Raw genomic sequence first — 72089 nt, 5'->3', positions numbered from 1 at the left:
CCAGTTCATCCGGTAGTTGTCGAGATCCAGCATTGGCTGTTTCTCGTTCACAGTAAATTTAAGTCGGTTGAGTTTTGTTGGGTTCCCAGCCATATTGGCGTGTCTTTAAATGAGCGTGCGGATGCTGCCGCTAAGGAAGCTGTCCGCTCTTGTCCCATCTCTCGTAAAGGCATTCCGTATTCCGACTTTTACCCGGTTATCCATTCCTCAGTCCTTACCCGTTGGCAGGCTTCTTGGTTGTCTGTTACTGGTAACAAGCTACGTACTCTTAAATGTTGTGTTTCCTCGTGGCCGTCCTCCTTCCACCGTAACCGGCGGTGGGAAACAGCTCTAGCGAGGTTGCGTATTGGCCATACTCGCTTAACCCATGGTCACTTGATGGAGCGCCGCCCTGCTCCTTATTGTCCTAGTTGCATTGTCCCTCTTACGGTCGTGCATGTCCTTCTTGATTGTCCTGACTTCCAGGACGAGCGTGTGTCTTGCTTTCCGACCGCCCCTCGCGGTCACCTGTCCCTCGATAGAATTCTTGGTGACTCGGATACTTTTGATATCGTTCGCCTTATGCGTTTTTGTTCTCGTATTGGCATCCTTGGTGATATTTAGCGCCCTCTGATTATTTTGCGTATTTGATGGTGCTACATAGCCTTCCCGGTTTGGTGCCTTCTTTTGATAATTACTTACTTACTTACTTCTTGTTGGGTGTCCTGCCTCTAATTGTGGCTCCATGGTGGGTGTGGGGGCACATTCGTGAATAAATTTTCCTTTTCGTCATAACCCCTGTTTTGACTTTCTGCTTTACCTTCTCGGGTTCGTGGGGGTGGGCGACCAAGCCCCCCCCGGGTCGGTCCGTGTTGGAAGACCGGGCTCTGTAGCCTCCGCTGCATTGGGCCCCGACCTTGCTCCTCCTTTGGCCTCTGACTCCTTTCCCTGGCTCCCCTCCCTCCCTCTGTGGTTGGGTCGAGACCCAAGCCCCCAGTGGTGACTACCTCGTCCCCCTGGCGCGGCTCCATCTCTAGTTGTAACTACTGCGCCTTTTAACCCCCCTCTGGGGGTTCTCACCGCCGTCCTCGTCACGGCCGCCCTCGCTCGATTCCTTCCAGTTCTGCTACTTATCAGGCCTTGTTTGGTCCCGCTTCGTGGGCCAAATATTTTGATCTCCCTCTTGATTCTGCGCCTCCTGACGATTTCTCCCTCCATCGACATCTCGTTGATTCCGTGGATGCCTCGATTACTTTCAACCTCAGAAGTCTCGGTACACGTGTCGTTGCTGCTCCTTCTCAGGATGCTGCTTCCCGCTAGGCTGCCTTATCCTGCCTTGGCGAGACCCCTGTTCGGGTCTCGAAGAACGCTCGGTTGAATGCCAGTGTTGGCATTCTGCTCCTGCCCCATGTTGCGACCGGTGTTCGGGACCTGCGCGACTGACACGACGATATTTGACATATTCTTGCTGCACAGGGCCATTCTATTCTCCAGGTAGACACGTTTACTAGTCCCCCTCGTGGTAGTCGCCGTCAACCCCTCCGGGTTGTGAAGATTACCTTTGATAGTAGGACCCTTCCACCCTCTGTCATTCCTGCTGGTGCCAGGTGCTCTGTCCAGGAGTACATTCCTTCTCCTCGGCTCTGTAACAAGTGCTGGAGGTTTGGGCATGGTGCCCTCCGCTGCTCCGGGACTGTCTGTGTCCTTTGTGTGGTGGCGAAGGTCACTCTAAGTCGGAGTGCACTTCTCCCCAGGCTCGTTGCCTCAACTGCGGTGAGGCCCATCCTACCTTCTCCCGTGCGTGTGTCCATTACAAGCTTGAGGCAACCATCCTCAGCTTGAAGCACTGGGAGCGTTTATCTTTTCCTGAGGCGAGACGCCAGGTTCGCCGGCTCCCGCCTTATGCTAATATCTCTTATGCTCGCGTGTTGCGCTCTTCCTCTCCTCGTCCTTCCCGCCTTCCTCAGACTCACAACCGTTTCCGGGCCTTGGACCCTGATATGCCCACTGCCCACTCCTCTGTTCCTTTGCGTTCTGTCCTGAGGGGTCCCCCTCCTGGTCCTCTGTCTGGGGTTCCCCTTCTTTCTACCCGGTCTGTCATGTTTCCTGTGTCTTCTTCCTAGTCTCCCTCCGATCCTCCTTCCCATCCACTTCCTCCATCTATCGGCTCTCCCCGCCGCCTGTCGGTGCAGGCGGATGTCCATCGCTCTCCTAACGGCCGTCGTGTGTGCTCTCGTTCAGCTTCTCCTTTTGAGACACTGGAATCCGTTGCCCAGTACGTAGTTGCTGGGACACCAGTCTCTTTAAGTCAGAAGCGTAAGTAAGTAAGTAATTATCAAAAGAAGGCACCAAACCGGGAATGCTATGTAGCACCAAGTACGCAAAATAATCAGAGGGCGCTAAATATCACCAAGGATGCCAATACGAGAACAAAAACGCATAAGGCGAACGATATCAAAAGTATCCGAGTCACCAAGAATTCTATCGAGGAACAGGCGACCGCGAGGGGCGGTCGGAAAGCAAGACACACGCTCGTCCTGGAAGTCAGGACATTCAAGAAGGACATGCACGACCATAAGAGGGACAATGCAACTAGGACAATAAGGAGCAGGGCGGCGCTCCATCAAGTGACCATGGGTTAAGCGAGTATGGCCAATACGCAACCTCGCCAGAGCTGTTTCCCACCGCCGGTTACGGTGGAAGGAGGACGGCCACGAGGAAACACAACATTTAAGAGTATGTAGCTTTACCAGTAACAGACAACCAAGAAGCCTGCCAACGGGTAAGGACTGAGGAATGGATAACCGGGTAAAAGTCGGAATAAGGAATAGCTTTACGAGAGATGGGACAAGAGTGGACAGATTTCCTGGCAGCAGCATCCGCACGCTCATTTAAAGAGACACCAATATGGCTGGGAAACCAACAAAACACAACCGACTTAAATTTACTGTGAACAAGAAACAGCCAATGCTGGATCTCGACAACCAATGGAAAAACCAGATTAAAGGACCCGAGAGCCATGAGGGCACTACGAGAGTCAACAACAACTACAAAGGAAAATTGACAACAAGAGAGCAGGGGGAAGAAGAGCATAGAGAATACCATAAAGCTCCGCTGAGAGGATGCTAGTCTCCGGAGGTAAGCTACACATATAAGTGTGAGCAGGAAACACGACAGAGTAGCCAACACCGTCCACAGACTTAGACCCATTGGTAAAAACGGAAACGGGGTGGGAGAAAGAAGAAAAGTGCTCAAGGAAAAGGCGTTTTAGAACCGTAGGAGGGGTAAAAGTTTTAGTGATGCAGGTCAAGGATGTACAAAACTGCGGAGGGGGGACTCTCAACGGGGGCAAAGAAGGAACAACACGAGGAGAAATATTAGAAATACGAACGGAAATAGAATCCTGTAAGCAAGATAACCGGACAGAAAGAGGGAGGTGGTGAAGAGGAACAGGAACCGCAGGAGGGGTAAAAGTTAAAGCACGACAGAGGCGAGAGGAAGGATGTTGCAAGGACCGCGCAAGATAGCGAAGACAGTAGCGATCACGGCGGTCCTGCAGAGATAGGAAGCCAGTGTCAACATACAAGCTGAGGACGGGAACCGAACGAAGGGCACCAGAACTGAGGCGCAACCCAGTATGGTGCAAAGCATCAAGACAGCGAAGAGTAGAAGGAGAAGCAGACGAGTAAGCAGGGCAACCATAATCGAGCTTAGACAGGACGAGAGAGGAATGTAAAGCAAGGAGAGTGCGCCTATCTGCCCCCCAAGAAGTATGGGACAAGACCCTTAGGAGGGTAAGGGTCTTAGAGCACTCAACACGAAGGTAAGAGATATGGGGAGACCAAGACAAACGAGTGTCAAGGAATAACCCCAAAAGCTTCGCGGAATCTTTGTATTCAAGGGGATGACCATAAAGTGACAAAGAGGGACGAAGAACAACCCGTTTCCGCGTAAAAGTCATGGCACAAGTCTTAGAAGTAGAGAACTTGAAGCCATTACCTGTGGCCCAAGACGACACGGCATCAATGGCAAGTTGAAGCCGGCGTTGAAGGAGAGGCGAATCATCACCCTGACAACAAAGGGTAAGATCATCGACATAGAGGGCGGAGAAGACACCAGAAGGAAGAGAGGAAAGAAGACCATTGAGGGCAACCAGAAAAAGAGTAGTTCTCAGAACACTACCCTGGGGCACACCTTCGTATTGCTGAAAAGAGGCAGAGAGAGCAGTACCAAGGCGCACCCGAAAGGAACGACGAGAGAGGAAGCTGCGGAGAAAGAGAGGGAGATGACTACGAAGGCCAAAAGAATGAAGTTGAGATAGGATATGATAACGCCAAGTGGTGTCGTAAGCCTTTTCTAGGTCAAAAAGGACGGCAACAACGGAGGTCTTCGCAGCAAAAGCAGTACGAATATAGACCTCCAAGTTCACCAGGACATCTGTCGTGCTGCGGCACTTGCGGAAACCAAATTGAGAAGGGGAGAGGTGGTGATGGTGTTCCAGGAACCACATCAGACGAACGTTAACCATACGTTCAAAGAGTTTGCAGACACAACTTGTGAGAGCAATAGGGCGAAAGTCCTTAGGGGAAGTACCCAGAGACCCCGGTTTGCGAACAGGGAGGACAACGGCATCGAGCCAGTCCTCAGGGACTGACGACGACTCCCAGATCCGATTATACAGACTCAGTAAATACTGAGACGTGCTCGGAGGGAGATGGCGAAGCATCTCATAATGAATACCATCGGAGCCCGCCGCCGTAGAACCGCAGAGGGCCAGGGCAGAACGAAGTTCAGAGAGAGAGAAGGGATCATTATAGGGAAGCTGAAGATGAGTGCAGAAATCTAAAGGACGAGACTCAAGGACAGGTTTACGAAGAAGGAAAGATTGGGGAAGATGAAGACCAGAGCTAACAGAAGAAAAGTGGGAACCCAGTTCGGAAGCGACCTGCAACGGGTCCGCCACAAGAGTATCATGGAGGTGAAGGACCGGTGAAACATCGGGAACGAACTTACCCGCTATCTTGCGGATACGCTTCCAGATCTGGGCCAGAGGGGTTTCGGACGAAATTGTTGAGACATAAGATGCCCAACATTCACGTTTAGCCGTACGGATGGCCCTACGGGCCACCGCACTCGCTTTCCGAAAGAAAAGAAAAGAATCGGTCGTCTGCCTACGGCGGTGCCTCTTCCAGGCTGCACGCTTACAGCGGACAGCCCGAGCACAGTCCGCATTCCACCAGGGAACGCACTTCCGTGGACCCCGAGTGGAAGAGCGAGGAATAGAGCGGAGGGCAGCGTTGAAGACAGTGTCATGAAAAAGGAGGAAGCGCGAGAGAGGGGCAGAAGGGAGAGGTCAGAGAGAGTAGTACTGAGGGAAAATAGGGTCCAGTCCGCCTTAGCAAACTGCCACCTAGGGAAAGAGAGGGAAGGGCGAAAAGAGAAAAAGGAAACAAGGATGGGGAAATGATCACTTCCATGGAGGTCATCAAGAACCTGCCACGTGAAATCTAAGTAAAGAGAAGAAGAGCAGAGAGAAAGATCAAGACAAGAAAGGGTGCGAGTCCGAGAGTCCAAATGAGTGGGCTCACCAGAATTCAGAAGAGACAGGGAAGAAGAGAGGAGAAACGGCTCAAGGAGGCGACCCCGGGTATTCGTCAGAACAACACCCCAAAGAGAATGACGACAATTGAAGTCACCCAGCAGGAGCACAGGCTCCGGCAAGGAGTCTAGGAGGTGTTTCAAATCAGGAAGAGAGACCGGGACACTCGGGGGGAGATAAATGGAACAAACTGTGTACCATTTCCCCACAAAGATACGAGCAGCAGAACAATGGAGAGGCGAAGGAAAAAGTAAAGGAACAAAGGGAACATCAGCCCGAATTAAGAGAGCAGAAGAATTAGAAGCCCCAGCAATGGCTGGGGGGGGGGAGAGAAAGGAATAGCCACGAAAACGACCAGGACGAGCACCAAGCATCGGCTCCTGGAGACAGACACAAAGGGGCGAAAACCGCGAAACCAGAAGTTGGAGTTCGAGGAAATTGGCGTAATAACCTCGAACGTTCCATTGAAGAATGGACAACGACGAGAAGAGAAAGGACAAAAACAGAGAACAAGGAAGAAACAAAGGCGAAAGACCAACAGAGCACGTTAAAGAATATCAGGGTCGGGATCAGGGTCAGCAAAGTCAGGGTTAGGGGGCATGGGTAAACTGAGCAAAGACGGAGGGAAGGAAACGGGAGAACAGATCAGAGGTGGGCGGGCAGGGTCCGGAGGAGGAGGAGGAGGAGGAGGAGGAGACAACGGAGAGGAGCAGTCAAGGACAGCAGCAGGAAGAGGGGGAGTAGAAAGAGAGGAGCGCACCCCAGCAAGAGCAGCAACCGAAAGGGAAGCAGGGGCCAAAGAAACCTCCATAGCAGGAACAGGGGGCGCAAGCACTGAAACGGGAGGGGAAGGAGCAACAGAGCCAGAAGGAGGAGCTGAGGAAGAAAGCGAAGCCTTCTTACCCGCCGGGGAAGAGGAAGGAGTGGAGCCAGGCTTACGCTTCTGACTTAAAGAGACCGGTGTCCCAGCAACTACGTACCGGGCAACGGATTCCAGTGTCTCAACAGGAGAAGCCGAACGAGAGCACACACGACGGCCGTTAGGAAAGCGATGGACATCCGCAAGCACCGACAGGCGGCGGGGAGAGCCGACAGATGGAGGAAGAGGATGGGAAGGAGGATCGGAGGGGGACGAGGAAGGAGACACAGAAGACACGACAGACCGGGTAGAAGGAAGGGGAACCCCAGACAGAGGACCAGGAGGAGGATCCTTCGGGAGAGAACCCAAAGGGACAGAGGAGGGGGCAGTGGGCGCATCAGGGTCCAAGGCCTGGAAACGGTTGTGAGTCTGAGGAAGGCGGGAAGGACGAGGAGAGGAAGAGCGCAACACGCGAGCATAAGAGATATTAGCATAAGGCGGGAGCCTGCGAACCTGGCGCCTCGCCTCAGGAAAAGATAAACGCTCCCGGTGCTTCAAGTTGAGGACGGCTGCCTCAAGCTTGTAATGGACACACGCACGGGAGAAGGTAGGATGGGCCTCACCGCAGTTGAGGCAACGAGCCTGGGGAGAAGCGCACTCCGACTTAGAGTGACCTTCGCCACCACACAAAGGACAGAGAGAGACAGTCCCGGAGCAGCGGAGGGCACCATGCCCAAACCTCCAGCACTTGTTGCAGAGCCGAGGAGAAGGAATGTACTCCTGGACAGAGCACCTGGCACCAGCAAGAATGACAGAGGGTGGAAGGGTCCTACCATCAAAGGTAATCTTCACAACCCGGAGGGGTTGACGGCGACTACCACGAGGGGGACGAGTAAACGTGTCCACCTGGAGAATAGAATGGCCCTGGGCAGCGAGGATATGTCGAATATCGTCGTGGCAGTCGCGTAGGTCCCGAACACCGGTCGCAACATGGGGCGGGAGCAAAATAGTGCCAACACTGGCATTCAACTGAACGTTCTTCGAGACCCGAACGGGGGTCTCGCCAAGGCAGGATAAGGCAGCCAAGCGGGAAGCAGCATCCTGAGAAGGAGCAGCAACGACACGTGTACCGAGACGAGTGGGGTTGAAAGTAATGGAGGCATCCACGGAATCAATGAGATGTCGATGGAGGGAGAAATCGTCAGGAGGCGCAGAATCAAGAGGGAGGAGATCAAAATATTTGGCCCACGAAGCGGGACCAAACAAGGCTTGATAGGTAGCAGAACTGGAAGGAATCGAGCGAGGGCGGCCGTGACGAAGACGGCGGTGAGAACCCCCAGAGAGAGAGGGGTTAAAAGGCGCAGTAGTTACAACTAGAGAAGGAGCCACGCCAGCCCACCAAACACACACCGAAACTACGACGTTCGTACAACGTTCGAGCAAGTTTTAACACCACCTAACCAGTTATAACAACCAATATAGCAAGTTGTAACAGCGTTCTAATACGTCATAAATACGTTAAGCCAAGATGTAACAACTTTATTTCAAGTTGTAACAAGCGGAAAATAGAGACAGTTTCGGTTTGTGTTTCCAGGGAGGGGACGAGGTAGTCACCACTGGGGGCTTGGGGCTCGACCCAACCACAGAGGAGGGAGGGGAGCCAGAGGAAGGAGTCAGAGAGGCCAAAGGAGGAGCAAGGTCGGGGCCCAATGCAGCGGAGGCTACAGAGCCCGGTCTTCCAATACGGACCGACTCGGGGGCTTGGTCGCCCACCCCACGAGCCTGAGAAGGTAAACCAGAAGAAGCCGAAGCAGGGGTAATCATCTTGACGAAAGAAAGAATTCACTCACGAATGTGCCCCCACACCCACCATGGAGCCACAATTAGAGGCAGGACACCCAACAAGAAGCTATCGCCGATCTTGTCGGGGCCTCCTAGGGGTGCGTTGCGAGTATACGCCCCACAAACGCCACCTTAAGAAACCGACAGTCCGTCGAGATCGGGTTCAGTGACGAAGTGGGGATTGACAATAAAAGGTTCCCCTCGCTCTCGACGTCGGGTACTGCAGTTCTACGGGTGCATGAGTATGCCTCCTCAAGCACCCGGGCGTCAAAATAGAAGAAGTCCAAGGGAAGAACCAGAACGAGCAAAAGGTCGGTAGGAAACGGCAAGCAGATAGGAGAAGAGGGGGGAGAAAAACGAAACAGAAGGAAAAGGAAAAGATGCCCAGCAGAATTGGAGAGGACGGCAGCAGGAGCACAAGGCTAGAAAAGGACAGAGGACCGCCCCAAGGAGCATCACACTCCGGCAGCCGCCCACTAAGCCCCCACACGGCGACAACGAGCTGAGCGGGGAGGGGGTTTTACTGGTGTAAAGTGTTTCGAGGCTTCATGTACTAGCCGGACGAATCTGAATACAATTTTTATCAGGTCATCGTCGCTTCTTATGCGATTAATTTTTTTGTTCGCCTCTTTCCTCTTGGGTCCAGTGATGCAGCTCCCTCTATTTAAAACTTGTATCAACTACTGGACTAACTGCAACAGGTTTTGCAGGCTCAGGATTGCCAACTATCTTTTAGTACTTTTAATCGATATTACAATAGGTAAATATGCAATCAGTTAGGTATTGTAAGAAATGAGAGAGAGAGATTTCTATTATTCGAACAGGTGCAGGTGAAGCTCTCCCCCAACCAGTTGTCAACTCTCGAGTTAATCTCTACCACTGTATGGGGGGGTTGTCTACCCAGGTTGAAGAGCACTATTCTATATCATTGTGTTCTAGGAGTACTTAACATAGTACGTCCTGATAATTGTACAGATGAGACCAGAATTTCGTAGTTTCCAAATGCACCGATATGGTGTTTGGTCATTACATCTTCAGCCACGAGAAAGCATCTTTTGAAGTAGTCACAGCCCTTATAACATTATGTATAAAATATATAATATATACTATATACCTATATAACTAAAATGTACGTTTGTCCACCGTTTAAAGTGATCCCACAAGTAGACCAAATAACCCTAAGTGTTCTGTAGTAACTTTAATTCCTCAGTATAACTAATGTAACTTAAGTTTAAGTTGGTTTTGGTGCATAACTTTTTAAAGTAAAAAAAATCGTGATGGTTTATAACATACTTTTATTTCAGCATATACAATAAATTAAGCATAGTATCTGGCGGTGGTGGAAGTAACCGTAGTAGTTACAATTTGGGTGATTGTAGTTATTATATCCTGCACTAGTTCTTGGGTAGATATCACAGGGACCGTCTGGATCTGCAAATGCATATATTATTGACGTTTGTGTAATAAATGTATCTCACACTTTCACAAGTTAAAGACTACATAGTTACCTCGTGAGTGACAGCCACGTGGGTGATGGTCTGCCAGTATTTAACAGTATCTGTTGTGGTGAAGAACTGACTGTAGACCGAGACCATTGTGCTCACTGGGTAGACCCCCACCGTAGCCGTCACCAACACTACCGGTGTGGAGGTGACCCTTATCACAGAAGTCACCGTCTGTGGCTGCTGGGGAACAAACTCCCATTGGGTGGTTGTCTGGGTGACTGTCAGGGTGATCGCTGTCTGCTCAGTAACCCAGACGTCAGAGGTTGTAGTCTCCCGCAGAGTGTGGGTCAGGGTAGTCTGGAACATTATACACCATTAACAAGTGTTAAAGTATTAATAACATGTTGGTTAAGAAAGATAATGGCAGTGTTACCAACCTAAGTGGTGACGGTGGAGGTTGTGGGGGTGACGACTGGCAGGGGCGCATGGGTGCCGTAAGGTTGGTACGCCTGACCCTGGATCTATTGGGAAGCAATATTTTAGTCCCTTGTGAAATATTTTGCTTATTATGTCCAAGAGTACAGAGCAAAATGTTAATTACCTGGGCGATATAACCAAGGAAGAGTAGAGCAAGTGCCATCATCTGTACCGAAGAAGAGAGTTTGTAATTAGATGCCAGACGCAATATTAGCCACTATGATCAAAGCTATCAGATTTTCTCAAAACTGAGCACACTAGAAGCAAGTCATGTTTAGACAACGAATGCAAGAAAAAGCTTTGAAACCATTAGTATGAAATTTTATGTAAATTAGGATTTTTGAAAACAGTCGATATATTAAAGGTTGTTGGGAAGGTCGTCAGGAGTTTGAAGGGGATGGGGGGGGGGGGGGTATAAGCTTATGTAGAGGAGTGTTAAAGGGAAGGATTTGCATGTGCCTAGAAATCAGATCATGTTCAGTTCAAAAGGTACAACATCGGGGCTTTAGTGTTAACCAAACCACTAGAAATTGAGGAGACTACGTCGTTTGTCAGTCCTGGACCATTATCAGGTCTTGACGAGACGAAGGTGGGCAAGAGAAAGTGCCAAGATGAGGCATCCCAGTTACAGCTAACCAGGAGGCCAGAGGATAACCGACGCCCCCCCCCCCCCCCCCCCCACCCTTTTAAAAATGAATGATAGGATAAAGGAGCACGAGGTTTATGAGGCTTAGGTAGACCATAGAAATAAGAAGGTCAGATGAAACTTTTTACAAGATCGAAGCGAGGTGGACGAAGACTAGAGAGCTATCTCAGTTAGCGGTTGATGAAAGTTTAAAGGCGATCCAAAGGGGTATAAGTGCGAGTCAGCACGACATTTGCTTTTCACGAGGTAATCCACACGGTCAAGGACATACCGAATCGCCTTTGTTGGAAAGATAAGATGCGTTATATTTCAGGGAGGCAAGGGCCAACTAGAAGCTACGACGAAGGTGGTGATTTAAAGAAAAGCAATAGTCAAGATTGGAGATTAGGGTCTCCTAAAAACAGTTAAAGATTATTCGTTAGAATTTACAATGCCATCAAAGGAACCGAGGTCTATGTCACAATGTGGGCCAGGGGAAGTAGAGAAAAAAAGTACGAAAAGTTCTTGCCGAGGGAGTAGAGAAGGGAAGAAAGGCTGGCAAAAATATTTATCTGAAGGACTGAAATCGAACGTTGAAGTTATTTTAATCCACTTTATACTGGTTCAGGATGAACCAACCGTCTCCAAATTCTAGTGTGGTTTGGTTAACAGATCATGTTCGTTATAAACACTAGCGTTTAGAATATTCCATTAAATAGGCTTAGCCTTTTCATCAGAAATTTATGTTATCTAGTAAATATTTGATATTTAAACGCAAAAGCCGTGTTAAATGTTTAAGCATTTCATTAAGTAATTGTTTGAAAAATATTGAGGAGCAAAAAATCAGCTCTAGTACAGTTTAGTCACTGAAATTAACTTTACAAAATATTCTAGGCCAATATCATATACTCTGGGCTTAAACCAATTAGGTTCAATGACCGATCGATATTATTCAGGCGAAGAACGCAACTTTTAGTTAATAGAAGCTGCCAATTAAAAGCTGTAAAAACCATTTTAAAGCTACTTGCTAGGTTCTCATCGGAGGTTACATTAAGCCACCTTAAATCTAGTAAATATTTCGAAACATTTAATTAGTACGACAATGCAAATTTAAGTATAGGCAGAAAATGCAAAAAGAATAGATTAACTTTTACATTATGAATGCTAACATTACCCGGCCAAACGTTGCCGTGGCTCAGCAATGCATCTGCTTTGCAGAGCCACAGCAACCTTCTGTCCCACAGTCCTACCCACCATTCGCCCCGTCACCGGTCTCCACGGCCTCCCCACTCTACCGTCCCCTTGACCACCCCATAGTCCCAAACTCTTCATCGTTCCCCACCATTACCCCCCTCCCTTGTCCCCTCATCCTCCCCACTACCACTTCTGTTCCCTCGTCATCGCCATTCCCCACTCCCTCGTCCGATGCCTTGCTAAATGGTCTGATGTTCCCATCAGAAAATTTGGAATAAAGTGATCACTGAAATAAGAAACGGTTAAAAAATTTATGTATTTAAACAATTTAAGAATAAACTATGCTCACAAAATGAACAGTATTGTTAACAGGTTAATTCTAACTCAATTCACACAAGTCAAAATAAAAATATATCAAAATCCGAGATTTCAATTTATGATCAAACAAATAGAATTGCAACATTTACAATAGCAAGCGTGTTGCTCTTTCATGCAACAGATGGTACTGTTAAGAGCAGCATTTTTCCCGTCACAGGCGTGACATCTATACATACGTATGGTAATCACATCAGTTCCAACACCGTCACAAAATAATTGAATAAAATAAAATTTAATCTAAATTAATGAAAATATTTTTATCAATGACATGGGAAACATTGAAGTTGAATACTCGACATTTAGTATAGCGTGAATGTTATGTGCAACAGACAACGCAGTTTTTCTAAAACGCATTTTTTTACCAGTCACTGGGGTGCCATTTTTATAGTAGGTATATAAAAAGACCTACGTACTCAAATGCACCGTTGTGTTAAAGTTTCAAAGCAATTGGTAAAGAGGTTTCTAGGATTTCCTTCGAATGAAAAACCATGAGACAGTTTCAGAAAAAGCATTTTTTTTTTATCCTAACAGAGGTGACATCTATATAATATGTATATAAAACCTGGCTTTATGCGAATGCAACTCGAAATTTCAAAGTAATCTTTGAAACTTTTGGAGACTAGCGATTTGGAACAAAATTAACATTTTCATTTATATAGATTTAGTCTGCAATCTAGTAGGGCTTTATCATCATTTAAGTTTTATTATACTTTGGAAGTAAACTACGCTACATCCATTTTAAATCTATTTTACTATATTTTGGGGAGAATTCACGTAGTGATGACCGTTTCAGGATTTTGAAGAAAATCCACGATACTAATGGTTAAATTATCTTGCTAGGATTACACCCGACCACTAGTGGTCAAACTCATTGTTCAAGACAATTTAATTTTAAAAATTCATTATTTTAATCATGGTGAATTTGTACTACAAAAACTGTAGATCCAATTAAATACTATTAACTATAAATTATTCATGGCAACTAAATCATTAAAATATTACTAATAAAGAATAGAATCAATGCATGTTAAACTATCAATTCCCCGATTTTTTTTTTTACAGTAAACACACAACGATATCCTTAAATAAGTTAAAATTTACAATAAACTCAAGGATAACCTTTTACAACACTTAAAGCAGGACAGAAGGTACCACACAGACAACAGTGGACTGACTGAAGGTTGAAGGCGGGCTGGCCACCTCGTTGACTCAATACCAAACACTTTAGAGGAAAGGTAGAAAGTTCCCCACAAAAGCTGCTACGACCACCATAACAGCGCCATCTATTGACTGAACCGTCAGCTACGCTCCCAGTGGAACAATATGGTGTGAAGACTCACGGAGCTTCAATATTGATTTATTGTGATCATTTCCAATAAATCTTTGCGTTTCTATTTTATAATTATGTTAAAATATTAATTTTATTTGCAGCCTTTCTATCGCGTTACTGATTATAAGCAAAAATATTAGTTTTGCTTCAAATATATTCTTTAGTCTTAGAATATTTGATTATGAGTAATTGAAACACCGTAGCCCAAAATGTATATAGATGCTACTCATGGCCTACACTCACATATTGAGAAATAACACCGTGGCCTTAAATTCATATACTCAACACACTAGGTCTACACTCACATATTGAGAAAGCGCATTGTAGGCCTCAAAGCCTATATTTACAACCGTATGCCTACTTGTCTCCAATATTATTGCAGACAGAGAGTGCAGCTGAGCTGAAGCGAGAGGAACGTGCAGCTGAGCTGCAGCGAGAGGAGCGTGAGCGAGAAGCTCGGCTGCAGCGAGAAGAAGGAGAGAGACAACTGCGACTGGAGGAGATAAAGGCAAAGAAAGAAGTCGAATTGCGTCGCATTGAGCGTGGGCTGCCCCCACTACCTGCACGGCGGGATGACCTCAAGGTAAGGGAACGTGACTTTCCTACGTTCAAACCACAAGAAGCTGAGGCGTTCTTCGAACACTTTGAACGGATAGCAACTCTGAAGGAGTGGCCGGAAGATGATTGGGCTGCTCTAGTCCAGGGCAGGTTGACTGGTGAGGCCCCGGGAAGCATACAACATGCTGGACCTAGAGGAGTGTACTAGTTACGACGTGATTAAGAATGCGGTGCTCCACTTATTCCGGCTGACTCCGGAGATGTACCGGAAGCGGTTCAGAGAGTGTACAAGAGCGTCGGGGAAGTCTTACGCCGAGACCGCCAGGGATATGGAACGGAAATTCCTACGATGGTTGAAGGCGGAGGAAGCGGAGTCGCAGCCGTTCTGGCAGACCGGCGGATGATATCAAACGACTGATAGTGATGGAGAGGTTTATGTCAGTGCTCCATCCTGAGTTGCGAGTAAGGGTGAGAGAAGCGGGTATTAAGGACCTGAAGGCTGCAGTGGACCGAGCCGACATGCAGGAGGAGGCACTACATCTCAGGAGGGAGGGGCCACCCAGACACTCGCCTTACCCCAGGTCGGGAGGGAACCTTAGGAGTTCAGGAGGAGTGAGGACGGGTGGGGACTCTCCCAAGAGTAGTGTGCCCGATGACGTAACCCGGTTCAAGAGCTCAAGGGACGCGGGAAGGAAGCCCCAAGCTGTGAGCAGTGGACCTAGCTCGGGAGCAAGTGCTGCAGTCCCGGACAACACGACAGGGAGTCCAAGGAGGACCCAGGGAACGTCTGCAAGTGGTACCGCCAGGGGGACTGGCGAGTGGCCGCCCAGGGGAGGCAGCCGATGCTTCAACTGTGGTGTGAGAGGACATTATGCCCGCGAGTGTGAGGAGCACCAAAGGAATATAGGACTAATGTTGGAAGAGGAGAGAGTGTTTGTTCACACCCCATATTATAGTGGACCCAACGTGAATGGTTGGGAAATGAAGTTGGGTGAACATCCCTTCGTTTTCGGGGCCAACGTGAAGTTTGGAAAGTCAGACTCAGTGGAGGTTGCCGTTCTTCGAGATACGGGTGCTGACATAAGTATGGTAACCAGGAGTATTCTCCCCAAGGAATTTAATGATTCACCTGTGGGAGTGGTGAGGATACGCAGTGTGGGGGAGGAATACAGGTTGCCACTTCACGAAGTACAGCTGATTGCCGACTGTGGAGTCGAGAAAGCTATAGAAGCTGTAGCCCCTAAATTACCCCTAGAGCATGTACGAATGGTGCTGGGTAATGACCTCGGAGGAGGCAGGATACAACCCGATTGGGCCAGGAGTGCCTATGTTGCAAGCAGCGGTACAACCCTGCCAGGTGAGGTATCGGTCGTTCCAGATGGTAGTGAGGAAGCCGACTTCGCCAGGGGAAACGTCGCCAGAGACGACGACAACGAGGGCGAGAGTGCAGAGAGGTCGTCGGAGGTCGTGGAAAACCCCAACGAGGACCTCCGACTAAGCCTGATGATGCGTGTGGAGGAGTGGCGAGGAGCAGCTGTACAAACGCCTGGGGCGGTGAAGAGACTGCAAACCGCACTCCCTCCACACAGGAACGCGAATAAAGTAAGCTCGGTGGATGAGCGAACGGCAGTGAGGGGCAGAGTGGAGGAGCCACGACGCAGTGCACCCTATGCCAGCCAGATGAATAGTGGTAGGTGCAAGATGAACCACCATGGTGAGGTGAGCCACAGGGAGGTAGATGAGCCCAACCACGAACCGAAGAAGACGTCTGCAGGGAAGAGAATCTCATGGAGGGGTGAAAATGTTCGCCGGGAACGAAGGAGCGAATGGTATAGGAAAGGCAATACGAAGAAAGCAGGGAATAGGTACACCCAGGGTAGGCGCCAGCCTAACCAGAGGGGCATTGGGCCATCGCAAAAGCCTAGTGTGGAAGAGGGGAAGCTGCTGAATGGAGTACAGGTGACCAGTGCCACTGTGAGGAGACAACACACCTATGGGAGAAGAGGAACCGAGAAGAGAGAAGATTGGCGAAGAGGAGCTCATGAGAGGTGTGACGATAATCTCTTTCAAGAGAGATTGAGCCTGCTCTTCCCTACATAATTACGTCAAAATACAAGATACGTTCACCAAGTATCGCCAAACGTTTTGCCCAGAGAGCAAATCGTACCCAGCACACCTGGCCACCGCCGTAACCAGCTAACTGCTCATCCTCTGCCTGCCTGTTGCTGATTGGCTGGTGTCTCGTCGCCCCAACCCTCCGCCACCACCACAAGTCGACGTCTGGGCTGCAGTGCGCCAGTCTCGTCAGAATATCTCAGTGCTCCATGCAGTTGACATCTCTCGCTGGTAGACTAAGCCTTGGCTTTCGTGTACTAAGGGAGGTGGCAGCTCGAAGCCAGTATTCCAGCACTCATATTTTATTTTGCTATCACTGTAACTTACTTGTCTTAGCGTAACTTTTCATTTGCCTGTGATTATTCATGTTATTTTGTTTGTTGACTTATCCTGCATATTTATATGAGATTGCCTTTATTCATGTCTTGTTTTCTAGAGTAATTAAAATTTCATTGTTTATATACTTGTGTTTTGTGTGTCTTCCCATTACCTTACCACAGACGAAAGGACCAACTTTTCTCTTTTTTTTGTCATGTGACGAGGCCCTGCCCCTAGCTTTTGAAACAGCCGAACACCAACGCTTTACCGTCACAGAGGAAACATGGATTACCTGTAGGATGCAGTGGAAGTGCAAGACTATCTCGGAGTGCATGACACAGTGGAAGCGCTGCATGCACTGAATCTTACAGTGGTAACGAGCCATTGGAGTACACTAGTAGCCACGGAGAGAGGATTTCTTGTAGGTGTTCAGGGAACACCCATCACACCCGGTCCTATGCGAGGTGGAGATATAATGAGGCAAGTAATTGGCAAGGTGGTACGAGCCACGTCACTAACTGGAGGAGTGACACTTCAGGAACGGAGGGAGCAAGAGTATAGGTTGCCCTCTTGAGTGCTGCTCTTCCGATATGACTCTTATTTTAAGGGGAGGGGTATGTTACGGTGCCCTCTCCTATTTCCTTCGTTTGCCTGCTTTAAGAGTCATATCAGCTCTCCCTACTGATTCTCTGAGGTTCAGGGAGTCTATTGATATATGTGGCGACCAGACCGGCTGCCAGTTAAGGGAGAAAGTTACATTATAAGTTGTAAGTAAGGGGAAATTGGCGCCCTGATATAAAATGAAAGAGTATCCCCTACTGCTGATATGACGTTTTGGAAGGGACACTAGCCGATCGCGGATTGGCCGACTTAGGTCGCATGCGACCAACCAGGGCCCGCCATGACGTCACCGAGTGCCCCGAGCGGCGCCAACGTCAGAGTTTACCTGACTGTGAAGGCGAGAGGACGTACCTCGGTCAGCTCTCAAGGATTTGAGACTCTACAAGCCTTTCTTAATGGATTAGAGCTGGCTATTGCAGCCCATCTTATGTATTGTAGACCCCGCGCTTCTGGGAAGCAAAAAGGAACCAAGTTTATTGAGCAAAAGAGTGCCAAACTTGGAAAATATTCGGCGACGACGCTGGGCGGCGACGACGCTGGGCGGCGACTCTAGACAATGAGGGCCTGGAAAGATGTGGCGGGCAGGCCTAGCTGTGACCGGATCACATCCACTGAGGGTTTTGGTTGACGACCGTTCCTAGGACAAGGAGCAACGCCTTGTGGAAGGGGCAAGTGTGGGAAAATAGTGATTAGCTCAGTGCCCATCGATGTACCAGGATTGGGGTAGCTGAATCTCAGGGATTGGAACGGCGACGACGCGAAGGCTCCACGACACCTGAGGACCTGTGGAATGTTCCTGGATCGTCAAGGATCGACTCAGGAAGCGTGGGTACCTCACACCATCGAGGGACAGGCGTCCTGAGCCAGGAATGTAAGGTAGATCATTTTCCCTCCCATTACCCCTTGTGTGAGTAGGCTAGTATTGAGTAGGTGAGTAGGCTAGTAGGCCACAATATTTACTTATGTATGTGGCAATAGGAGATTAATACTTTAGTAGCAGAATAGGCTGCAAGGCAGCTTGTGTCCAGGACTGTCAGAGGGGACAGTGTGTATGGATGGCAGGACAGTGAAGAAGAGGCGCCGACGTGGTGAAGAGGCCCTCCTGTGAGAGAGTGTGGGACTCCTGTCTTTCTGCCCAGTTGAAGGAGCGTTGGAGGTCGTGGAAGAAGAGGCTGACGATCTCCAGATTTATTATCCTTATTTTCATATTCATGTATTACTTGTGATTGTATGTGTGATCATGTAATTTGCATCAGTAAATTCACACTTTTATCATTGTGTTTAAGTGTGCCTCCATTAGAATATTTCTCTATGAGCATACACGAAGGTTATTATAGTACCACCTAGGGAACACTACGTTCTCTATAGAGGTTCTTATTGCCTGGAGAGTGGTAAAAAAAACAGCACAGACTTATATAAAAGTGTACCCTTAGCCATCCGATCAGTATCAGTGCCTGATGGTGGCAACTAGTAACGTAGTGGCTAGAGAGAGGTAAAGCCACACAGACCTTCCTGGGAGAGTACCCTGGGCCGACAGTCTAAAAGCAGATCTATGAGAGTAGCAATCTTCTGGCTACAAACAATATATAATACACCCACTGAACTGCATTGCTGGGGTGCAGATATAATAACCCAGCTGGCGACCTTGTTAAGAAGAAGATAGAGAAGACAGGCAGGAAAGGAGTTCCTGCAACCTTTTTGTCTGGCAGGCAAAACTCGGGGAGATTATGGTTATAAGGTAAGCCTGAGTCTTCCTTCACTCCTCCACGGGTCTAGGCCGGAACTGTTAACAGTAGTTTCCCCGTGTTTGACTGAAGGTCTTCCAGGGTGAATCAGTGGCACCCCCTTTTGTGGTGGAAGCAAAGACCTGCGGAGGTGGGCATTGTTGGTCCTCTCCTGTGTGACCAAGGAGACTCCGGTGAATGCCGGGAGTCGGAGGGGCTGAGTATTCACCCTTTTGAGCCCCTAGCAGCCGAGTGCTAGCAGAGCCCCGGCCCACCCCCCGTGACAACACACACACACAAAAACACACACACACACACACACACACACACACACACACACACACACACACACACACACACACACACACACACACACACACACACACACACACACATACACACACATACACACATACACACACACACACACACACACACACACACACACACACACACACACACACACACACACACACACACACACACACACACACACACACACACGATTGTGCTAGTACATAGATGGGATCACAAGCAGGGCAAGTGAACTTAGGGAAAGAGCACAAGAAATGAACCCAGATGAAATCGGACTCACTGAAATAAAACTTTCTGGAATCATAACGAATGCCATGTTTCCCCAGGAGTACACGGTAATAAGGAAAGAGAGGGAAGGTAGGGGAGGAGGTGGAGTGGTCCTACTCATGAGAAAGGAATGGAGTTTCAAGGAGATGGCTATCCTGGGCTGTGAGGGTTTCAGAGACTACATAGCAGGCACCATGACAATGGGAGGACCATGAATAGTTGTAGCAGTAATATATAACCCTCCACCAAATGACAGAAGACCCAGTCAAGAGTACGAAAACAACAACATGGCAGTTAACACTATAAATGAGAGGGAAGCCTCTGCTACCTGTAGAAACAGATCTCACCTGCTCATGATGGAGGACTTCAATTACAGAAGGGTTGACTGGGAGAACAAGGAACCGCATGGAGGCGAGGATACGTGGAGAGTCAAACTACTGGAGGTGGTGACTAGAAACTTTTTAACCCAGCATGTCAGAGAACCCACAAGGATGAGAGGAAATGACGAACCAGTGAGACTCGACCTGGTCTTCACCCTGAACGACTCTGACATAAGGGAAATCGGTTTTGAGGCCCCAGTAGGAATGAGCGAAAACAGTGTATTGGTGTTTGAGTACCTGATTGAAGAAGGGTTATTGAACTCGAGGAGAGATACCGAAACCAAAAGGTTAGCATACATAAAGGGAAACTATGAGGAGATAAGAAAATTCCTAACAGATATAGCATGGGAAACAGAGCTCAGGGAAAAGACGGCCCAAGATATGATGGACTACTTCACGCAAAAGTGCAAGGACGCAGCAAACAAGTTTGTCCCAGCCCAAAAGGAAAACAGTGAAATGAAGATGAGAAACCCATGGTTTAATCACAGATGTAGGCTAGCTAAGTAGCAAAGTAAAAGGGCATAGAGAAACTATAGGAATAACAGGACACTGGAGAGCAGAGAAAGATACCAGAATGCCAGTAATGAATATGTCAGGATGAGAAGAGAGGCAGAAAGACAATACGAAAATGACATCGCAAGCAAGGCAAAGACTCGGCCTAAATTGCTGCAAAGCCACATCAGGAGAAAAACAACAGTAAAGGAACAGGCTATGAAATTAAAGATATGGGCAGAAGGATTCACTACAAACGACAAGGAAGTGCGTGAGGAACTGAATAAGAAATTCCAGGAGGTCGTCACCTTAGAGCAAGGAGAAATCCCAGAGATAAGAGAGGGAATGGCTAACCAGGAACCACTGGAAGAGTTTTAGATTACCAGCGGGGAAGTAAGAAAGTGTTTACTAGAGCTGGATGTGACAAAGGCTATAGGCCCAGATGGAATCTTCCCTTGGATACTAAGGGAAGGAGCAGAAGCACTGTGCCTGCCACTCTCCATAGTGTATAACAAATCACTGGCAACAGGGGAACTGCCAGAAATTTGGAAAGCAGCTAATGTAGTCCCAATATACAAGAAAGGGTATAGATAGGAGGTACTGATTTTACAGGCCAGTGTCCCTAACCTGCATACCATGCAAGCTGATGGAGAAGATTGTGCGAAGAAAGCTAGTGGAGCACCTGGAGTGAAAGAATTTTGTAACACAGCATCAACATGGGTTCAGGGATGGCAGGTTCTGCCTCACAGGGTTACTTGAATTCTACGACCAGGCAACAAAAATAAGGCAAGAAAGAGAAGGGTGGGCAGACTGCATATTTTTGGATTGTCAGAAAGCCTTTGATACAGTGCCACACAAGAGGCTAGTGAAAAAGCTGGAGATGCAGGCTGGAGTGAAAGGGAAGGTACTCCATTGGATAAAGGAGTACCTAAGCAACAGGAGACAACGAGTCAGTGTGAGGGGTGAGGGCTCAGATTGGCGAGACGTTACGAGTGGAGTCCCGCAGGGGTCAGTCCTTGGACCTATACTGTTTCTGATATATGTAAATGATCTCCCAGAGGGTATAGAATCGTTTCTCTCAATGTTTGCCGATGATGCAAAAATTATGAAGAGGATTGAAACTGAGGGCGATAGTAGGAGGCTACAAGATGACCTAGACTGACTGAGTGAATGGTCCAACAAATGGCTGTTGAAGTTCAGCCCAAGTAAATGCAAAGTAATGAAACTAGGCAGTGGAAACAGGAGGCCAGACACAAGGATACAGAATAGGAGGTGAAGTACTTAATGAAACGGACAGAGAGAAAGATCTAGGAGTTGATATCATACCAAACCTGTCTCCTGAAGCCCACATAAAAAGAATAACGTCTGCGGCATATGCGAGACTGTCTAACATCAGAACAGCCTTCAGGAACCTGTGTAAGGAATCATTCAGAATCTTGTACACCACATATGTAAGACCAATCCTGGAGTATGCGGCCCCAGCATGGAGCCCGTACCTTGTTAAGCACAAGACGAAGCTGGAAAAAGTCCAAAGGTATGCCACTAGACTAGTCCCAGAACTAAGAGGCAAGAGTTACGAGGAAAGGCTGTGGGAAATGCACCTTACGACACTGGAAGACAGAAGAGTAAGGGGAGACATGATCACAACCTACAAAATCCTCAGAAGAATCGACCGGGTAAACAAGGATAAACTATTCAACACATTTGGGACGCGAACAAGGGGACACAGGTGGAAACTGAGTACCCACATGAGCCACAGAGACGTTAGAAGGAACTTTTTCAGTGTCAGAGTAGTTAACGGATGGAATGCATTAGGCAGTGATGTGGTAGAGGCTGACTCCATACACTGTTTAAAATGTAGATATGATAGAGCCCAGTAGGCTCAGGAATCTGTACACCAGTTGATTGACAGTTGAGAGGCGGGACCAAAGAGCCAAAGCTCAACCCCCGCAAGGACAAACAGGTGAGTACAAATAGGTGAGTACACACATTTACACAGAGACCTGGGAGTGGATGTAACACCTAATCTAGCTCCTGAGGAACATATAAATAGGATAGTGACAGCAGCGTACTCTACACTGGCGAAAGTTTGAACATAATTCAGAAACCTTAGTGAGAAAGCCTTTAGGGTGCTTTTCACTGCTTACATGAGACCAGTTCTAGAGTATGCCGCGCCATCATGGAGTCCCCACCTGAAGAAACACATAAGGAAACTGGAAAAAGTTCAGAAGTTTGTGACGAGGCTTGTCCCAGAGTTACGAGGCTTGTCCCAGAGTTGGGATATGAAGAAAAACTGAATCTTGCGACACAAGAAAAAGAAGGGAGAGGGGGGATGTGATAGGAAAGTTTAAAATACTCAGGGGAATTGACAAAGTGGAAATAGATGAAATGTTCACACGTAATGGTAACAGAACGAGGGGACATGGGTGGTAGCTGGAAACTCAGATGAGTCACAGAGATGTTAAAAAGTATTTTTTTAGCTAGAGGGTAGTGGAAAAATGGAATGCACTTAAGGAACAGGTTGTGAAAGCAAACTCTATTCAAAATATTAAAACTGGTATGATATGGAAATGGGACAGGAGTCATTGCTGGAAATAACTGATAGCTAGAAAAGCGGGATCCAAGTGTCAATGAGTACACACACACACACACACACACACACACACACAAAAGAAACTAACACACACACAAACTCTCACACACACAGTTGTGTTGTGTCTGCTCGTTGGATGGACGTGGGGTTGGGAGCTCCAGGGTCACTAGTGAAGTGGGAGGGATAATCAGGCTACTTCGAAGTGAAAAAGTGTATACGAGTGAATGAAAAACTTGGAATTTGACTAAAACCATAAGGTAGTGAAGAAAAATAGTAGAAATAGAGTAATTGAAAATAATTGTTGAACGCATTGTGGCAGTGTGAGGAGTGGAACAGACCTCACACTGAATGTGAGACCTCACAGCCTCAAATTGGGACCAACGTGACCTCACCCAAGCAGCAACCTTACTACACCACGTGGGGAGACGCTTCGAGACTCACTCGCTTACTTTGTGTTAGCAGGTCGGTGAGGTACTTTGAACCCCTGTGGGTAAGGTTGGTTATAGCAATGACTAGGTCAGGAAGGGCGTCTAGGTCCAGAAGTATAATGATTGAGGAAGAGGATAGGTTTGTGGACAAGATGATTGGGAAGTTTGTAGAGAAGAGGGATGTTTGGTTAGTGGATCTAATCAATGGGATTAAAAGTAAAATCTTTAATAAGATACAGGACTAGGTTCAGAGACAAAAACAAGAGTTTATGGACTATACTCAAGAAAAAAAAAATCAGAAAGAGCAGGGTAGCATGGGAAAGTGAAATAACTTGGCTTGCAACTGAATTTGGCAGGAATAAGAGAAGCATGGCATGGAAAGGGGGAATAGTGAGGGATGGAGGAGCGAGTTTGAGAGGAGATGGGGAGTGTCCAGGGAAAGGGCGACAGCATGACTGTGCTTCACTGAGGAGGAGGTCAATCATACGTCATGGGTTACTCGAAGCCAAGGCAGCATCGAGGCAGGAAAGGATGGAGATTGAAGATTTTGAGTTACAGCAGGATCTTGAGAGATATAAGAGCTGAGATGGCATGGAATGAGGTGGAAATCCACCGCCACATTGGTGCTTACAACTGTAACAAGAACATACCTGTCCAGGTACAGTTCACTAATGGAGAGCCAGTGGATTACATTCTGCAACACAAGCATTTACTTAGAGGCAGGGAAAACTATTACAACATTTATAATAACAGATACATGATAAAAAATAAACAGCCCACAGGGCGAGCCGACCTCCACGACACAACTCTTCCTATTTGGGCGTAGTTACCCACCGCAGTGCTAACTCACCCCATGCCCCACCCCGTGCTAACCAACCCACACTTGCTTCCCAGGTCATATCCTCCCGAAATCAGCCCTCTCATCCCCTGCCCCTGCTTATCTCCCAACACCTCCTCTGACCCCATTGCATTCAAATCCGTCTGCTGTATCCCACATTCCAAGGACTCCTTGATCCCCACAATCCCCAAAACCCGCCCAGCCCTCATCCCCTCAACCCCCAAAACCCGCCCAGCCCTTACCTCTCCTTTCACGTGACCCCCTCCTCTTGCGAGGGGGTCACATGGACCCCCGGGGGGGGGACAGGGGTACCCCTCACCTCCTCCTCCATTTCCCTCTTCCCCCCCTTCTGCCCCAATGCCCACACCTACTCCTGAGTTTCCCTGACTTTTACAACCTCTCTCCCACTCTCACTATCCATGCTCCATCTACCCCCTCCCTCCATCTACCCCCTCTACCCCTCAACCACCTCTATTCTTCTCACCCCCCCCAACCTCTCACCCTCTATCTGACTCTCAACCTCATACTACCTCTCAACCCCCCTATACCTCTCAGACCCCTCCCTAATTTTCAGACCCAATATGCCCTTCCTACTCCAGACCTACCTACCCAGTATGCCCTTCCTACTCCAGACCTACCTACACAGTATGCCCTTCCTACCCAGGCCCTACCACAGATCTTCCTACATACCTTCCTAGATGCCCAGCCCCCATTTGCCCCCCCCCCCATGTACCCCTCCAGACCCCATTCGCCCCCCAGACACCCCCTGGATCCCCCCAGCCCCCATTCACAAAATGGATGGTCAATGCCGACTGGTTCAGTTGGCTCTACCAGATGTATGGGCCTCCGGAACTGGACCTCTTCTAGTTCAAGTACATATACTGTGACAAAAACTACATCTCAAGAGGATAGAGTAGGTTACGCTATTTCTACCCCCTCGTTGGACCTCTTCGCGTTGGCGTGGTCGAGGTGTCTCCCGTTGTATGTTGCGTCCTTTCCCGACTGTGAGGCTTTTGTAGACAGTGCCTTTAAGCAGGACTGGTCGAGGTGGGGTTACCTATACCTCTGTCGCCTGGTTCTGCTGTTCCTCCTGGTTCTAGCTTGCTTAGAGACTTATCAAGCGAGAGTTGTCCTTCTGGCCCTTGGTGGCCGGCCAAGCCTTGGTTTCAAGCGCTGGTTGTTCAGTGTCCGAATCCAAGAGTCTTCCAACGGCTCCACTTCTTTCAGCAAATCAGTACGGTCCGTTACGTGGCTGGTTCGATCTTCTCCCCGAGTCTTCGCGTCTGGTCTTTCTGACTTGAGTCTATCACCCCCCAAGTAGGGTTAGAGTGCGGCTTTGTAGAATGTGTCCCACCTGTATGCTTCGTCTCGGCGGCAGTATGAAGTTTCCTGGTGGTCCTTCTGGCAGCATGAAGTTTCCTGGTAGACCTTCCGTTATTTCTTATCCTTTGTTGGTTTACTGCGGTCTCTAATAGGATTGTCTTGTCCTTCCTTTCGTGGCTGTTCCAGGACCGTCAACTTATGCTGAATACTGTCGCCTCGTATTGTGCGGCACTGGCGGAGCGGCTGCAGCTTGCGTTCGGCGTTGATGCTTCTTCTACACCATTACACAAGATGTCTCATGTGTTGTTCCACCTCAGGCCTGCTTATGCGCCGCCTGAGCCGTCCTGGTCGTTGGACAGGGTGCTCTCCTTTTTCCCTTCATGGTTTGGGGTAGCCCCGTTGGTTCAGGATAGTTTTTCCAAGGTTCTTTTCCTGTTGGCATTGGCGTCTGAGGGTCGGGGCGAGGGAGTTTCATCCTCGTTTCTGTTTCTGCTTTTTTGGTCCTGGTGGTAGGTTTGTTCGTTTGCAGCCGTCTCCTTCTTTTCTGACGAAAAATGAGACTGCCGCTTTCTGGATTTCTGGAGGGGTCCTTGATTGTAGATGCTTGGTTGTTTAGGCCAGGGGTACATCATGTGTTGTGTCCGGTTGTGACTCTCCACTGTTACCTGTGCACGACGGCCTTGACAGCCGGAGACGCGCTTTGGGATGATCCAAGTTTCCCTTCTTCCCTGTTGCAGGGTTCTGGTCTACCAGGTCGTCTTCAGAGTTATTCGATCCAGCCAGCCTGCGGTGAATCCTCGGGCCTACGACGTTCGTAAGTTTGTTGCACTGGGTGCCTTCTTCGGTAACATGACTCTGGCTGATATTCGGGCTAGGTTTTTTTGGAGGACAATGCGACGTTACCAGAGGACAATGACGATAGTGTTCCCCTCACACATTAAGTGTTCGTGGTAGACCTACGATACGATACGCAGAACAGCCTCATCTTCTGCCATACCTATACGCGAGTCTAGCACAAGACGACGGGGCCGTGTTTTTGGTGCTCGTGGTGGTGTTGGCCGTGGTTTTGGCGCCAAAACCAAACCCTCGGGTGTACTTGTGTGGGAGGATTGTGAGAGATTTGATCCACTAATTCCAACTTTTGATGGTACCACTGTTGGTGTGACACCATTATTCCCCTATACAGGTGATGATATGGCTGAAATCGACTATTTTTTGCCTTATTTGAATAACGAATTCAAGAACCATCTCGTGACTGAGACGAACAGATACGCTTATAGACACTGGCATTTTACTTGCCTTTCACATGACACGATGGAAGGACACCGAAAATTACAAAATTTGCGTGTTTCTTGCATTGAGCATGATAATGAAACACTCTGAGAAGCACGTCATCCAGGAATATTGTAACAAAGACAGCCTTGTTCCATCCCCCGTGTTCAACAGGTACATGTCACGTGATAGGTTCCTGCTGCTTCTCAGGTTTCTGCACTTTGAAAACAATGAAAATGAGAACAGACACGACAGACTTTGGAAGGTGCGGAAGGTTTTTAGTGATATGAAAGGCAAGTTCTGTGACTATTTTGTACTTGGACAGAATGTGGTGATTGATGAATCGTTAGTCCTCTTCAAGGGACGACTTACATTCAAGCATTACATCCCATCAGAGCGGCACCGGTTTGGACTAAAGATTTTCGTGCTCAGCGTCTGCGAAACTGGTATCGTCATGGACATGAAGCTGTATTCAGGTACAGACGTAAACATACAAGCACAAGAGCCACACGGGTTCTCCGGCAGTGTTGTCAAAACCCTCATGGAACGGTTGCTGAACAAGGGGCATATACTGTTCACTGACAACTACTATACCAGCCCCTTGTTGACTGAATTCCTCCTTGACAACAACACCGGCTTATATGGCACTGTGAAAGTCTACAGGAGGGAAATGTTAGTGTTTGGTATAGGTATTGCAGTGGGTGATTGCCAGCAGCGAAAGTGTGACAAGATGTTATCAGTGCGGTGGAGGGACAAACGAGAGGTGAATATGTTGGCAACAATTGACACAGGTGCTATGTTGGACAGTGGCACAGTGCACTTTCAAACACACTTCCCAATATATAAACCCGACTGTGTCATAGACTAAACGTGAACATGTGCCTCGTAGATAAATGTGACTTGATGCTCAGTGCCGTCGAGTGCGTGTGGAACTCTGTGAAGTGGAGGAAAAAATTCTTTTTCCCCCTAATTGCTGTTGCAGTGCTCAACTGTGTCAACATGTATCTAGTGAAATCAAGAAGAGACTCCCAATATGGACATTCAGTGTTTCTTTAGTTTCACAACTGCTTCGTGAAGAATGGGAAGGAGGGCTCTGTTCCAACGTGTGGGGTGCCAACAACAATGCCACACGCAGTTCCAGACAGAATGAGGGGTAACGAGATGTTCGGTGTACACAAACTCCAATATATGCCAGGCACAGCATCACGGGACAAGGGTAAACGTGCCTGTGTTGTATGCAAGAACACTCAACATAAAGAACGCAAGCGATGATGAATCTCCACCTGGTGCGTTGATCGCAAAGTTCTACAATGCCCTGTCGACTATTTCGCTGCATATTACACACTCGCAGAGTTCTGAGTGTGTTGATGGTGAATGTATATAGTGTGTGATAGTATATAGTGTGTAAATATGTTGTAAATATACATGAATGAACATGAAACATTGGAAATATGAGCAATATAAGTTGAGACATTTGTGATGCATATAACACAGTGTCTTGGGACAGTACGGATGTTCTACTGCCATAATATTGTGTACGTGGTCACTATACATAGGATTTGCAAGAAAAACAAAACAAATGCATTTGGAAATGTATGCAAAAAATGAATATAAAATTATCTGTGGCAACTCCAGCAAGTTGAAGCTGGCGCATGACTGGCTCCGAGAGTCTACGCCTCGGGTGACCACCAAATAATGACGTTACACGCCATTTTTCCGGACCCCATTGCGGCCAAAGTAAGTACAATTTCGATTTGTTTATTACACATATGTGATCAGGGGAGCGTATTAATATTAAAAACAAAAAAAATGACAAGAATTTATTTCCGGCTCACAGAGGGGGGGCCGCCTTATTTTTAGCCCGAGCAGCACAGTGGTTAAACCCATATTTTACTACAATGTACATAGAAATAATCCTAAAATTATGATACAATGTACCTGCTGATAATCCTCAAATTTTACCCTAATGTACCTACTAATTTTTTTAATTTTTTTTTTCAATGTACCTGTTAACATTTTTAAATTTTCTTACATCAAATCAATCAAATTAAATCAAATCAAATCAAATGTTTATTTAGGTAAGGTACATACATACAAGAGATTTTACAAAGAGTGATGGATTAATAGATAGGGCTAGTACATATAATGCCTAAAGCCACTAATATGCAAAGCGTTTCGGGCATGAAAAACTTAATTAAATGACTAAAGCTTAATACTAATTGAGCATAAAGAATAAAATGAGTTGAGAAGAAATAAAAAAAAGAGATAAAAAGGAAGGGGAACATGGCTGAAAAAGCAGCACAAATACAATTCTGTCGACATACAGCGTCATTAAAAAAAAAACAGACATTGGTTGACAATAGAGGGGTAAGGTAGGTTACAGGGAATTTATTAGGTATAGCTTCGTTTTTATCTTAAACTGGTTGAGAGAGGTACAGTCTTTAACATGGTTGGGAAGGTCATTCCACATTCTGGGTCCCTTGATTTGTAGAGCATTTCTAGTTTGATTAAGTCGTACTCTAGGAATATCAAAACTGTATTTATTTCTGGTCTGGTGCTCATGGGTTCTGTTACAACCTTCTATGAAGCTTTTGAGGTCAGGATTGGCATTACAGTTCAGCGTTTTATATATGTATAATACACATGAGAGAATGTGCAGTGACTTAATATCTAACATATTCAGAGATTTGAGTAGGGGTACCAAGTGATGTCTGGGGCCAGAGTTGGATATTGTCCTAATAGCAGCTTTGTGTTGAGTAATTAGAGGACGTAAATGATTTTGGGTAGTAGAACCCCAAGCACAAATACCATAGTTGAGATATGAATAGATGAGGGAGTAATAGAGAGTCACTAGGGCAGGGCGGGGTACATAATATCTGATCTTAGCAAGAATGCAAACAGTTTTTGAAACTTTTTTTGATATATTTAGAATGTCCCTGGAAATTCAGCTTGTGGTCAATGAGAATGCAAAGGAATTTGCGATCTAATTTGTTACAAATTTGGGTATTGTTTATTTTGAGATATATTTGATTAGAGGATTTATTGCCAAACAGAATATAGAAAGTTTTGTCAATGTTAAGGGTGAGTTTGTTGGCAGTTAGCCAAAGATGGACTTTATTTAGCTCAGTATTTACTGTGGCATTAAGAGCAAGGGGGTCAGGACTGGAGTAAATGAAGGTTGTGTCGTCAGCAAATAGAATTGGTTTGAGGTGTTGGGAGGCATTTGGAAGGTCATTAATGTAGATGAGAAAGAGGAGAGGGCCAAGTATGCTGCCCTGAGGAACACCAATGTTGATGGGTAGGGTGGGAGAAATTGAATTATTCACAGAAACATACTGGAGCCTGTCAGTAAGGTTGGATTTGAGGTAATGATACATATTACCTACTTAAAATTATCTGTTAGATTAAGGACCTGCCCGAAACACTACGTGTGTTAGTGGTTTTACAAGAATGTAAAAACATCAATACTGTTTTACTGTCATAAACCCAATGTACCTTCATGTATAAAAGTAAATAAATATAGGTAGTGGGAAATGGTGAGGAAGGGAGAAAGAGGACTATGGGTGAGGAGGGACCAAGGAGATGAGGATTAAGGGGAAGAAGTAAGTAATTATAAAAAGAAAGCACCATGTTGGGGTGACTATGTAAGGCCATCAAAGTTGCAGGATATTCTAAAAGTGCTAAATACCACTAAGGATGCTAATACTAGAATAGCAAATAATTTTTTTTGGGGGGAGGGATATTCTTGCACAGGCTGAGGGGCTTCTGGCTGGCCCACTAAATGTTGCCTGTTTCTGTTTTACTTAGGAAGAGTATGAGTATTTATGACTCCTATGGTCGCTTCAGTTAGATTTTGTCCCATGTGTTTAACAACTTCTAATGCTCTGTTGAATCGAAGTTGAAATCTTAATGTGTTTGAAACTCTGCACTGTGTTTGTTACGAACCCGGATCCAGCGTCCGAGCACGGAGCAGTAACGACCGCGCCATCTGTGGGTCAGCTCCCGAAACCCCCGCCAAACAGACGACGACACCTGGTGAGGACGGCGAATACCGGCCACAAGGGCCAGTTTCCAGTCCTGTTCAGCACTCAACACAGCCGCTGCTGACCTCTGGTGAGGTGGTGCTCAGACACCAGCGCCATCTATGGAGTGGATAGGTGGGCGTTTGTGTCTGAACCTGTAAGTGAGGTGCCTTACTGTGTCCCAGTTATTGATGACGTGTCTGCTTACAGAGCCGACCTGGGACTGCTGTGATGGAAGTGGAGTCAGTCTACCCGAGGCAGCCGTCTCCATACCTTGTACTTTGCTGCAGCAGTTGTGAAGTCGTCCCCCCCGGAAGAACACTGTGGTGTGTTACCCTGCCAGTGGAGTGGCAGTAAAAGGATTACCCGGGACCGACTGTTGGAGACGATCATCCACTGGGGTATTGAGGACAGGAGAGTGATTTGTGGTGTCACACGAGGCTCCTGTCTAGGGCGTTCCCCTTATATCGTTCGTGGAGTGGCCTGACCAGCCTTGCTGATCCGGAACCTGCCAGCAGACCAGCTGGACGTGTGGTTGACGGCCTCCACGGCGGTGCCCCCAGTGGACCTGTGTTTTGGCTGACCTGTGGCCAGGGTAGGCTCAGCTTCCTAGAGGATTCGTTGTGAGGCCACGAAGAAGCACCGAGGATTTAGCACCGAGAGCGAGGATCCATAGTCTTCAGCAGAAGACTCCAGTGTATTTCCCCTGTAAAATAAGTGTTTATACCCCTCCCCCTGTGCACTCTTTTATATCTTATTTATTTATATGGTGATGGTAAATTATAATCTTAAGTTCTTAACTTTCTTTCCCTACTCCCTTTAAGTTACTTGCGTCACGGATCACATCCCTTGAAAGCCACTACTGGCTTGGGGTCGGATATAACTTCCTCTAACAACATCAGAGTAAGAACCCCGTTGCGTCCCGAGAGGGCCGTAACAGTGTTAGATAATGTTCCAGTGGACTATCGGGTATTCTTCCACATTGCTAACATTTCCTCTCATCTTCTTGAACCAGTAAACTTATTTCACATTCACATTGGTATCCAAGCCTGATGCGATGTAAGTGTACTTCAGTTGTTCAACTGCTCTCTTTCATCAAAATACGTGTCTGTAGTTGGTTGAATTCTTGTACTAACCCACAGATCCTGATGTTGCAACTGCAATGTTGTGGTCACTGTACATCTTTTGCATTGTTCTGTTTCTAATTAGTCTTAATCTGTGATAGACTCTGTGGTATGTAAATGTCTAAATTTCTTCTCTTAGTTGCAAGTTTTACAGCTTTGTCTGCAATGTCATTTCCTATTTTTCCCACATGACTTGGCACCCAGTTGATAAGTACCCGACGGTCTTGATGTATGAGTGTTTGCGTTAATGATATGACATTTGTGATCAGATAGCTGTTGTTACGTATGTATTGTTGTTGCAAAGTTTCAATAGCAGTTCTCGAATCTGTATGTATGATATCATGTTGTTGGTCTTCAGCAAGAGCTTGTTCCAAAGCCTTTTAAATGACTAGCATCTCTGTTTGTAAAGTTGAACACTCGTTTGAGAGTGTTCAACTATTTACAGAGATTCCTGCCTTAACTGAGCTCCGGTTTCTTGTCCCTACTGGTTTACTGATCCACCTGTGAAGTATGTGAAGATGTCAGATGCCAAGTTAACATCTATATGCATCTGTGCAATATTATATAGCAGATGAGGATTAGTTTTTTTCTTTTTTCCTCCAAGAACCATATTCTTAAAGTCTGCTGGCAGAGATTCTCAAGGAGCTTGCATAACAAAGTCTGCATGTATTTTATCGACAACCCACTCAGTGATTGTATTTGTTATATGGAATGTATTGATGGTGTTTGTCGCACAATGGGTCCACCTGTTGCTATTGGAGGCTCTTCTGTCCCGAGTTAGTGCTCAAGTGATTATATATTTAAGTGAACTGATTCTAGGTCTAGTCAATATCTTGGTCAGCATGCATGCAGCAATCCCTTTTACCCTTATTTCAAACGACGTTAGCTTGATTTCTGGTTTTAGGTTCAGTATTTTAGTCCATCTGGGAGCCCCTGTTATGACTCTCATTGCATCATTTGAATAACCTCAACGTTTGCTCGCTGACCAGAAGAAAGAGTGAGTAAAGCAGGCGCTGTATAATCAACTAGGGAATGAACGGCGTGTCTGTAAAACATTCTTAACACTGTGTCCTGCTCCTAGACGGGCCCTTTTACTCTAGCATACCTGTGACTTATGTAATCTTGAATCCATCTCAGCATATTTCTCTTTACATCTTTTTTTAACTATGGTGTGGAAAATTGCTTGCATGCTTGCAAGTTCAAATGATTTTTCTAGATCAAGAAAGATCATATAGCTGGGCCTGAGTTAACTGTTCCTAGTAATGTTGCTATGCAGTGGGCAGAATCTACTTCTCAAGTAAAGTCATACATGTGTTTTATGCGAGTCTCCAGTCTTCCACAGTAGCCTATTTAAGACCATCCGATCTGCAGATTTACTAATGCATGATGCATGATTGCCAGATTCTGTAATTGTCAGTTCCTTGACAAAACGGTGGTCGTCTGGTCCGGGAAGGCTCTGCATTAGTGTAATAAGATGAGAGATAATGCCTGCACGTGATGATGGGGGCTTCGAAGGAGCCTGTGGGACCCTGGGTTCCGTTGTGAAGGTTGGGTGGCCTGGTGGGAGGAGCCACTATTTGGTAAGACTGGAAAGTCTTCTGGTCTGTTGGTTGGAGCTGAGTTGGTGTGTTGAGCACCTGTGGGCTCTGGTTGCGGAGATAGAAGGGTTGTTTCTCTTGGTTTCAACTGGGCCTTGATGTTTTCCTGTCTGGAGGGGCAGAGATAGGAAATTGCTGGGTGAATGCTATCGCAGAGAAAGCAGCGATGGGTTGTTGCCTTGCATATGGAGTAGTGACGGTCCAGTGCACAGTCTGTACGCACGCAGGCTGGATGGGTGCTGATACTTGTTGGTGGGGTGGGAGAGCTCGTAGCACTGGAAGCACTGCTGGAGCTCATGGTATCGTTCCTTTTTTACTTGTTGGGGTGATATTTGTTAGCTGAACCAGAAGAAACGTTGAGTGGTAGCCTGGGTGGCCGCAGCTATGGTGGTGAAAGTAATCTTTAATAATGATTTGTCGGTGCTGCAGAACTCTAGGTTGAGAACATCCACGTTCGGATTTTCGTCCTTGATATAGTCCATGATCTTTTGTTGCGGTCGGTCAGCGATCCACTGGCTGGTCTTTCTGGTAAAAACAGTTCTTCCGGCCAGGAACAGACGTGGGAAGTTAGGATAAAGGTGGTGCTCCTTACGAAATATGGCATCGTTGGTCAAGAGTTTTTCTAGTTCTTCCTCACATGAAAAGATGAGCACGATATCATCACCTTTCTAACCAATGTTAGTGGGTGTGATGCTGGCCACGTCCTTCAAGATCTTCAGAATATCGCTTTTCACGAAAGCATGACCGTCAAAGGGGGTAGCTCCGACGTTTAGACTTTTGGGTCGATTGTGACCACATCCTCAACGTGTCGCATTGGGTCACGAGCACAATTGGCGCCTAAAGCGAGCGATATCAAAGATATCTGCTTCTCCACGGATTGTATCAAGGGGCAGGAGACCGCGAGGGATAGTTGGGAAGCAAGATACACGCACATCCTGAAAGTAAAGACATTCAACAAGGATATGCACGATCATAAGAGAGACAATGCAGTTTGGACAAAAAAGAACAGCGAGTTAAACATGTATGGAAAATACATAACCTAGCCAGAGCCGTATCACACCGCCTGTTACGGTGGTAGGAGGAAGGCCATGGAGACACGCTACCCTTAGGAGCACGCACCTCCTTATCAGCAACAGAAGACCAACGACCCAGCCAACGGGGACTGACTGAGAAATAAATGACTGGGTTGAACCCGGAATAAGGAACGCCTTTGCAGAAAATAGGACAAGTGTGGGTAGCCTCCTTAGCGGCTGCATCGATACGCTAAATTATGGAAACACCAATATGGCTGGGAACCCTGCAAAACAAGACTGTCTTATCTTCTGGAGATGAGAAACAACCACTGTTGAATTTCGACAACGTTCAGGATCAATAGGATTAAACTACTCCAGAACCATGTTGGAATTGCGATAGTCATCTACGACAACCACGATCATACAAAATTGCATAAAGTTCTGGTGTGAAGATGCTAGGCTCCGGGAGTCTCATAAAGGTTTGGTCAGTATATACAATAGAGTAGCCTACACCGTCGGTAAACTTAGTGGGAGTGTGAAGAAAAATGTTCAAGGAATAGGTGTTTCAGAACTGTTGGAAGGGTAGAATCCTTTGCTATATGGGTCAAGGTTTTGCAAAACTTTAAAAGTGGGACCTGCCATGGGGGGCAAGGATGGAACGACATGAGGAAAAATGTTGGCAACAGGAACAGAGAAAGAATCTTGCAAGTGAAACGTAAAATTCTACGTTTTCAAGTGGTAAAGGAAAAAGAAACAAGAACAAAATAACGCTCTAAATAAGTAATGTGTGACAAAAAATGAGCTAATTATCCCTATGCTGGGCATGATCTCCGGACTCAGAGGCCACAGAGAACGCTCCCACAGCTGAGCTTCTACGTCTCTGGTTATATTTTCCTACACATTGATCATATCTTGTATACATACTCCCCCTCCCTGTCCAGCCCGTTGCTGCCATGAGGGGGCTTGGTGAGCGGCTGCCGGAGTGTGTTGCTCCATGGGACAGTCATCTGTCCCTTTGTGGCCTTATGCTCCTGCTGCTGTCCTCACGAATTCTACTGGATGACTTTTCCTTTTCCTTGTTTCGTTTTTCTTCCCCCCTCTCTTTTCCTTTGTAACTGTCATTTAACGCCGACCTTTTGCCTGTTTTGATTATTCTTTTGGCCTTCTTTTGTTTTGACGCCCGGGTGTTTGAGGAGCCATACTCCAGCACCTGTAGAACTGTAGTGCCCAACGTCTAGAACAAGGGGACCCTTTTATTGTCAATCCTCCTTTCGTCACTGAACCCGATCTTGACGGACTGACGGTTCTTAAGGTGGCGTTTGTGGGGCATATATTCAGGTCGCACCCCTAGAGGGCCCCCGGCAAGATTGATCCTGCTTCTAATTGTGGCGCTGTTGGTGGGTATAGGGGCACATTCGTGAATTAAAATATTAAATCTCGTTTCATGTCTCATTCTGTTCCTCTTATACCTTCTCGGGCTCATTGGGTGGGGGATCAAGCCCCCAAGTCGGACCATGTTCTGTAACCTGTGGAAGACCGGGCTCTGTAGCCCCCGCTGCATTGGGCCCCGACCTTCCTCCTCCTTTGACCCTGCTGAGTACTCCCCTCGGCTCCCCTCCCTCCACTGTGGTTGGGTCGATTAACAAGCCCCCAGTGGTGACCACCTCGTCCCCTGGCATGGCTCAGTCTCTCATTGTGACTACTGCACCTTTTAACCCCCCCCCCCCTCTCTCTGGGGGTTCTCTACGCCGTCCACGCCACTGCGCACTCGCTCGATCCCTTCCAATACTGATTCATACCAGGCCTTGTTTGGTCCTTCCATGAGGGCCAAATACTTTTATTTCCTCCCTCTGGATGATTTCTCCCTAGATAGGCACCTTGTTGATTCAGTAGATACCTCTGTTACTTTCAACCCCTCCCGTCTCAGTACACGTGTCGTTGCTGCTCCTTCTCAAGATGCAGCCACCCACTTGGCTGCCTTATCCTGCCATGGCAAGACCCCTGTTCAGGGTTCCATGAACGCTCGGTTGAAAGCCAATGCTGGCACTATTCTCCTCCCACCCCCATGTTGCAACCGCTGTTAGGAATTTACAGGACTGCCACGAAGATATGTGGCATATCCTCGAAGCCCAGAACCATTACTGTCCTCCAGGTAGATACGTTTACTCGTCCCCCTCGTGGTCGTCGCCGTCAGCCCCTTCGGGTTGTGAAGATTACCTTTGATCATAGGACCCTTCAACCTTCAGTCATTCTTGCTGGTCCCAGGTGCTCCGTCCAGGAGTACATTCCACCTCCTCGGCTATGTAATAATTGCTGGAGGTTTGGGCATGGTGCCCTCCGGTGCTCCAGTACTGTCACTCTCTGTCCCTTGTGTGGGGACCAAGTTCTCTCTAAAGTCGGAGGGCTCACTGCTTCAATTGTGGTGAGGCCCACACTACCTTCTCCCGCGCATGTATACATTACAAGCTTGAGGCAGCCGGGAACGTTTCTCCTTTTCTGAGGCAAGGCGCCAAGTTTGCCATCTCCCCCCTTTTGCTGGTGTCTCTTATGCTCCCGTGTTGCGCTCTTCTTCTCGTCGTTCCCACCTTCCTCAGTCTTACAACCGTTTCTGGGCCTTAGACTCAGACACGCCCACTGCCTCCTCTGTTCCTTAAAGGTCTGTTCTGAAGGGTCCTCCTCATGGTTCTCTGTCTCGGATTCCCCTTCTTTCTACCCAGTCTGTCTTGTCTTCTGTGTCTGCATCCAAGTCTCCCTCAGATCCTCCTTCCCATCCTTCTCTCCCGTCTCTTGGCTCTCCACGCATCCTGTCAGTGTGGGATGATGTCCATCACTCTCCCAGCGGCCATCGTGTTGTTTGCAATCGTTATGCTTCTCCTGTTGAGATGCTTGAATCTGTTGCCCAGTACATTGTTGCTGGGACGCCTGTATCTTTGAGTCAGAAGCAAAGACTGGCTCCTCTCATTCCTCCTCCCCGGCCGGTGAGAAGGCTTCACTTTCTTCCTCTCCCCCTACCACCGACACTCGCGCTCCGTCCCCTCCCGTTTTGGTGGTTGCGCCCCCTGTTGCTGTTATGGAGGTTTCTTTGGCCCCTGCTTCCCTCTCGGTTGCTGCTCTTGATGAGGTGCACTCCCAGATTTCTGCCCTTCCTGCTGCTGTCCTTGACCCTCGGTTCCCCCCCTCCTCCTCCTCCTCCCCCTTCTCCTCCGGACCCCACTCGTCGTCCTCTGGTGTGTCCTCCCGCTCCCTTCCCTCCATCCTTACTCAGTTTACCCATGCCCCCTAACCCTGACTTCGCTGATCCTGATCCTGCGCTTCTTTAATGTGCTGTGTTCCTTTTTCCCCTTTATTTCTTCATTGTCCTCTGTTGCTGTCTTTTCTCTTCTCGTCTCTTCTTTTCTTCAATGGAATATTCGCGGATATTACGCCAATTTCCATGAACTCCAACTTCTGATTTCGCAGTTTTCGGCCCTTTGTGTGTCTCCAGGAACCGATGCTTGGTGCTCCTCCTGGTCTCTTCCATGGCTATTCCTTTCTCTCCTCCTCCCCGGCTTTTGCTGGTGCCCGATCCTCTTCTGCTCATTTGATTCGTTCTGATGTTCCCTTCGTTCCCCTACTTTTCCGTCACCTTTCAAATGTTCTGCTGCACGTGTCTTTGTGCGTAAATGGTTTGTTCCATTTACCTCCCCCCAAATGTCCCGCTTTCTCTTTCCGATATTAAACACCTACAGAACTCCTTGCCGGAGCCTTTGCTCCTGCTGGGTGTTTCTAATTGTTGACGTAGACTCTGTGGTGATGTGCTGACAAACACCTGGGGTCGCCTTCTCGAATCGTTCTATCTCTTTTTCCTTGTCTCTTCTGAATTCTGGTCAGCCCACTCATTTGGACTCTCGGACTCGCATCCTTTCCTGTCTTGATCTTTCTCTCTGCTCGTCGTCTCTTTCCTTGGATTTCACGTGGCGAGTTCTTGATGATCTCCATGGCAATGACCATTTCCCCATCCTTGTTATCTTTTTCTCTTTTCACCCTCCACTCTCCTTCCCAAGGTGGCAGTTTGCTAAAGCAGACTGGAACCTACTTACCCTCCGTGTTGCTCTCTCTGACCTCTCCCTTCAGCCTATTGGGCTGAAGGGAGCTGTCCAATGTAAGTGTGCAGTCTGGAAGAGACACCGAAACAGGCAGACGTCTGATTCTTTTCCTTTGTTTTGGAAGGTGAGTGCAGTGGCCCTTAGGGCCATACATACAGCAAAGCGTGAGTGTTGGAAGTCTTATGTTTCTACCAATACGTCCGAAACTCCTCTGCCGCAGAGAAAGAGTGTTCGCAAGATAGCGGGTAAGTTCGTTCCCGATGTCTCGCCTGTCCCTCACTTCCATGGTACTCTTGTGGCGGACCCGTTGCAGGTCACAACCGAACTTGGTTCCCATTTTACTTCTGTTAGCTCTGGTTCTCATCTTCCTCAATCTTTCTTTGTTCGAAATCCTGTCTTTGAATCTCGTCCTTTCGATTTCTGCACTCATCTTCGACTTCACTATAACGATCCCTTCTCTCTCTCTCTGAACTTCAGTTTGCCCCTGGCCCTCTGCGGTTCTACGGCGGCGGGCTCCGATGGCATTCATTTTGAGATGCTTCGCCATCTCCCTCCGTACACGTCTCAGTATTAACTGAGTCTGTTTAATCGGGTCTATGAGTCGTCGTCAGTCCCTGAGGACTGGCTCGAGGCCGTTGTCCTTGCTGTTCGGAAACCAAGGTCTCTGGGGACAACCTCTAAGGACTTTCGCCCTATTGCCCCTCACGAGTTGTGTCTGCAAACTCTTTGAACGTATGGTTAACGTTTGTCTGATGTGGTTCTTAGAACACTATCGCCACCTCTCCCCTTCTTAATTTGTGTTTTACAAGTGCTGCAGCACAACAGATGTCCTGGTGAACTTGGAGGTCTATATTCGTACTGCTTTTGCGGCGAAGACCTCCATTGTTGCCGTTTTTTTTTTATCTGGAAAAGGCTTACGACACCACTTGGCGATATCATATTCTGTCCGAACTTCATTCATTTGTCCTTTGTCATAATCTCCCTCTCTTTCTCCAAAGCTTGCTCTCTCTCATCGTTCCTTTCGAGTGAGGCTTTGTACCACTCTCTCTACCACTTTTCAGCAATACGAGGGTGTACCCCAAGGTAGTGTTCTGAGCACTACCCTTTTCCTGGTTTCCCTCTGTGGTCTTCTTTCCTCATTTCCTTCTGGCGTCTTCTCCGCTCCCTACAACCCGTTCTCGCACTTTCTTACAGTCAATGTTGACTTATTAAATACGTGCATATGTGACATACTAAACATACAAGTTTACCTTGAAAAGCTTCATAGAAAACACCGACCTTACCTAACCTTCTTAGTATGTTAAGATAAGCATCTTATTGCTTTGTAATTACAATTATTACTTAACCTATACCTATGATAGGTTAAGTAATAATTGTAATTACTAACCTAACCTTCTTAGTATGTTAAGATAAGCATCTTATTGCTTCGTAATTACAATTATTACTTAACCTATACCTATAATAGGTTAAGTAATAATTGTAATTACGAAGCAATAAGATGCTTATCTTAACATACTAAGAAGGTTAGGCAAGGTCGGTGTTTTCTATGAAGCTTTTCAAGGTAAACTAGTATGTTTAGTATGTCACATATGCACGTATTTAATAAGTCAATATTGACTATACGAAAGTGCGAGAACGGGTTACTCTCTATGTCGACGTTCTTACCCTTTGCTGTCAGGGTGATAATTCGCCTCTCCTTCAACGGCGGCTTTAACTTGCGATTGATGCCGTGTCGTCTTGGGCCACCAATAATGGGTTCAGTTTCTTTGCGTCTAAGAACTGTGCTATGCATTTTACTCGGAAGCGTGTAAACGTGTGGACGTTTCTCTTTGTCCTTCTTTGTCACTTTATGGTCACCCCCTTGTGTACAAGGATTCCATTAAGCTTTTGGAGTTAATCTTTGACACTCGTTTGTTTTGGTCGCTCCATATCTCTTACCTTCGAGTTGAATGCTCCAAGGCCCTTACCCTCCTTTAGGTATTTCAAATACTTCATGGTAAGCGGATAGGCGCACTCTCCTTGCTTTACATTCCTCTTTCGTCCTGCCAAAACTCGATTATGGTTGCCCTGCTTACTCATCTGCTACTCCTTCTAATCTTCACCGTCATGATGCATTGCACCATACTGGGTTGCACCTCAGCTCTGGTGCCTTTCGTTTGACTCCCGCCCTCAGCTTGAAGTTGACACTGGCTTCCTATCTCTCCAGGACCGCCGTGATCGCTACTTTCTTCGCTATCTTGCGCCGGCCTTACAACATCCTTCTCGCCTCTGTCATACTTTAACTTTTACCCCTCCCGTGGTTCCTGTTCCTCTTCACCACCTCTCTCTTTCTGTTCGGGTTATCTCGCTTACAGGATTCTCTTTCAGTTCATATTTCTAATATTTCTCCTCGTGTTGTTCCTTTCTTACCCCTGTGGAGAGTCCATCTTCCGAAGTTTTGTACATCCTTAACCCGCATCACTAAAGCTTTTACTCCTCCTACGGTTCTGAAACGCCTTTTCCTTGAGCAGTTTTCTCCGCACTTTCCCTCCATTCCCATCTTCACCAATTGGTTTAAGTCTGTGGACGGTATAGACTGTTGTTTTTCCTGACGGCACTTAAATGTGATGCCTACCTCCGGAGACTCGCATCTTCACAGCGGAACTTTATGTTATTCTCTATGCTCTTCGTCTCCTGCTTTCTCGTTTTCAATCTTCCTTTATAGTTGTCGCTGACTCTCGAAATGCCTTCATGGCTCTCAGGTCCTTTAATCTGTTCCATCTAGTAGTTGTCGAGATTCCCAGCCATATTGGCGTCTCTTTAAATAAGTGTGCGGATGCTGCCGCTAGGGTAGCTGTCTGCTCTTGTCCCATCTCCCATAAAGTTATTCCTTATTCCGACTTTTATCCAACTATTCATTCCTCCATCCTTACCCGTTGGCAGGATTGTTGGTCTTTTGTTACTGGTAACAAACCGCGTACTCTTAAGAGTAGTGTGTCCTCATGCCCGTCCTCCTACCACCGTAACCGGCGATGGAAACGGCTTTGGCGAGGTTGCGTATTGGCCATACACGCTAAACTAACGGTCACTTAATGGAGTGCCGCACAACTCCTTATTGTCCTAATTGCATTGTCCCTCTTACGGTCGTGCATATCCTTGTTGAATGTAATGACTTTCGGGACGAGCGTGTGTCTCGTTTTCCGACCATCCCTCGCGGTTGCTTGTCCATCGATAGCATTCTTGGGGAATCGGATACTTTTGATATCGTTCGCCTTATGCGTTTCAGTTCTCATATTTGCATCCTTGGTGATATTTAGAGCCCTCTGATTATTCCGCACATTTGATCGTGATACATAGCCTACCCGGTTTGGTGCCTTCTTTTGATAATTACTTACTTACTTTTATAGGAAGAGTGGAAAATTACCACTAAGGCCAGAAGGATGGAGTTTGGACACCATATGGTATCTCCAAGTGGTGTCATTCGCCTTTTCCAGGTCAAAAATGAAAGCAACAAAGGACGTATTCGCAGCAAAGGCAGCAGAAATATTGACCTCGAAGTACACCAAGACATCAGTCGTGCTGCGACACTTGTGAAAGCTAAATTAAGAATGCAAGAGTATTTGATAGCATTCTAAGAACCACATCAGACGGTCATGGACTACACGTTTAAAACGTTTGCAGATGCAACGCATTGGAGCAATAGGGCTGAAGTCCTAATGGAATGTTCCAAGAGAACCTGGTTTCCGAATAGGAAGAACAACCTCAAGCAAGTCCTCAGGGACTGACGACGACTTCCAGATATATCTATAAATATTCAGTATTGATGAAATGTGCATAGAGGAAGATAGAGAAGCATCTCAAAAGTAATGTCATCTGAGTCCGCTGCCGTAGAACTGCAGAGGGCCAGGGCAGACAGGAGTTTCGGAAGAGAAAAAAGGCCATTATAGGGGGAGCTGCAGATATGTGTGAAAATTGAAGGGACAAGATTCAAGAAGGGGCTTAAGAGTAAGATAAGAGGGAGGAAGATGAAAACCAGAGGTAATAGTCGAAATGTGTGAACCCAGTTCGCATATAATAATATTGGAGACAAGTAGGCATACGGTTGTAAATATAGGCTTTGAGGCCTACAATGCGCTTTCTCAATATGTGAGTGTAGACCTAGTGTGTTGAGTATTTGAATTTAAGGCCACGGTGTTATTTCTCAATATGTGAGTGTAGGCCATGAGTAGCATCTATATACATTTTGGGCTACGGTGTTTCAATTACTCATAATAAAATATTCTAAGACTAAAGAATATATTTGAAGCAAAACTAATATTTTTGCTTATAATCAGTAACACGATAGAAAGGCTGCAGATAAAATTAATATTTTAACATAATTAATACAAATAAAATAAAATGTTTATTTAGGTAAGGTACATACATACAAGAATTTTTTACAAAGATTGGTTGACTTATAGGTAGAGCTAGTATATACAATGCCTAAAGCCACTATTACGCAAAGCGTTTCGGGCATAACATTATTGCCAACAGCATTTGGTGTTCCCAGGCGGTCACCCATCCAAATACTAACCAAACCCAACGTTGCTAACGAATTATAAAATAGAAACGCAAAGATTTATTGGAAATGATCACAATAAATCAATATTGAAGCTCCGCGAGTCTTCACATCATACTGTTCCACTGGGAGCGTAGCTGACGGTTCAGTGAATAGATGGCGCTGTTATGGTGGTCGTAGCAGCTTTTGTGGGGAACTTTCTACCTTTCCTCTAAAGTGTTTGATGTTGAGTCAACGAGGTGCCCAGCCCGCCTTCAACCTTTAGTCAGTCCACTGTTGTCTGTGTCGTACCTTCTGTCCTGCTTTAAGTGTTGTAAAAGGTTAGTCTCGTGTTTGTTGTAAATTTTAACTTATTTAAGGATATCGTTGTGTGTTTACTGTAAACAAACTCGGGGAATTGATAGTTTAACATGCATTGATTCTATTCTTTATTAGTAATATTTTAATGATTTAGTTTCCATGAATAATTTATAGTTAATAGTATTTAATTGGATCTACAGTTTTTGTAGTACAAATTCACCATGATTAAAATGAATTTTTCAAATAAAATTGTCTTGAACAATGAGTCTGACCTCTAGTGGTCAGGCGTAATCCTAGCAAGATAATTTAACCACTAGTAACATGGATTTTCTTCAATCCTGAAACGGTCATCACTACGTGAATTCTCCCCAAAATATAGTAAAATAGATTTAAAATGGATGTAGCATAGTTTACTTCCAAAGTATAATAAAACTTAAATGATAAAGCCCTACTGTATTGCAGACTAAATTTATATAAATGAAAATGTTAAGTTTGTTCAAAATCGCTTATCTCCAAAAGTTGTGAAGATTGCTTTGAAATTTTCAGTTGCATTCGCATAGAGCCAGGTTTTATATACATTCTATATCAATGTCACGTCTTTTAGGATAAAAAAAAACACGTGCTTTTTCTGAAACCATGTTTCTCATGGTTTTTCATTCGAAGGAAATCCTAGAAACCTCTTTACCGATTGCTTTGAAACTTTAACACAACGTTGCATTTGAGTACGTACGTCTTTTCATATACCTACTATAAAAATGCCACCCTAGTGACTGGTAAAAAAAAATGCGTTTTAGAAAAACTGCGTTGTCTGTTGCACATAACATCCACGCTATACTAAATGTCGAGTATTCAACTTCAATGTTTCCGTTGTCATTGATAAAATTTATTTTCATTCATTTAGATTAAATTTTATTTTCAATTATTTTGTGACTGTTCGAACTGATCTGTGCTATACCATACGTAAGTATTGATGTCACGCCTGTGAAGGGAAAAATTATGCTCTTCTTAACAGTACCATCTGTTGCATGTGAGAGCAACACGCTTGCTCTTGTGAATGTTGCAATTCTATTTGTTTCTGATCACATTGATTGAAATCTCGGATTTTGATCTATTTTCCTTTTGACTTGTGTGAATGGCGTTAGAATTGACCTGTTAACAATACTGTTCATTTCGTGAGCATGTTTTCTTTAATTGTTTAATTACATTAATTTTTTAACTCTTATTTCAGTGATGGGAACATGAGATCACTTTGTTCCAAATTTTCTGATGGGAACATCAGACCATTTAGCAAGGCATCGTCCGAGGGAGTGGGGAATGGCGATGACGAGAGAACAGAAGTGGTAGTGGGGAGGATGAGGGGACCAGGGAGGGGGGTAATGGTGGGGAACGATGAAGAGTTTGGGACTATGGGGTGGTCAAGGGGACGGTAGAGTGGGGAGGCCGTGGAGACCGGTGACGGGGCGAATGGTGGGTAGGACTGGGGGACAGAAGGTTGCTGTGGCTCTGCAAAGCAGATACATTGCTGAGCCACGGCAACGTTTGGCCGGGTAATGTTAGCATTCATAATGTAAAAGTTAATATTCTTTTTGCATTTTCTGCCTATACTTAAATTTGCATTGTCGTACTAATTAAATGTTTCGAAATATTTACTATAATTTAAGGTGGCTTAATATAACCTCCGATGAGAACCTAGCAAGTAGCTTTAAAATGGTTTTTACAGCTTTTAATTGGCAGCTTCTATTAACTGAAAGTTGCGTTCTTCTCCTGAATAATATTGATCGGTCATTGAACCTAAATGGTTTAAGCCCAGAGTATATGATATTGGACTTGAATATTTTGTACATGTAATTTCAGTGACTAAACTGCACTAGAGCTGATTTTTTGCTCATTAATATTTTTCAAACAATTATTTAATGAAATTCTTAAACATTTAACACGGCTCTTGCGTTTAAATACCAAATATTTACTAGATAATATAAATTTATGATGAAAAGGCTAAACCTATTTAATGGAATATTGTAAACACTAGTGTCTATAACGAACATGATCTGTTAACCGAACCACACTAGAATTTGGAGACAGTTGGTTCATCCTGGACCAGTATAAAGTAGATTAAAATAACTTCAATGTTCGATTTCAGTCCTTCAAGTAAATATTTTTGCCAGCCTTTCTTCCCTTTACTCCCTCGGCAAGAACTTTTCGTACTTTTTTTTTCTCTACTTCCCCTGGCCCACATTGACAGACCTCGGTTCCTTTGATGGCATTGTAAATTCTAACTAGAATAATCTTTCCCTGTTTTTAGGGGACCCTAATCTCCATTCTTGACTATTGCTTATCCTTAAATCGCCACCTTCATCGTAGCTTCTAGTTGGCCCTTGCCTCCCTGAAATATAACGCATCTTCTTATCTTTCCAACAAAGGCGATTCGGCATATCCTTAACTGTGTAGACTACCTCGTGAAAAGCAAATGTCGTGCTGACTCCACCTATACCCCTTTGGATCGCCTTTAAACTTTCCTCAACTGCAAACTGAGATAGCTCTCTAGTCTTCGTCCACCTCACTTCGATCTTGTAAAAAGTTTCATCTGACCTTCTCCTCGGTATTTCTATGGTCTACCTGAGCCTCATAAACCTCGTGCTCCTTTATCCTATCATTCGTTTTTCAAGGGGGGGGGGGGGGGCGTCGGCTATCCTCTGGCCTCTTGGTTAGCTGTAACTCGGATGCCTCATCTTGGCACTTTCTCTTGCCCACCTTCGTCACTCAATCAGAACTTCAGAGACACTGCACCTGCAACCCTTTTATCAAATACAAAGTCCTGATGTAGCTAGTTGACTGATGTAATCCTTCCTTGGAAGGCGACTGGGGAACGTCTTCCTCACCCGCTTCCTACTAAAGTTTTCTTAATCAGATGCCTTGTTGACTAACACCTTCTCTTTAAACTGTAAATGCTGATCTCAAACTTCAATGTCGCTGAGGGTTACCCCTTTAACCCTGTTCTTGCCAATCTCAACATGGAATGTTTCGAAACTATTCTTCTCTTTATTGATACTCGCCCCTCTCTGGCTTCGCTATGTTGATATCGTTCCTTTATGGCCTCATGACCTTAACCTTTTAACGGCCTCTCCTTTTATATTAACAATCTGACTCCTTCCGTTTCAAAATTGAGTAGGAATCTAATTCCCTCCTTTTTCCTCGTGTTCATAACTGTCCATATTCCTGCCTCTATACATGGGTTTGCAAAGACCGCATGTAAGTTGTCTTTTCCTACAATCCTCCTTCTGTTATTCCCATCTTCCTCCGTGCTCTACGCATCGGCAACTAATTTTTTTTTATACCCATTCTTCTATTGCACCCAATTTTACACCTTGCCTTCCGTACCTATTTCCTTGTTCTAGTTTTCCTCTAGAATTTAAGTGTCCTCCCCTCATGCCTTGATCAATGACCATGCCTCCCTCGTCTTGTAAAGACCTGATAATGGTTCCGGACTGACAAACGACGTAGTCTCCTCAATTTCTAGTGCTTTGGTTAACACTAAAGCCACGATATTTTACATTTTGAACTGAACATAATCTGATTTCTAGGCACATGCAAATCCTTCCCTTTAACACTCCTCTACATAGGCTCATAACCCCCCCCCCCCCCATCCCCTTCAGACTCCTGACGACCTTCCCAACAACCTTTAATATATTGACTATTTTCAAATATCCTAATTTACATAAAATTTCATACTAATGGTTTCAAAGCTTTTTCTTGCATTCGTTGTCAAAACATGACTTGCCTCTAGTGTGCTCAGTTTTGAGAAAATCTGATAGCTTTGATCATAGTGGCTAATATTGCGTCTGGCATCTAATTACAAACTATCTTCTTCGGTACAGATGATGGCACTTGCTCTACTCTTCCTTGGTTATATCGCCCAGGTAATTAACATTTTGCTCTGTACTCTTGGACATAATAAGCAAAATATTTCACAAGGGACTAAAATATTGCTTCCCAATAGATCCAGGGTCAGGCGTACCAACCTTACGGCACCCATGCGCCCCTGCCAGTCTTCACCCCAACAACCTCCACCGTCACCACTGAGGTTGGTAACACTGCCATTACCTTTCTTAACCAACCTGTTATTAATATTTGAACATTTGTTAATGGTGTATAATATTCCAGACTACCCTGACCCACACTCTGCGGAAGACTACAACCTCTGACGTCTGGGTTACTGAACAGACGGCGATCACCCTGACAGTCACCCAGACAACCACCCAATGGGAGTTTGTTCCCCAGCAGCCACAGACGGTGACCTCTGTGATAAGGGTCACCTCCACACCGGTAGTGTTGGTGACGGCTACGGTGGGGGTCTACCCAGTGAGCACAATGGTCTCCGTCTACAGTCAGTTCTTCACCACAACAGATACTGTTAAATACTGGCAGACAATCACCCACGTGGCTGTCACTCACGAGGTAACTATGTAGTCTGTAACTTGTGACAGTGTGCAATACCTTTATTGCACAAACGTCAATAATATACGCATTTGCAGATCCAGACGGTCCCTGTGATATCTACCCAAGAACTAGTGCAGGATATAGTAACTACAATCACCCAAATTGTAACTACTACGGTTTCTTCCACCACCGCCAGATATTATGCTTAATTTATTGTTTGCTGAAATAAAATTGTTATAAACCATCACGATTTTTTTTACTTTAAAAAAGTTTATGCACCAAAACCAACTTTAACTTAAATTCCTCAGTATAACTAATGTAATTTAAGTTACTACAGAACACTTAGGGTTATTTGGTCTATACTTGTGCGATCATTTTAAACGGTGGACAAACTTGCATTTTAGTTATAATATAAATAAATATAATTATGCATAATGTTATAAGGGCTGTGACTACTTCAAAAGATGCTTTTTCGTGGCTGAAGATGTAATGACCAAACACCATATCGGAGAATTTGGAAACTACGAAATTCTGGTCTCGTCTATACCCTTATCAGGACGTACTATTTTAAGTACTCCTAGAACACAATGATGTAGAACAGTGCTCTTCAACCTGGGTAGACAATCCCCCTTACAGTGGCAGAGATTAACTAAAGGGTGGACAACTGGGTGGGGGAGAGCTTCGCCTGCACATGTTTGAATAATGGAAGTCTCTCTTTCATTTCTTACAATACCTAACTGATTGCATATTTACCTAATGTAATATCAATTAAAAGTACTAAAAGATTGATGGCAATCCTGAGCCTGCAAAACCTGTTGCAGTTAGTGCAGTAGTTGATACAACAAAAGTTATAAATAGAGAGGGAGATGCATCACTGGACCCAAGAGGAAAGAGGCTAACAAAAAAAATGATAGCATAAAAATCGACGAAAACGCTAACATGATAAATCGTATTTGGATTCGTCCGGCTAGTACATAAAGCCTCGAAACCCTTTACACCAGAAAAGTGCTAATTTTGTAATGCCACGTAGTGATGAAAATGGTGTTATTTCAAAACTTTCACCGCATTTATAGTGTAACTATAATGTACATCTATATATATAATATGTATATACATAACTATTGTATATATATATCTAACCAAAAAACACAATTCTTTGAGGCAATTTTAGAAGCTTACTTTAAGCAACACCCCCCCCCCCCTTCCCCGCTCAGCTCGTTGTTGCCGTGAGGGGGGGCTTAGTGGGCGGCTGCCGGAGTGTGATGCTCCTTGGGACAGTCCTGTCCTTTTCTAGCCTTGTGCTCCTGCTGCCGTCCTCTCCAATTCTGCTGGGCACCTTTTCCTTTTCATTGTTTAGTTTTTCTCCCCTCTTCTATCTGCTTGCCGTTTCCTGCCGACCTTTTGCTCGTTCTGGTTTTCCCCTTGAACTTCTTCTATTTTGACGCCCGGGTGCTGGAGGAGGCATACTCTTGCACCCGTAGAACTGTAGTACCCGACGTAGAGAGCGAGGGGAACCTTTTATTGTCAATCCCCCTTTCGTCACTAAACCCAATCTCGACTGACTGTCGGTTCTTAAGGTGGCGTTTGTGGGGCGTATACTTACGACGCACCCCTAGGAGGCCCCGGGAAGAACGGCGATAGGTTCTTGTTGGGTGTCCTGCCTCTAATTGTGGCTCCATGGTGGGTGTGGGGGCACATTCGTGAATGAATTTTTGTCATGATAACCCCCTGTTTTGATTGTCTGCTTTACCTTCTCAGGCTCGTGGGGTGGGCGACCAAGCCCCCGAGTCGGTCCGTGTTGGAAGAGGCTCTGTAGCCTCCGCTGCATTGGGCCCCGACCTTGCTCCTCCTTTGGCCTCTCTTGACTCCTTCCCCTGGCTCCCCTCCCTCTATGGTTGGGTCGTGCCCCAAGCCCCCAGTACCCAGTGGTGACTACCTCGTCCCCTTGCGCTGCTCCATCTCTAGTTGTAACTACTGCGCCTTTTAACACCTCTGGAGGTTCCCACCGCCGTCCTCGTCACGGCCGCCCTCGCTAGATTCCTTCCAGTTCTGCTACCTATCAGGCCTTCTTTGGTCCCGCTTCGTGGGCCAAAAATTTTGATCTCCTCCCTCTTGATTCTGCGCCTCCTGACGATTTCTCCCTCCATCGACATCTCGTTGATTGCGTGGATGCCTCCATTACTTTCAACCCCACTCGTCTCGGTACACGTGTCGTTGCTGCTCCTTCTCAGGATGCCGCTTCCCACTTGGCTGCCTTATCCTGCCTTGGCGAGACCCCTGTTCGGGTCTCGAAGAACGCTCAGTTGAATGCCAGTGTTGGCACTATTCTGCTCCCGCCCCATGTTGCAACCGGTGTTCGGGACCTGCGCGACTGCCACGACGATATTCGACATATCCTTGCTGCCCAGGGCCATTCTATTCTCCAGGTGGACACGTTTACTCGTCCCCCTCGTGGTTGTCGCCGTCAACCCCTCCGGGTTGTGAAGATTACCTTTGATAGTAGGACCCTAACACCGTCATTCTTGCTGGTGCCAGGTGCTCTGTCCAGGAGTACATTCCTTCTCCTCTGCTCTGTAACAAGTGCTGGAGGTTTGGGCATGGTGCCCTCTGCTGCTCCGGGACTGTCTCTGTTCTTTGTGTGGTGGCGAAGGTCACTCTTAAGTCGGAGTCCACTTTTCCCCAGGCTCGTTGCCTCAACTGCGGTGAGGCTCATCCTACGTTCTCCCGTGCGTGTGTCCATTACAAGCTTGAGGCAACCGTCCTCAATTTGAAGCACCGGGAGCGTTTATCTTTTCCTGAGGCGAGACGCCAGGTTCGCTGGCTCCCGCCTTATGCTAATATCTCTTATGCTCGCGTGTTGTGCTCTTCCTCTCCTCGTCCTTCCCGCCTTCCTCACTCACAACCGTTTCCGGGCCTTGGACCCTGATACGCCCACTGCCCCCTCCTCTGTTCCTTTGGGTTCTCTCCCGAAGGATCCACCTCCTGGTCCTCTGTCTGGGGTTCTCCTTCTTTCTACCCGGCCTGTCGTGTCTCCTGTGTCTTCCTCGTCTCCCTCCGTTCCTCCTTCCCATCCTTCCCCTCCGTCTCTTGACTCTTCCCGCCGCCTGTCGGTGCGAGCTGATGTCCATCGCTCTCCAAACGGCCGTCATGTGTGCCCTCGTTCAGCTTCTCCTGTTGAGACGCTAGAATCCGTTGCCCAGTACGTGGTTGCTGGGACACCTGTCTCTTTAAGTCAGAAGCGTAAGCCTGGCTCCTCCTTCCTCCTCCCAGGCGGGTAAGAAGGTTTCGCTTTCTTCCTCGGCCCCTACTTCTGCCTCTCTCGCTCCTTCCCCTCCCATTTCGGTGGTTGCGCCCCCTGTTCCTGCTATGGAGGTTTCTTTAGCCCCCGCTTCCCTCTCGGTTGCTACCCTTGCTGAGGTGCGCTTCCCTCTTTCTACCCCTCCTCTTCCTGCTGCTGTCCTTGACTGCTCCTCTCCGTAGTCTCCTCCACTTCCTCCTCCTCCTCCGGACCCCGCCCGCCCACCTCTGATCTGTTCTCCCGTTTCCTTCCCTCCATCTTTGCTCAGTTTACCCATGCCCCCTAACCCAGACTTTGCTGACCCTGATCCCGACCCTGATATTCTTTAACGTGCTCTGTTGCTCTTTCGCCTTTGTTTCTTCCTTGTTCTCTGTTTTTGTCCTTTCTCTTCTCGTCGTTGTCCATTCTTCAATGGAACGTTCGAGGTTATTACGCCAATTTCCTCGAACTCCAACTTCTGATTTCGCGGTTTTCGCCCCTTTGTGTCTGTCAAAAGGAGCTGATGCTTGGTGCTCGTCCTGGTCGTTTTCGTGGCTATTCCTTTCTCTCTCCGCCCCCCCCCCCAGCCGTTGCTGGAGCTTCTAATTCTTCTTCTCTCTTGATTCGTGCTGATGTTCCCTTTGTTCCTTTACTTTTTCTTCGCCTCTCTATTGTTCTGCTGCTCGTATCTTTGTGGGGAAATGGTACACAGTTTGTTCTATTTATCTCCTCCCGAGTGTCCCGCTTTCTCTTCCTGATTTGAAACAACACCTAGACTCCTTGCCGGAGCCTGTGCTCCTACTGTGTGACTTCAATTGTCGTCATTCTCTTTGGGGTGACGTTCTGGCGAATACCCGGGGTCGCCTTCTTGAGCCGTTTCTCCTCTCTTCTTCCCTGTCTCTTCTGAATTATGTTGAGCCCACTCATTTGGACTCTCGGACTCGCACCCTTTCTTGTCTTGATCTTTCTCTCTGCTCTTCTTCTCTTTACTTAGATTTCACGTGGCAGGTTCTTGATGACCTCCATGGAAGTGATCATTTCCCCATCCTTGTTTCCTTTTTCTCATTTCGCCCTTCCCTCTCTTTCCCTAGGTGGCAGTTTACTAAGGAGGACTGGACCCTATTTACCCTCGGTGCTGCTCTCTCTGACCTCTCCCTTCTGCCTCTCTCTCGCGCTCTCCTCCTTTTTCATGACACTGTCTTCAACGCTGCCCTCCGCTCTATTCCTCGCTCTTCCTCTCGGGGTCCACGGAAGTGCGTTCCCTGGTGGAATGCGGACTGTGCTCGGGGCTCTCCGCTGTAAGCGTGCAGCCTGGAAGAGGCACCGCTGTAGGCAGACGACCGATTCTTTTCTTTTCTTTCGGAAAGCGAGTGAGGTGGCCCGTAGGGCCATCCGTACGGCTAAACGTGATTGTTGGGCATCTTGTGTCTCAACAATTACGTCCGAAACTCCTCTGGCCCAGGTTTGGAAGCGTATCCGCAAGATAGCGGGTACGTTCGTTCCCGATGTTTCACCGGTCCTTCACCTACATGATACTCTTGTGGCGGACCCGTTGCAGGTCGCTTCCGTACTGGGTTCCCACTTTTCTTCTGTTAGCTCTGGTCTTCATCTTCCCCAATCTTTCCTTCTTCGTAAACCTGTCCTTGAGACTCGTCTTCTAGATTACTGCACTCGTCTTCGACTTCCCTATAATGATCCCTTCTCTCTCTCTGAACTTCGTTCTGCCCTGGCCCTCTGCAGTTCTACGGCGGCGGACTACGATGGCATTCAATATGAGATGCTTCGCCATCTCCCTTCGTGCAAGTCTCAGTATTTACTGAGTCTGTATAATTGGATCTGGGATCGTCGTCAGTCCCTGAGGACTGGCTCGATGCCGTTGTCCTACCTGTTCGCACACCAGGGTCTCCAGGAACATCCCCTAAGGACTTTCGCCCTATTGCCCTCACAAGTTTTGTCTGCAAACTAAATGAAAGTATGGTTAACGTTCGTCTGATGTAGTTCCTGGAACACCATCTCCTCTCTCCTTCTCAATTTTGTTTCCACAAGTGCCGCAGCACAACAGATGTCCTGGTGAATTTGGCGATCTATATTCGTACTGCTTTTGCTGCGAAGGCCTCCGTTGTTGCCGTCTTTTTTAAACTGGAAAAGGCTTACGACACTGGCGATATCATATTCTATCCCAGCTTCTTTCTTTTGTCCTTCGTGGTCATCTCCCTCTCTTTCTCTGCAGCTTCCTCTCTCGTCGTTCCTTTAGGGTGAGGCTTGGTACCGCACTCTCTGCCTCTTTTCAGCAATACTAAGGTGTGCCCCAGGGTAGTGTTCTGAGCACTACTCTTTTTTCTGGTTGCCCTCAATGGTCTTCTTTCCTCTCTTCCTTCAGGCATTTTCTCAGCTCTCTGTCAATGATCTTACCCTTTTCTGGCTTGGGGAGCGGATAGGCGCACTCTTCCAGGTTTACATTCCTCTCTCGTCCTGTCTAAGCTCGAGTATGGTTGCCCTGCTTACTCGTCTGCTTCTCCTTCTACTCTTCGCTGTCTTGATGCTTTGCACCATACTGGGTTGCGCCTCAGTTCTGGTGCCCTTCGTTCGGTTCCCGTCCTCAGCTTGTATGTTGACACTGGCTTCCTATCTCTGCAGGACCGCCGTGATCGCTACTGTCTTCGCTATCTTGCGCGGTCCTTGCAACATCCTTCCTCTCGCCTCTGTCGTGCTTTAACTTTTACCCCTCCTGCGGTTCCTGTTCCTCTTCACCACCTCCCTCTTTCTGTCCGGTTATCTTGCTTACAGGATTCTATTTCCGTTCGTATTTCTAATATTTCTCCTCGTGTTCCTTCTTTGCCCCCGTTGAGAGTCCCCCCTCCGCAGTTTTGTACATCCTTGACCTGCATCACTAAAACTTTTACCCCTCCTACGGTTCTAAAACGCCTTTTCCTTGAGCACTTTTCTTCTTTCTCCCACCCCGTTTCCGTTTTTACCAATGGGTCTAAGTCTGTGGACGGTGTTGGCTACTCTGTCGTTTTTCCTGCTCACACTTATATGTGTAGCTTACCTCCGGAGACTAGCATCCTCTCAGCGGAGCTTTATGATATTCTCTATGCTCTTCTTCCCCCTGCTCTCTTGTTGTCAATTTTCCTTTGTAGTTGTTGTTGACTCTCGTAGTGCCCTCATGGCTCTCGGGTCCTTTAATCTGGTTTTTCCAGTGGTTGTCGAGATCCAGCATTGGCTGTTTCTTGTTCACAGTAAATTTAAGTCGGTTGTGTTTTGTTGGTTTCCCAGCCATATTGGTGTCTCTTTAAATGAGCGTGCGGATGCTGCTGCCAGGAAATCTGTCCACTCATGTCCCATCTCTCGTAAAGCTATTCCTTATTCCGACTTTTACCCGGTTAACCATTCCTCCATCCTTACCCGTTGGCAGGCTTCTTGGCCGTCTGTTACTGGTAACAAACTACGTTCTCTTAAAAGTTGTGTTTCCACATGACCGTCCTCGTACCACCGTAACCGGCGATGGGAAACGACCCTGGCGAGGTTGCGTATTGGCTATACTCGCTTAACTCATGGTCACTAGATGGAGCGCCGCCTTGCTCCTTATTGTCCTAATTGCATTGTCCCTATTATGGTCGTGCATATCCTTCTTGAATGTCCTGACTTCCAGGACGAGCGTGTGTCTTGCTTTCCGACCGCCCCTCGCGGTCACCTGTCCCTCGATAGAATTCTTGGTGACTCGGATACTTTTGATATCGTTCGCCTTATGCGTTTTTGTTCTCGTATTGGCATCCTTGGTGATATTTAGCGCCCTCTGATTATTTTGCGTATTTGATGGTGCTACATAGCCTTCCCGGTTTGGTGCCTTCTTTTGATAATTACTTACTTGTCTGTCGATAGTATTCTTGGTGACTCGGATACTTTTGATATCGTTCATCTTATGCGTTTCTGTTCTCGTATTGGCATCCCTGGTGATATTTAGCGCCCTCTGATTTTCCCCCACATTTGATGGTGCTACATCGCTTTCCCAGTTAGGTGCCTTCTTTTGATAATTACTTACTTACTTCTACTTGATGATGATGTCAAAATGGTTAATCACAACTGTGCACATGCAAAAAAAGCATAGAATGTTTCCTAAGTTGTGTAAGGATATGGAAGCTAATTTCACAAAACTCCTTCATACTGAAGGGTTGGTTATCTTGGGGTAAGGTTCTTAGATGAATGTTTGAATTGAGAGAGCATCTGTGTTTTCTTTACTGAGGATGCAAACCCCATGGCAGTTAAATGTCAGGATGTGCTCTTGTTGGCAAAATTGTCTTACATGGCTTCAATCTGTGAACATTCGAACAACCTAACATCAGTCAGCATAGCAACGGTAGATATATTTTTACAAATATAGGGAAAATAAATGCATTTAAACTGAAGGTGGAAAAAATAGAGAAGTAACATAGAAAAGAGGGGCTTTTCTGATTTTGAATTATATGATTCATTTATGAGAGAATGTGGCTGGGAACATGGTATGCGGCAACAGAGCAGACACTGGAGGTACATTTGTCACACTCAGTTATCAGACACCTTACTTTAATGCAAGAAAACCTTGACTTCTATTTCCCAGACAGTGAGAATGACCAGCTGACCTCCAACATATGGATGTTTATTTCCTTCACAGATGACGGAACTGATCATTGTGATGCTCTTTTGGAGCTTTGAGCAGATTATTCACAAAAAGCATTTTTCATGACATTTAGCCATTCCATGGATTTCTGGCTTACCCTGCTTGATATTGCAGAATACAAGGATCTAGTTGAGCAGGCAATAGCCATATTTGTACAGATGCCAACATCATATTTGTGTGAGCAAGTGTTCTCTAGTTTAGTTTTTGTGAAGACAAAGAAAAGGAATGCAATCCTGAGCTTGGGTCGTCTCATGCGAATTGCACTTTAAAATCGTCTGACACCTCAATTCAACCTGATAGCAGACAAAGTGCAACAGCAGCCAAGCCACTGATTTTTTTTAAGGGATAAATATTTGTTTTATTTATTTGATACCATACGAAATATAGCAAACATTGTCTGCAATTTTACTTTAGTGAAGGAAAATGTATCTAAATGGCATGCTTAATGTTATCTTGTGTATTTTGAGCCCCTTAGTTTGAGATTATGAGCATAAATATATAGATGAATATGTAAAAGTTAAATAAAAAATAACAGAAACTGCTTTTCTCTGTTTACATAGTCATAGAAATGTGATATGAAACATAGATTTTAAATATTAAAAACGTGAGATTTTTAATGAGATTTTTTGGGGTTGGGTGGACCGCTTCTACTTAATCACCACTAAGGGTGGACGACATTCGAAAAAGGTTGAAGACCACTGATTTATAATGATTATGACAATCTGCATTCCTTTTTCGTAATTCTTAATAAATTGGCAGTAAAGAGACGGATTACATATTTTTCCTGATTAGGAATTAAAGTTTAAAAAGATCTGGTTTTAATGCAAATGGATTTTTTCACAAATGCTTAAATTCGAATACAAATCATACTATCTATATAAAATGTAAATGCTTATTTGTTCAAAATCGCTAATCGCTGAAAGTTCTTCACCGATTGCTTTGAAATTTTCAAACAATGTTACATTGGCATCCGAGCGGGTTTTCATGTACATACTATATTGATGAAAGATCTGTGATGCAAAAAACTTTTTTTTTTAAAGCTGTTTTTCATTTGACAGAAACTTTGAAACCTCTATACCGATTGCTTTGAAATTTGGCAACCTTGCATTTGAATAGACGTGTGTTATTATATACCTCCTATATACATGCCACACTTGCGACAGAAAAAATCATGCTTTGTTTTGAAAAACAGGGCCATCTGTTGGACAAAATAGCAACACACACGCTATTTTAAATATATTATGAATCCCATTTATATGTTTCAGATTGCATGATAAATTGAATTTAACAGCCTGTCCTTCAAGAATGGGGAGGTAAATGTAACAGCCCCATAAGTGCAGTTATGTACTATGCATGTAAGTCAGGAATTGTACTTATTAACACTTAGCATTAACTCGTACTGTCAAATATATTGTGAATATTTGAGTTTACCTGAAAAGCTGAATATAAAACCATGACTTAACCTAACTGTCTTAGTTTTTGAAGATTAGCATTTTATTGCTTCTTAATTACAATTACTACTTAACCTATAGCTATAATGATATTAGTTATTACAATAAGTAAACCAAACTAAAATATTGCTAAATTGTAAGTAAAGTAACTCAGGATATTTTAAAACTTTGTATAAAATCTGTACTGTTTAATAAAACTGAAAAAAATCGATATTTAAAATTTGTGAAGAGCGAACTGAACTTTAAGACTTCATCCTAAAATTCTGAGTGTCTTAACAGAAAACGAGGAGAATTAAATAGGGAGGTAAATGTAACAGCCCCATAAGTGCAATTATGTACTACGTATAATAGTCATGAAATGTACTTATTACACTTAGTATTAAAACGTACTGTCGATTCGGAAGATTTGTTGGAATTTTCACAGATTTTGAATTATTTTCATTTTGATTTATTTTGTGTGACATTGCTGGAATTGAGCTGTTGTTTACCATACCATTAATTTCATAAGTACAAGTATAAATGCCACATCTGTGGCAGGTTAAAACACGCTTTTTTAGCAAAATGCATAATCAGTTGCACGTAAGAGCAACTTGCGCTATACTAAATGTTACGATTCCATTTCAATGTTTCCAATTTCATTGATCAATTGAATTTTCAGATTTCGAATTATTTTAATTTTGATTGAATTATATTGTGACATTGCATTGGAATGGAGCGGCTTTGTTTACCGTACTTTTCATTTCGTGAGTATATTTATTTTTTTGATTTGTTTATTTCGTTTTTAATTGTTTTTCTTATATTTCAGTGATTGGGACATCAGATCATTTGGGGATGCATCGGACGAGGGAGTGGGGAATGGTGGAGGGGACGAGGGAGTTGGGGATGGTGGGGACGATGGGACAGGGGGAGTAGAGAATGGTGGGACTGAGAAGTGGACAGGAGAGTGAGGGAAGGTACGGAGGACAAGGGAACAGGGGAAGGGGGAGGGAATGGAAGGTAGGACGAGGGAGTGGGGTATGGTTGGGAGGACGAAGGGACATAGTGAGGAATGGATGGGGGGACGAGAGGACAGGGAAGGGGGAATGGTGGGGAGGACTGTGAGACAGGGGGAAGGTTGTTGTGGCTTAGCAAAGTACATGCGTTGTTGAGCCACAGCAACGCCCGGCTGGGTACAGCTAGTATATACATATATTCTCTCCTGGGGAAAATATTTTTCGAAAATCGAAGTCATATATGGAAGATAGTCGTCTTCTTTTTAATTCTCCATATTCATAATTTACATTTTCTTCAGCATACATTTTAAGTGTGGGGAACCTGTAGTAAACCAGGGATAGATTCACGAAGCAGCTACGCTAGTACTTACGAACGTGTACATCTTTCCTCAATCTTTGACGGCTTTGGTTACATTAATTAAAGTTTACAAGCATGAAATCTAACCAATAAACTGTTTTATAAACCCCCTCCTGGTGCTTTGGAGCTGATTAACCGTTTAATAATTTTAAACAAAGCAGCCCGTTTAAGACTGAAGTCCATTACATCCAGCGATCGACCCCCACAGACGCATTCATAAATTTTAAGATGCTGTTCATTCAAAACGGGAATTTTATCATATATAAATTAATATAATATATAAGCATATTGTGCATATATAGGCATAGGTTATGCTAAGTTAGGAGTTTAGATTCTGTTGGCGATTATTTGTATTTGTAGTCAGTGGGTTAAGCATTGAAAGTTGTGGTTCAAACAAAGCAAGTTGGTGAAGCATTTGTTCCGGAAGTGTTCGATCAAACTCGGTTGAGTCGTTTGTGAACAGCTTTTAATTCATAAACGGAGTTTGGCGGGTGCATGGAATCACTTTTGGGTGTTTATTTGGAGGACGGGCTGAAACAAAGCCGCAAAAGATTGAACATGTACAGACGAGAAGTCACAATAATGTGGCTGAATTATGTTGAACAAACCACACACTAGAAAGTGAAGGAACGACGACGTTTCAGTCTGTCCTGGACCATTCTCAAGTCAATTGTGATGAGGGCATGTTGTTTAAGATTGAGGTACTGGGAACCAAAAGTTCCAAGTAGCATGGGCTATGGTGAGCCAGTAGTGTACTTACCTGGCATCTTCGAATGCCGGCTGTAACTTTGATGAGGGAATGATGATGAAGATTAAGCCACCCAAGAGGTGGCACGGGCATGAATAGCCCGTAAGTGGTACAATTTTTTTTCTCATTATTCTGAGTTTGCATTTAACCATCAAGCTGTTATCGCGGGGGAGGATACTGCTTCACAGTCTTTATGAGGGTGTCCAGCTGCTGAACACCTTTGTTGACCAGGAGAGTGGCTGTGTTGATGGCTTCAGGGTGGCCACTGCATGATTCAGGAACTCTTAAAGCTCTTCTAAGGTCATTGGTTGTTTCACATTCCAGAAGATAGTGAAGTAATGGCTTTTCTGTGACAGTTTGGCAGAAGATGCACTCTCTCTGTCGGGGTTCACCAATCTCCCAGTTGCATGTGTAACCTAGACGTAGTCTATATAACTTAACTGCTATTTCCCTGTGGATTCCTTTTGGGATATTTAACCTTTCTAATTTGGTTGCCTGAAGATACCATGTTGCAGATGACGAACTTTCAGCTATTCTCTGGTGCAGGTAGGCTTTGTTGACATGTGAGAGTTTTTTGGTGATGATGTTTTTTATGTTCTCTAGGCTGGGTTGAATTGTTTTATGTATCACTGGATGACGAGTTGCCAATTTAGCAATTTCATCAGCTTTTTCATTTAATGGGATTCCAATATGGGATGGGATCCAGTTTAAAGTTATGTTGAGTCCTTTGCCTTTAGCGACTGCTCCAAGATACAAAATGGTGGTAGAAATTTCCACATTATCTTTCCACTGTTTTTGTCCTAGTACTTGAAGTGCAGCTTTTGAGTCTGTGTGTATGATTGCATTTTGAGTGTTTTGTGCAATCACATATGCGAATGCCTGTTGTATGGCAAACAGCTCAGTTTGGGTTGATGATACTAGTCCTCCCAGTCTCCAATATGCCTGTACGCTGGCCGTGCAAAGAGCAGCGCCAGCACTCTCATATTCTGTGTCCACCGATCCGTCTGTGAAGATGTGGGTGGCTCCTGCTACTGCTATGCTCTACATTTGCTCTTCTATTATGCGCCTTAGGATTGTCGGATCATAGGCAGCCTTTTTCATTGGGAGACTTTCTATTACTATTTTGAAAGTAGGCTCTTCCCACGGCGCGGAAGGAGTGTAATTTGGGTGTGGATGATCACCCTCTCTATCAAGAATCATGTTTTTTAAATGTAGTCTGTTTAGGACTTTTCCTGCTCTTGCAACCCAAGAGTTTCCATTGTTTTGGCCTAGTCCAACCACCAAGGCCTGCCGTACTGGGATTGGATCAGAAGAAATAATTATCTTACTGACATTTGTAGCTGTCCTTTCTGATATTCTTTCTTGTAGAGAGGGCAAACCCGTCTCCAGTCTAAGAGTTTCAAGCCTGGTCCACATGGGGGCTCCCAGTGCGGCTCTCATAGCATTGTTTTGGGCAACTTCAAGCTTTTTCCACTGTTGGTGTGATAGATTTGTGAGTGCAGGTGCGGCATAATCGATCACTGATCTGACTGCCTGTACATAGTATGTGCGAAGGACTTGCAGATTGGCTCCTCCAGAAAGGGAGGTTAGCGACCTGAGAATTGCCGTCCGGGCCGCAGTTCGCTCTCTCAAGTAAGTGACCTCAGCATTAAAATTCATGTGTGTGTCCAGGATGATTCCTAGATACTGATAGGTGTCGATCCATTCAATTGGTTGACCCTGTACTGTGAGTTGGATGTTGGGCTTCGCTATGTTTTATGGGCATAGCCTTTGACTTTGAGGGGTTGAGTTTGATCCCAATCTGTTTTGCCTCTTTACTGATGCAGTCTAAGCATTTGGGTGCAAGGCGCGCCGCATCTCTTCCTTTTATGATGATGACAAAGTCGTCCGCGTAGTTTAGCAGCCTGCAGTGATGTGGAAGTTTCAACCTCATTATTCTTTCTAATAAACAGTTGAAGAGAAGAGGGCTGAGAATACCTCCTTGTGGTGTACCACTTTCATGTCTTTTGTACTCAGAGACTGTGCCAGGAAGTTTTACTCTTGCTTCTCTGTTCATGAGACAGTTTTTGGTCCAGGAGAGCAGGTTGCCTTTTACCTCTTTGTCAATGAGGCAGCAGAGAATAGCTAGGGCGCTAGCCAGTTCAAAGGCTTTTTCGAGGTCCAGGAATATCAGCATTCCTGGTCTGTCATTCAAGTGGGCTAACAGAGTTGTAATACATTCCACTGTGCCAACCCCTCTTCTATAGGCATACATATCATGGTGCAGTTTAGGCATTTTCCACTCCAGTCTGTTGAGTGCCATTCTGTCAGCCGTCTTGCCTGCACAGCTTTGGAGAACGATGGGCCTGGGATTAGCTGGATCTTTGGGTTTTGGGATCGGCACTATGTCTGCTCTATTCCAAGCAGAAGGTCTAGTTTGAGAAGTCCAGGCTAAATTTATTAACTTTAGGTATGCAGCGTCTCCCTCTGGGCCGAGGTTTCTAATCATTTTATAGGTTATTTTGTCGGCTCCAGGGGATGTATCCTTGGAGTTTTTCTTAGCCCGATTGAGCTCATCCAGTGTGAAGGGGGCATTAGTGTCAGAGACTTCTTCACATGCTGTAAGGATTCTGTGCCACCTTTCTTCCTCTAGTACGGTCTGTACTGCTAATACATCTGGTGGAAGTTGATTGCTGGCTGCTCTCTCTGCAAACCTGGTTGCCAGTACTTCGGCTTCCTGTTGAGGATCCTTGGGGTGTGGAGCTTTAGGTGTTTTATTTCCTTTGGCTCGGTGAATTTGCTGCCACATCTCTCCGAGAGAGGTGTGTTCATTCAGGTGTGAACACCATTCCAGCCACTTTTGTTCTTTTATTTGTCTGGTCTCTCGATGCACATGTTCCTTGACCTCACAAAGTGAGATCCTGTTGCGGTCACTTGGCTGCTTTTTGTATAGCTTTCTTGTTCTGTTGAGTCTATGGTTGAGTTCTTTGACACGTTCGCAATAGTACCAATGATCTTTATGGTGTCCGGTGGACTGTTTTTCAGTGGGATTGAGTGGTTGGCTGCACTTTGAAACGCTTTGACAAATTCCTGTTCTGCCTGATTAATGTCTTCGGGAAGATCATAGTTTCTTTGCCACTCTGAAATGAGGTTTTGAAATCGGTCCCAGTTTGCTAAAGCAAAGTTCCAGGCTTCGGATGGAGGCGGAGGTGGGGTGGGTAGGTCTAACTGAATATCAATTTGGACCCCATAGTGGTCGCTTGTGAGTGTGGGCTCAACTGACCATGTTGCTGCATCTTTTAGGGAGGTTGAAACGAAGGTTTGGTCTAATCTGCCTCCTTGGATGTGGGTAGGTTCATTCTTGTTTAGCATTTGTATTTCTGGAAGCTGGTCCAGTAGATGTGTAATGTGAATGCCGGCTTCATTTGTTCTGTTCGAGCCCAGTGCCATTCGTTGATGGGCATTAAAATCTCCACAAATGATTGTGTTTGTTGTTGTCGCGTGTCCAAATAACACAGAGAGATCCATTTCGGCATGTGGAGACCTGTACACATTGAACACTTCAAGTTAGTCGTGTCTTAGCTCAATGGTAACTCCCATTACCTCTGTCCCTGCTCCACAGTTGGGTGGGCTGGTTATGGACTTGGAGATCAGGTCACATTTTACATAGATTGCACATCCCCTGGATTGCCCATTGATCCATGGAAGGAAGAAGCTTCGATAGCCTGAGATTTTAGGTTCTAATCCGGCTCGAAGCAATCTCTCCTGTAGTATCAGGATGTCTATGCCCTTGGTTGCTGCTATGCATTGCAAGTGTTGCAATTTAGTGCGCAGTCCTTGCGCATTCCATTGCAGGATCTTTAGACCTCTAGGTTCTTGGAATTTGCTGATAATTCCGTGGTATCCATGGAGTCTGATGAACACGCCATGGAAGTTGCAATTGGTGTATAGGTTCTTAGTGGACCTGAAATTGACTCATCAATGTCGCTTTCCGACGAGCTGGACTCTGTTTTTTATGGGGGTGTCTCCTGCCCTGCTGTCTTGACGGTGTGGATATTACATCTTCGAATTTCTTGAGCTTGTGCTCAATTGTCTTCCGAGTCTTTGTGATTTGCTTGATTCCATGTGATGACAGAAGACTTTCGATCAACTCAGTGACCAAAGTTTTGAGCATTATCCAGAGAGCGTCCAGTTCAGCGGGAGCACCATTTAATGCTGTGCAGGTTCGGGGCCTAGTAGCTTTTAGACTCTTCTCGGTGGTAACTTTGACACTGGAATTGCTACTCCTATTGGCCCCAGTGTGCTTGCTGGATGAAATGGGAGGCCGACTGCTTTGAACATGATTCTTGTGTCCTCCATCTTTCTTTTTGTCCTGTACAGAGGTCTTCTCACCCTTCACCATGGCCGATGGTGAAGGGCCGTGTGCCCCTTCTTCCTGAGTGGGTAGACCCCACGCGGTTTTAGTGGGCATGGGAGCTGGTATTCGTTTTGGTGGGGGTTTTGGCTCCGCTGTAGGCGTGGTGGGGTTCGTTTGAAGCCTTTTGAGCCTTTCAGGGCATTTCAAGTTCCAGGCATGATGTGCCTTGGAACAATTTGGGCATTTTGTCTGAACAGGATGGTTTGCCTTGAGTTTATCAATACATGTTTTTGTGTCATGGGGCTGGCTGCAGACTCCACACCTCACTGGGCGTTGGCAGCCATCTTTATGATGCCCAAATCTCTGACATCTGAAGCATCTTAGGGGTTCTGGGGTGTAAGGCCTGTGTTGGAACACGCCCCAGATTCCAAGGTCAAGTTTCTCCGGGATCCGTCCTCTTACTGTGAGAAGGACTTGTCGAGTTTCCTGTTTTGTGGTTCGTATTTGGCATCTCTCTGCTGACACCACATAGTTCAGCTTTTCGAGATGGCCAAGGGCCATATGCAAGGGATAGTGGAGGACAATGATTTTACTTATTTTATCCTCTGGTTTCAGTTCCTCACATTTTGCGTAATTTTTTAGAATCGTCGAGAATTGTGTCGACCCACACATACACGTACACCATCTCCTTAGTATAGCTATTTGGAAATTTGACATAGATATGTCTACCTGTCTCAGATCCTGGCTGTACTAGGCTTTTCCTAACCATGTGAGTAGTAGCGCCTTTGTCACGGAAGATTTTCGCCGATTTTCCGTTAACATTTCCGTCCACCACCTCAAGGGTCCAAGCTAGTGGACCCTTTCCAACGTTGGGATGTTTCTTACCACTTGAGCTCATATCTGCTATGTAGCCTGATTTCGGTTTTACCTTGCAGTCAGCTGCACGATGACCTGGCTTAAAACAGCTGTAGCACTTGTGCACATACTTGTTGGAGGAGTTTCCCTGCTCCCCCGACACACCAGTCTTAAGCTTAGCTCCTTCGCCAATACCTGTAGCATGATGCTTCTCGTGAGGCTTAACCCCTTTCACCTGTCTCCTGGCCCCAGCCCACAGATCAGCTTGCTTGGCCATAGACAAATTTGACACAATTTCTTGCTCTTTGAGCTTGACACGCAGAGACGATTCGCATGCTTCTAAGAACTGTTCACGAATCATCAGCTGATAGAACCCCATGCTCCCAGGAGCAGTCTCCATGAGTTCACAGTAACAGTTTAGACTTGATTCTAACCGCTGTAACATTAACACATGTCTCTCCTTTTTGCAATTGAGCCCTACGGAAATTCTCTAGCATCCATCGAGTCGTCCCTCTCATCAAAGTTAGCTAGTTCAGGTAGTTTGACAGTCTTACCTTGTTCAACGTTAGTCTCTGTTGAACGACCACTTGTCTGGTCATCGTGCCTTGCTTGCAACTGCATGCAAGCTATGCGTTCAGTACCTTCTCGGTTCTGCTGATCAGTCCAGCGTTTGTTTTCTCTCTCCTGCTGATCAGTCCACAGTTTGCTTTCTCTGTCCTGCTGATCAGTCCACAGTTTCATAACTTGCTCTGCTACTTTATTCCCTTCGAATCCCAACTCCCTAACCTGGTCGTGGTATTCCTCTAAGGTGAATAATTCCGAGCCTACTCATTGAGTTGGTGTCGTCCACAAGGACCTTTTGGGCCGAGATTCTTCCCCCATAGAATCCCCCCAACGAAGTATTTAAAGGGCTAGATTCCCGCGTGACTCCATTTTCTTCCGCAGCGCGCGTGATTCTAGTGACATCATTCTCGGTGACGTCACTCACAGGGGTCTCTACCTCCAAGTTGTCTCTCACTGGGGTCTCTCTCACTGTGTTATCTCTCACCGGGGTCTCACCACCGGTTGCCTCATCCAGTATGATGAGACTCGTGCACGCCACCTCATCACTACCCTGCATGTGTGCTTGTAGCATCATCTCTTCCACGGCTCTTCTGTGCTGTTCCACTCGTTCCTTACACTCTAGCTCAGTAAGAGTGTCGTAGTCGTCAGGTCTACGAGTGGTCAAGGCTTGGTGAAGATGCAGGTAGCGCTGTTTGTACTCTCCACAATCATACATACTGGTGGTGTGTGTACCTAACAGGGTGTTAAACGTCCTCTGAATACTGCTCGTCGCTTTTGAATTTTCAGGGAAAATTTAAGTGCGAAATTTTACTGTACAACCTAGCTCATAAGTTCCAACTAAGCCAATCATGTTGGGCATCAGATGTAGGGGTTTTCTTTTTTGCATTCACAACTGCATTGCTTACGTCGCTAATGTACATGTGGCAGACGCTTCACAAAACTGTCGGAATTAGCAGAATAGAAAATACGACAGCAACCGTACAAGGGCCTGAGAGCAAGGTCGAGTTAGAGTCCTTGAGGGTCTCTTCTCAGACTAGCCTCACCTGGTCCTGCTCCATGTTGATCGTTGGAATCTCCTCAATGATTTAACACTTTAAGGGACTCCTAGGGTCCTCATCACATTTATAGTTTAGTGAATTAGGCAACTCGGTGTTGAAGACACCTAGTGCTGAAGGCTTGAGTAATATTGGCAGTATTCAGAATTGGTTCAACGGAAACACCGCATAAAGCTTAACAGTAGTTTATTTACTAACTTAACCACTAATACAAAGGGTGTTTGATTTACTTTAGATTAGCGTCAGAAAGGCTATGGTTGTATTAGCGAGACTCTTGACGTCGGGCTAATCGACTCGGATCCACTCGTGGTGAAACACCTAACTTAACACAGTTGACAGTCAATCATTAACACGGCAACCTAACTGCTGGTATGCAAAGGGATCACAAGAGTTCCAACCGGATACTCGGTAATGATGATATGCAATAAACACAAATACACTGTCAATGGGAGAGGTAATAACATGCACAATAATATCACACAATAACTAAATGTGTGGTGTATGTGAAGCTCACATTCACAGACGAGTGAAATGCCGTGATACCACACAGATAACACGCATACACTGTCGATTCACCTATAACCTGTGACAGGTATAATAAGGTGAGAACTGTGGTTGATACCTCAGATTAACACAGACACAATAAAACAATGACAAGATTTTGTACTTACAGATAAGGTACCTTTCCTTACTCACTCACTCACTCAGGAACATTTATGCAAGAACTCGTAGGTGGCCAGACAGCTGGTTTCACTCGTAGACACGGAGGGTACTGCAGGAGGGAGTACTGTATGTCTACAGACACACGCACACACTCTTGGCACTGACGGTGAGTAAGGGTGGTGACGTCACGTGGTACAGTGAGGGCGGCGGAAGCTGCAGGTTATATGGTACCATGCACTACACTGTACACTGTGGTACAGGTACACTGTGGATAAAGTCACACACAGATTACAAAGGCGGCGGCACTGCCTTAGTTCACTCTAAGTCACTCACTACGATCTTTGTCACCAGGGGTTACCTGATACCTGTCTGTTTCGCTCTGGAGATTTGTCACTTTAGGCTTCTGAACAATATATTCACATTCGTGATTCTAGGCGAGTGTGGGTATATTTTTTAAACACTGAGTTAACTTGACGGTGAGGAATGGGTGGTGTTCAGTCTACTGGCCGATAGACAGAACAGAACACGTCCTCTGGGTTAGGGCTCCTTCACTTGATTACTCTACAAGGGCTGCCGGGCATGTCGTGGCACACAGCACAAAAGAGTTACAATTTGACCAATAGCATTGCAGCAAATGAGCAGGAACCAATCATATGGATCGTTCGATGATCAGTAGCAGGAGTGACGTCATGAGCACGTCACGACCGCGTCATAGCTGTTATTCTCCATCACGCCGGTTGAGGTTGACTTCAGGGTCACACTGTCGCGTCGCAGGCGTCCCCTCTACTCTTCTCACGGTTCGCACCGGCCAATGTACTCATTGACCCTTTGTGGCAAGTATGCTTAACTCCCCTGTATCTACTTCCTGCCTGGACATACAGCGGCCTCCGTATTATGAAAGTGTTCCTGGTTAAGTGGGCATTCTGGAGATACCCAACATGCCAGGTCACTATTCAGGGTTAAGAGAGATAGGCCTTTGTGCACGAAGTTCGGTGCACTGTGAACTGCAATGAGCCATTCTAGTCAGCTGTGGGAGAATCTTGAGAGACCATTCTCTGACACTGCGAAAGGGAAGAGTCAACAGAAGTTTAGCTCCTTTATTATGCACCCCATACCCATCTTGTGGGCGGTAATGGAAATGGTTACAGAGGCACATAATGGGCTCAGGGACTGAACCCCACAATTCATTCAACTAAGCAAGTTACAATCTTGATGAGCTAGTTACAAAATTCAGTGTAAGTCGTCACATCAACAATGGGTTCGAGATCGACCACAAGTATAGTTTCTAAATTAAGCAGCAGATATATGAGGAGAGTTAGTGTCATAAATGAAATGTTTGTCATGCACACCGCCCCCCATCCAATGGGCAGCGGTGGATAGATTACAATCACTTAGTTCCTACCTATAGTTAGCAAACTGGGGTTATTTGGCTAAAATTTCTGGTAGCAGATAATTTTGAATGAAATATTTACACATCGTTGGAACATTGGGTATAGAATTGTCTCTGAATTCACGTATCTTTTCGCACTACATTACATAGTGACGGAGGGTGTGCAAATAACTTTGATGACACAGTTTACATTTGGTCAGGTCTACATCAGCAGATAATGAGAATTCCCACAGATACTTGTAACCGAGTCTATGTCGAGCAGTAGTATCATCTAGAAGTCTGCTGATAATATTGGATGAACCATAGATGTGTTGCTCCTCTTGCATGATAGTTTGATGATAGATGGAAATACCGGTGTCGATTTCACTTTGCCTCAGATCCACAAGATCTTGTTGAAGTTCTCAGATTGCTCATTGACAATCCAAGGTTACACTCAACGGCTCCTTTAAAGGCAGATTCTTTGGCTAACTTATGCTCTATCATGCATTCGGAGACCAACATGAGATGGAGACCACATGAAATGGACTCTATTACCATCTATATAAATAAAAATGGAAATGTTCGTTTGTACAAAATCGCTAATCTCCGAAAGTTCTTCACCAATTACTTTGAAATTTTCACACAACGTTCCATTCGCATCCGGCTAGGTTTTTATATACATACTATATATATTACCTATACATACTATACTATATATATATTACGGTATATATTACCGTCACGTCTGTGGCGGTAAAAAACAAGCTTTTTCTGAAAAACAGTGTTTTGCATGTGTTTTTCATGTGAAGGAAATCTTCAAAATCTCTTTACCAATTGCTTGGAAATTTTGACACAATGTTGCATTCGAATAGGCGCATCTTTTTATATATCTACTATATATATGCTTCACCTGTGACAGGAAAAAAACATTCTTTTTTTGAAAAACAGCTCCATCTGTTGGACGTAAGAGCAACACACACTGTAATATCCGAAAGTTCTTCACCGATTGCTTTGAAATTTTGACACAATGTTGCATTCGAATAGGCGCGTCTTTTTATATACCTACTATATAGATGCCACACCTGTGACAGGTAAAAACATGCGTTTTTGAATAACAGCGCCATGTGTTGCACATAATAGCAACATGCACGCTATACTAAATATGTCACGAATTCCATTTCAATGTTTCCGATTGCATTGATAAATTTTATTTTCATAGATTTCGATTTATTTTATTTTTAATGAATTATTTTGTGTGACATTGGTTGGAATTGAGCTGTGCATTTTACCATACCATGCACTTTGTAAATATAAGTTTAGATGCCACAACTGTGACAGGTAAAACTATGCTTTTCTTGAAAAACAGCACCATCTGTTGCATGTAAGTGCTATACTAAATAATTTTCATAGATTTTGATTAATTTTCATTTTGATTTAATTATTTTGTGTGAATTGCGTTGGAATTGAGCCGAGTTGTTTACAATAACATTCATTTCGTCAGAATGGTTTATTTATAATTTTTTCATATTTTCATTTATTTTTTTAACTCTTTTTTTTATATTTCAGTGACGGGAACATCAGATCACTTGATGTTCCCAATTTTCTGATGGGAACATCAGACCATTTGGGAAGGCATCGGACAAGGGAGTGGGGAATGGTGGGGATGACGAGGAGACGGAAGTGAGAGATGGCGGGGATGACGAGGGGACTAGGGAGGGGGTAATGGTGGGGAAGGAAGAGAGGATGGGGAAGTTTAGGATGGTGGGGACTAGGGGATGGGGGAATGGAGAATGGTGGGGAGGACAAAGAGGACGGTGGATTAGGGAATTGTTGGGAGGCTGAGGAGACGGGTGAGGAGGGAATGGTGGGGAGGACGGGGGGACAGGGAAGGTTGCTGTGGCTCAGCAACGCACTTGCATTGCTGTGCCACAGCACCGCGTGGCCGGGTACGGCTAGTCCTTAATAATTTTATTGTATTTGTGTCTAGCTTCGGACACGAGCATGTTACAGTTATGTCTTAAAGAGTTAACAGAAATTAAAGATGATAAGGAGTCACAATTAATGTATCAAGTTTTGAGACTTGTACACATTTCAGTGCAAGGAGCCAGGCAAATAGTTCGGTCTAAAGGGTAGAGGCCCAGTTGTTTATACGGATTCTCCACTCAAAGTACAAGCCATCGCCCATTGTCAGGACAACTGCACTTCCAGCTGCACCTGTGGTGCGATGTAGGGAACCATCAGTGTATATAATATGTGAGAGAGAATGCTCTGTGGACTGAGCATCAATATTGCTTAAGGCGTTGAGCTTTTCTTCGAGACGAAGCTTGGGCTGATCTCTAATTTGCTTCTTGGTTGGAAAGGGAGGGATTAAAACTGGAAAGGGTGTAATTTCCCACTGTGCAGGAAAGTGCCGATGTTGGTACAAATTGTGAACCTAATACATTCTGAGTTGAGTTCCAGTTTTAGTTATCCATTTGGAACAATGCTGATCTTCAATAAAGAAAATCTAGAGGGCTTCTGTGCAAGGGTTAGGATGAGTTAGCCTAAGAATTTTTATACAAATTTGACAGTTAATTTCAGTAACACGATCAACAACGCTCGGAATATTAAGTTCATTTCCCATATTAAGTATCTTTGTGGTACGAGGGCACCCAAGGATTATCTTCACGGTTTCGTTCTGCAATTTTTCAAGCTCTCCAAGTTTTTTTTCAGGCGTAAAAATAAGCAGACGTGCAGCATAATCCACTAAAGGTCTGATGTATGCAAGGCTCATCATTTTGACAGTTCTGACAATGGCACCATATCCTGAGTGATAACCTGCAACAGTCTTGAGAGCTCGGAGCCTCTATTTATACTGACGACAGTCTGAATACAACAGAACCATACAGTGGCACCTCAAAGCCAAGGTATTTGAATCTGTTTACATAGTCAAGCTGGGAGCGATCAGACAGTTGCATTTTGCGAACAGCTCCTCCCTGCCTTGGTGGGCTCCGATTTAGTATCTTTGTTTTCTCTGCTGAGATAACTAAACCTAGGTCCTGACATGAGTCTAATACAGAGTTAAGAGTGTTCTGCGTGTTAGCATACCCAGTAGTGTGTATCATTATGTCATCAGCATAGTTAATGATGTGGACATTGGGGTTGCTCGGTACAGAGTTTAACAGCGTGTTTATTAAGATATTAAATAAGGTAGGACTGAGGACACCTCCCTGCGGGGTACGTAGTTCAAAGTCTCTTGTTACACTCCTATGCCCTATGCTTATGTTGGATAAGTAACCCCTGATCCAACAAAGAAGCCGACCACCAATTTTCATTCTTGCAAGCTCACTCAAGATAACATGTCTATTTGCAATATCAAAGGCAGACTTAAGATCTAGGAAGGTGGTGAATATCACTTTTCAATGTTCAGGGTAAGAAAGGTGGTGATGCAATGATGCACACTCCTTCCATGCATGAAGCCATATATCTGGGGGGGGGGGGGGGATAGCGTGGTTCTTATTCTATGGAGGAGACGGTCTAGGATCATTCTCTCGAATGTTTTGCAAATGCAGCTAGTAAGGGAAATTGGGCGGAAAACATTGTCTTGATTTGGCTTGGGAATTGGAATGATTATACTGTTGGTCCTACAGATAGGAAGTTCCCCAGTAACATAGCTCATATTATACAGCTCAAGCAG

General features: G+C 45.6%; 2 protein-coding genes and 1 pseudogene across 2 annotated transcripts; 2 read left to right on the top strand and 1 right to left on the bottom strand.

Moving 5' to 3' along the window:
- Positions 1–9557: 9557 nt before the first annotated feature.
- Positions 9558–13630, bottom strand: LOC138352542 (uncharacterized; annotated as a pseudogene).
- Positions 13631–27063: 13433 nt separating this feature from the next.
- On the top strand, positions 27064–27840 carry LOC138352695 (piggyBac transposable element-derived protein 4-like). Its single transcript, XM_069305273.1, has one exon. It carries the CDS (start codon positions 27064–27066, stop codon positions 27838–27840), a length of 777 nt encoding a protein of 258 aa, XP_069161374.1.
- A 15729-nt stretch (positions 27841–43569) lies between these two features.
- Positions 43570–48332, top strand: LOC138349768 (uncharacterized). Its single transcript, XM_069305124.1, has 5 exons — positions 43570–43671; positions 47527–47568; positions 47649–47732; positions 47813–48106; positions 48184–48332. Exons 2-5 carry the CDS (start codon positions 47527–47529, stop codon positions 48295–48297), a joined length of 534 nt encoding a protein of 177 aa, XP_069161225.1. The 5' UTR covers positions 43570–43671; the 3' UTR covers positions 48298–48332.
- Positions 48333–72089: the final 23757 nt, after the last annotated feature.

This window comes from Procambarus clarkii, chromosome 54, assembly GCF_040958095.1.
Source record: "Procambarus clarkii isolate CNS0578487 chromosome 54, FALCON_Pclarkii_2.0, whole genome shotgun sequence".
Classification (NCBI taxonomy): Eukaryota; Metazoa; Arthropoda; class Malacostraca; order Decapoda; family Cambaridae; genus Procambarus; species Procambarus clarkii.
This window is presented reverse-complemented; position numbering and strand designations above follow the sequence as displayed.

Coding starts and splice junctions, on each gene's coding strand:
- LOC138352695 (XM_069305273.1), top strand. CDS start 27,064: ATGATAATGAAACACTCTGAGAAGCACGTCATCCAGGAATATTGTAAC.
- LOC138349768 (XM_069305124.1), top strand. CDS start 47,527: ATGATGGCACTTGCTCTACTCTTCCTTGGTTATATCGCCCAG. Junction 47,733..47,812: donor CCTCCACCGTCACCACTGAG/GTTGGTAACACT, acceptor ATAATATTCCAG/ACTACCCTGACCCACACTCT. Junction 48,107..48,183: donor ACGTGGCTGTCACTCACGAG/GTAACTATGTAG, acceptor ACGCATTTGCAG/ATCCAGACGGTCCCTGTGAT.